This window comes from Corvus cornix, chromosome 1A (genome assembly GCF_000738735.6).
Source record: "Corvus cornix cornix isolate S_Up_H32 chromosome 1A, ASM73873v5, whole genome shotgun sequence".
Lineage (NCBI taxonomy): Eukaryota > Metazoa > Chordata > Aves > Passeriformes > Corvidae > Corvus > Corvus cornix.
Genome location: NC_047057.1, coordinates 67,342,938 through 67,406,178, shown reverse-complemented (window position 1 = coordinate 67,406,178; position 63,241 = coordinate 67,342,938). Strand labels below are relative to the sequence as shown.

Below are 63,241 nucleotides of genomic sequence, written 5' to 3'. Positions count from 1 at the left end.
CAGTTTATGTTTGGCAGAGTTTGTGAAGTGTCTCAGGATGGGAAGATCAGGTTCCTCATAGGAACAGTTTAAAAAGTTCAAAGTGAACAACGCTTTGGAAAGTCTTATGATGGGGGCAGTGATCTTATTGCCACCTTTTTGTTGTTCTAGCAGTCTTTTTAGTGTTTGATGCTTTCTTTCTATGATGGCTTGGCCTGTGGGCGAGTCAGGGATGCCGGTAATGTGTTTCACACCCCACTCACTCATTAATGTTTTTAACTCTGCAGAGGTGTATGCTGGGCCATTGTCAGTTTTTATTTTATTTGGTGTCCCCAACACAGCGAAGGCCTGGACTAGGTGGTTGATGACATCTTTGGCCCTCTCCCCACGGTGGGCTGAGGCAAAGGTTGTGCCAGAAAAGGTATCCACAGAAACATGAATATATTTCTGGCAGCCAAATTGGGGGAAGTGGGTGACATCTGTTTGCCATACCTCACAACTGCCTAGACCTCAGGGATTAACCCCTTGACCTAATGATGGAAGCTGATGTTTTTGGCAGTTGGGGCATGTTGCCACAATGGCTTTCACTTGGTCTCTAGTGAGGTGGAACATTCAAGTGAGAGCCGGAGCATTCTGACGTCACGTCTGGGGGTGGGGATAGGAAAGGGTTGGGGGCATGTTGGGGTTTTAGTTTAGTCTTAGGTTTTCCTGTTAAAGGAATTTTCTCCCATATGCATGTTGCTAGGGGACAAATAGCTGTACTTAAGAAAGACTAAAAGGGGAGTGGGGCGGGCCTGGCTACTCCTTTGTCTACACCTGGGTGTGGGGGCAGTTCGCTCTGAGCGTCGGAGAGAGAAGCTGCAGAGAAAGGAGCTGCTGCTTTCTTTCTTTTTGGCCGTTCTTTCTTCCTGCTGGAAGCAACGCCGGGACCCCAAAAGCCGCTTTCCCTGCCCTGCTGGAGATCAGGCTGTGGCTGCCCTGCTCCGCTGCTGCTTCAAGCTTTCGCTACGCCGTAGCCCTGCTCGCCCTGCCTGCCTGGGCCTCCGTGGGTTTTTCCCATCTGGATACATCTCGTCTGCCACCCGGGATTTGCGTTCGTCCCTGCCGTTCCAGCCTGCTGTTCCTGAGAGCCCGGGATCAACTGCCCAGCGGTTTGTGAAGCCTTTGTTCCATCCCTTCCCGGGATCCCAGGGCACTGGTGCCGCGTGTTTCCCGAGCTCGCTCCGGAGCGCCCCCTGCAGCCGCGGGGGAACCATCGCACCTGCCCTGCTCACCGGGAGCCGCCAGCGCCCCTGCCGGCTGCGAGCGGAACTGCACCCAAGGGGAAAGGGCCTGACAGCCGAGAAGGCTGGGACTGGGTTTGTGATTGCTGTTACTGCCATAGTTGTTGTTGTTTTGTTTGACTGGTTATACACATATAGATATATAATAGTAAAGAACTGTTATTCCTATTTCCCACATCTTTGCCTAAAGGCCCTTGATTTCAAAATATAATAACTTGGAGGGAAAAGGGGTTATATCTGCCACTTCAAGGGGGGCCTCTGCCTTCCTTAGCAGACACCTGTCTTTCAAAACCGAGACAGATCTTGGCGCCCAATGTGGGGCCTGAGGGCATTAAGAGATAGAGGTGAAAAAGGAATAACAGTTCCTGGAGAACTTTATTTTGTGTGCTGGATATTGGAACCTTGTTAGGCAGCACTATGTGGTCTAGTTTACCCTGGTTTGGGTGGCATGTAGCCGTGGCTATATTCTTCCCCTTTGCAGCTCCTTACTTGAATATGGGTCCTCTGACTAAGGCTACCATTGCTGTTATCCAGCTTGCGTTATGGGTCGAGAAGGTGAGGAATTCATGGGTTTTTAACTTCCTCCGGAATGTGGGCACATGGATAAACAGCTATCACACACTGAGCACATGTTTTTGGGGTTATGTTAACAATGGTACCTTCTGTGAGGAAATGACACCAGGGGAAGTTTTCTCCCAACCCCTCAACCAGTTCTTTGGGCCCACCCCATCAATTTTCGAAGGGTTTAAATTCCCTCTGAATTCTAACCATCTGCTGCTGATAGGCCTACTCTATTTAGCATTCAAGGATAAGTTGAGATTGGCTTGGATATCTACCCGGACACCAGCCCCAGAGACTAGAGATCCTGCCCCAGAACCTGACATGGCCCCAGAGAGTAGAGTTCCTACCCCAGAGCCTGATCCTGCCCCAGAGCCTGACACGGCCCCAGACACTAGAGATCCTACCCCAGACCCTGACATGGCCCCAGACACTAGAGATCCTACCCCAGAGCCAGAGCCTGCCACAGCCCCAGACACTAGAGATCCCGCCCCACAGACTGATACCGCCCAACAGTCCACCTCAGAAATGGACTACCCAAACTGGGTGGGGGTACTGGCAAAAGGGATGCAGGAGATATGCCAGGAGATGTGTCAGGAGATGGGCCAGGTGCGCAAGGAGATGTGCCAGGAGATGGGCCAAGTGCGCAAGGAGATGTGCCAGGAGATGGGCCAGGTGCGCCAGGAGATATGCCAATTGCTAAGGGAATACATCTCCTCAGCTAGTGAAAAACCCTCTCCCTGCCCCAAAGAGGGTGAGTCCGATGGTGCAGCAGTGGAACCCACGGATGTTACAACCGTCCAGGCTTCAGCTGAACCACAAGGACAACCACAGCCAGCAGCAGTCGCCCCTGTGCAAAGGAGGAAGTATAAGACCAAATCAGTACGACCAGTTAATGATGATGGGCAACCAGGGCCCTCACAACCAGCAGGAGAGACAGAGCCAGAAATCATCACTGAGTCCCTGTCGCACGACAGTCTCCGTGCTATGCGAAACGACATTGTGTGAAGGGGGCGTGAGCCTTATACCACCTGGCTGCTTCGGGTTTGGGACCTTATGGGCACAAGTGTGCAACTGGATAGTGGTGAGGCAAGGTATCTGGGATCGTTGACCCAGGACCCAGGTGTGGACCAGATATTTGTGAGGGAGCCAGGGCCTCTCTCTCTCTCTGGGAGCAGCTCTTAATGAGTGTGAGAGAAAGGTTCATTCACAAAGAAAGAATGCAGGAGTATCATCATAGAATGCAATGGAAGACACTCGAGCAAGGGATCCAACAGCTAAGAGAGGTGGCAATATTAGAGGTACTCTTTGGGAAGGATGGACAGCATGATAATGACCCCGATAAGGTCAGGTGCACAGGACAGATGATGTGGAACCTGGCAAGGCTAGGGCCATCGCAATACACCACCTTCATTGCAACGACTGATGCTGACAATACCCGAGAAACAGTGGGCTCTGTTGCCAACAAGCTCAGGCATTATGACAGCATGATCAATGGCCCGCTGAAAGCTCATGTCTCTGCTGTGGTCCAGGACCTCAAAGAGGAGATGAAGGAGATGAGGAAGGAAATGAGGGAGGAGATGAGGGAGGAGATGAGGAGGGTCAGTGTGGCACCAGTGCGAGTCACAGGCCCCCAAGTCAGAGCCCGTCGTCCCCCTGCTAGAGAGAGAGGGTACACCCCACGAGCTGAGCTGTGGTTTTTCCTGTGTGAGCATGGGGAAGACATGAGAAGGTGGGATGGGAAACCCACCTCTGCCCTGGCAGCGCGGGTGCGTGAACTCAAGGAGGGAGGCACTAACCGAGGGGGTTCCGCTAAGGTGAAGGTAGCCTCAGCCTCCCGTGACCGAGCTGCCAGGTATTACAGAAGGGAGGATGATATGCCGGATCCCCTTGAGGGTACCTCGAGCATGTATGCCCAGGGAAAGAATGATAACCAGGGCTAGAGGGGCCCTGCCTCTAGCCAGGAAGAGGCACGGGAGAACCGAGTTTTCTGGACGGTGTGGATCCGATGGCCTGGCACATCAGAGCCACAAAAATATGATGCATTGGTTGATACTGGGGCACAATGTACTTTAATGCCATCGGGACATGTGGGGGCAGAACCTGTATCCATCGCTGGGGTGACCGGGGGATCACAGCAGTTGACCCTTTTGGAAGCTGAGGTGAGCCTGACTGGAAAGGAGTGGCAAAAGCATCCGATTGTGACCGGCCCAGAGGCCCCGTGTATTCTGGGCATAGACTTCCTCCGGAATGGCTACTACAAAGACCCAAAAGGACTCAGGTGGGCATTTGGGATTGCTGCTGTGGAGGCAGAGGGCATTAGGCAATTGAACACTTTGCCTGGACTATCTGAGAATCCTTCTGCAGTTGGGCTCCTGAAAGTGGAAGAGCAACGAGTGCCAATTGCCACCTCGACAGTGCACCGCCGGCAGTATCGGACAAATCGAGATGCTGTGATCCCCATCCACAAGATGATCCGCGAGCTGGAGAGTCAAGGGGTGGTCAGCAAGACCCACTCACCCTTCAACAGCCCCATCTGGCCTGTGCGCAAGTCTGACGGGGAATGGAGATTGACTGTGGACTATCGTGCCCTGAATGAAGTGACTCCACCATTGAGCGCTGCCGTGCCAGACATGTTGGAGCTCCAGTACGAGCTGGAGTCCAAAGCAGCAAAGTGGTACGCCACTATTGACATTGCCAATGCATTCTTCTCCATTCCTCTGGCAGCAGAGTGCAGGCCTCAGTTTGCCTTCACCTGGAGGGGCGTGCAGTACACCTGGAACCGACTGCCCCAGGGGTGGAAGCACAGTCCCACCATCTGTCATGGACTGATCCAGACTGCACTAGAAAAGGGTGAGGCTCCAGAACATCTGCAGTACATTGATGACATCATTGTGTGGGGGAACACCACAACCGAAGTGTTTGAGAAAGGAGAGAGAATAATTCAAATTCTCCTGCAAGCTGGTTTTGCCATCAAGAAGAGCAAAGTCAAGGGACCTGCTCAAGAGATCCAGTTCCTGGGAGTAAAGTGGCAAGATGGACGGCGTCAGATTCCCACTGAGGTCATCAATAAGATCACAGCAATGTCTCCGCCGACCAACAAGAAGGAAACACAAGCTTTCCTAGGTGCTATAGGTTTCTGGAGGATGCACATTCCCGAGTACAGCCAGATCGTGAGTCCTCTCTACCTGGTTACCCGCAAGAAGAATGATTTCCACTGGGGCCCTGAACAGCAGCAAGCCTTCGCCCAGATCAAACAGGAAATTGCTCACGCCGTAGCCCTTGGCCCAGTCAGGACAGGACCAGAGGTGAAGAACGTGCTCTACTCTGCAGCCGGGAACAATGGTCTGTCCTGGAGCCTCTGGCAGAAGGTGCCTGGTGAGACTCGGGGCCGACCACTGGGATTCTGGAGCCGAAGCTACAGAGGATCTGAAGCCAACTACACTCCCACAGAGAAGGAAATCCTGGCAGCTTATGAAGGAGTCCAGGCTGCCTCAGAAGTAATTGGCACGGAGGCACAACTCCTCCTGGCACCCCGACTACCGGTGCTGGGGTGGATGTTCAAAGGAAAGGTTCCCTCCACGCATCACGCCACCGACGCTACTTGGAGCAAATGGATTGCCCTCATCACGCAGCGCGCCCGAATTGGAAACCCAAGTCGCCCTGGGATCTTGGAAATAATTACAAACTGGCCGGAAGGTGAGACTTTTGGGTTATCTTCTGAAGAAGAAGAGGAGCAGGTGACACGTGCCGAAGAAGCCCCACCATACAACGAGCTACCAGAGAGTGAAAGACAATACGCCCTCTTCACTGATGGTTCCTGCCGAATTGTAGGCGCTAGCCGGAAATGGAAAGCCGCTGTATGGAGCCCCACACGACAAGTTGCACAGGCTACTGAAGGAGAAGGTGGATCGAGCCAATTTGCTGAGCTCAAAGCTGTCCAATTAGCTCTGGACATAGCTGAAAGAGAGAAGTGGCCAAAGCTCTACCTCTACACTGATTCATGGATGGTAGCCAATGCTCTGTGGGGTTGGCTGGAAAGGTGGAATAAGGCAAACTGGCAGCGCAGAGGAAAACCAATCTGGGCTGCTGAAGAGTGGAAAGACATTGCCACTCGGGTAGAGAAGCTATCCGTGAAGGTCCGTCATGTAGATGCTCACATCCCCAAGAGCCGGGCTAATGAAGAACATCGTAACAACAAACAGGTAGATCAGGCTGCGAAAATAGAGGTGTCCCAGATAGACTTGGATTGGCAACATAAAGGAGAACTGTTCCTAGCTCGATGGGCCCATGATGCCTCAGGTCATCAGGGCAGAGATGCCACCTATAAGTGGGCACGAGACCGAGGGGTGGATCTAACCATGGACAGTATCTCCCAGGTTATCCATGATTGTGAGACATGCGCTGTGATCAAGCAGGCCAAGCGGGTGAAGCCTCTGTGGTATGGCGGGCGATGGTCCAAATACAAGTATGGGGAGGCCTGGCAGATTGATTACATCACACTGCCTCAAACCCGCCAAGGCAAGCGCTATGTGCTCACAATGGTAGAAGCCACCACTGGGTGGCTGGAGACCTACCCTGTGCCTCACGCTACTGCCCGGAACACCATCCTGGGCCTGGAAAAGCAAGTCCTTTGGAGGCATGGCACCCCTGAGAAAATTGAATCTGACAATGGGACTCATTTCAAGAACAGCCTTATAAACACCTGGGCTAGAGAACATGGCATCGAGTGGGTGTACCACATCCCTTACCATGCACCAGCAGCTGGGAAGGTTGAGCGGTGTAATGGACTGCTTAAAACCACCTTGAAGGCACTGGGTGGGGGGACTTTCAAAAACTGGGAGATGCATTTAGCAAGAGCCACCTGGTTAGTTAACACCCGAGGCTCCACCAGCCGAGCAGGCCCTGCCCAATCCGAACCCCTACAAACAACAGATGGAGATAAGGTTCCAGTGGTGCACATGAGAGGTATGCTTGGAAAAACTGTTTGGGTAAAGTCTGCCTTGAGCAAAGACAAACCCATCCGTGGGGTTGTTTTTGCTCAGGGACCAGGTTGCACCTGGTGGGTGATGCAAAAGGATAGAGAGACCCGATGCTTACCTCAAGGGGACCTTGTTTTAGGGTGAACTACCCATGGCTCTGTACTTGTATCAGTATCAGCATGTATATTTGTATACAATTTGGGTAATGCATAGATTTATATGGTTAAAAAAGGTTAAGTTTCATGTAACATGTTAGTATGGGAAAAAATTCGGGGTGGATAATGTTGGGGTTTTAGTTTAGTCTTAGGTTTTCCTGTTAAAGGAATTTTCTCCCATATGCATGTTGCTAGGGGACAAATAGCTGTACTTAAGAAAGACAAAAAGGGGAGTGGGGCGGGCCTGGCTACTCCTTTGTCTACACCTGGGTGTGGGGGCAGTTCGCTCTGAGTGTCGGGAGAGAGAAGCTGCAGAGAAAGGAGCTGCTGCTTTCTTTCTTTTTGGCCGTTCTTTCTTCCTGCTGGAAGCAACGCCGGGACCCCAAAAGCCGCTTTCGCTGCCCTGCTCCGCTGCTGCTTCGAGCTTTCGCTACGCCGTAGCCCTGCTCGCCCTGCCTGCCTGGGCCTCCATGGGTTTTTTCCCATCTGGATACATCTCGTCTGCCACCCGGGATTTGCGTTCGTCCCTGCCGTTCCAGCCTGCTGTTCCTGAGAGCCCGGGATCAACTGCCCAGCGGTTTGTGAAGCCTTTGTTCCATCCCTTCCCGGGATCCCAGGGCACTGGTGCCGCGTGTTTCCCGAGCTCGCTCCGGAGCGCCCCCTGCAGCCGCGGGGGAACCATCGCACCTGCCCTGCTCACCGGGAGCCGCCAGCGCCCCTGCCGGCTGCGAGCGGAACTGCACCCAAGGGGAAAGGGCCTGACAGCCGAGAAGGCTGGGACTGGGTTTGTGATTGCTGTTACTGCCATAGTTGTTGTTGTTTTGTTTGACTGGTTATATACATATATATATATAGAGTAAAGAACTGTTATTCCTATTTCCCACATCTTTGCCTAAAGGCCCTTGATTTCAAAATATAATAACTTGGAGGGAAAAGGGGTTATATCTGCCACTTCAAGGGGGGCCTCTGCCTTCCTTAGCAGACACCTGTCTTTCAAAACCGAGACAGGGCAGGAGGGCGAAAGGGACTGTGGGAAGAAGAAGAGGGGGGAGGGCTGAACTGTGCCATGTGGTCAGCGCCATTATTCAGACACGTGGAGTGGGGGGAGTACAATGGCAAACAGCATTTAGAACAGTTTTCTGGGCTTACAACTGGGGAAGAGGGCGAGGGATACGGGGTTTGGGAAGGGGTCAAGGCAGCCTGGCCAGGGCTAACTTGACAGGGTGGCTGAAAAGACCAAGAGGGGTCAGAGAGAAGGTAGCAACTCTGTGCCTCTGGGCATAACACCCCCATTCGGTTTTTCCAATGAAGGGGAAGTGAAATGAGGAGCAGGAGGGGAGGAAGGAGGGATATGGAAAGAACTGCAAGGGGATTTGTGCTTTTCTTTTACTTTCTGATCCATTTTATGTAAGTCCCGAAGGACTAGAACTAGAGGAAAGAATTTTTCTCCAGAGGAGTCCTCTTTTTGCTTTAAATCAGCAATCTTATCCCCCACAGCCTGCCAGAAGGCAGGAGATTTTAAATTTGCAGGAGACACTTGAGGAAGGTAAAAGAAAAGCCAGCAAATAAACTGTTTTAACAGACCCTTTGAAAATTTAAATTAACTGAAAGGAATTTTGCAACTTGGAGAAAAACCTCTCATTGGGGCTGAGAGTTTTGATCCCATCTCTCTCTCAGCACTTCTTCCGCCTGCAAAATGAAAAAAGAAACAAAATATCAGGGACTGGGGATACTCGCACAAGTTTCAGAAATCAGTTAAAAGGTGTCCGGTCCCAAACTAAAAAGCACAGGTGGGGTTCTCTGAGGCACGGCTGCTCGCCAAAGTCAGTTCAGTGCACAATCAGTGGGACTTAGCAGTCTTCTCTCAGGACACTGCTCCTAAAACAGAGCAGACTGCACTGAGAGGCGTCAGCAAGTCCAAAGTCGCTTCTTCACGCCGTCCACCGACAGCCACGACGTCGCAGGGATCCACTCATGTGAGCCCCATGCTTGGTGCGCCAACCTAACGCAGTACTTGTGTTCGAGGCAAGAGCTCTGGCGTGCCCCAGGTCAGAGAGAGGCCAACTGCATTATTTCTGTGCGTCGCTGAAGCAACTTCGGCATCAGGAAAAGGTGCTGCTGGCTGAGCTAGCTAGCTGGCTTCTTTGCAGAGGGAACAAGGCAAGAGCCAATGGGATTGGCCCACGTTAGCTCGGAGACAAAGGAAGAGAGAGGCTGTTCTGGTCTGACTCCTAACAGGTTTATTGTTAGAAGTTTCGCAACCCAAACAAGCTCGGAAGGGATGGAATGCAATGGGATGCTCCCCCAAGGCTTGTCCCCAGTTTTTTAGGCAATTTGAAAACTGTGGGGAAAGGGGAAAACAACCAATGAGTTACAAGCCAGGGAGAGGATACAATTTAACAAGAACCACTGGGGGAAACTGAGAGGCGGGAGCTATAACAGAGAACCAATGAACAACCGAGTAACCGAGATCTTTCCCGAGCCGGGGGAGGCAGCTTGTACCCAGGCACTGCCCGGGGGGGTGCGGCTTAGGCTTCTGAGCCGCCCTTCGACCCACCCTCTGAGCCTGTCTCTTCCAGAAGCTCGATCCAGGGAATGGGCTGGGATTGATTGGCATCACACTGCCCCAGGCCCGCAGTGGGCTGGGTCGCTGCAACCGGCCTACCCCACACCCTGTTGGCGCAGGGCTGCATAGCACCTTCTTCCTCTCCAGCTTTCTGATCCTGAACAGTTTAACAAAAATTCTTACCTAGACAGTAGGAATAGTGCCTCTTTCCTTCCTCCACCATCTGGTTGACGTTTCTGCCCACTAGATTGCAAAATTCTATTTTTAACCTCTTCTGCGTAATGATTCTACAATGCCAGCCACTGATTGAGGCACATCTGCCTCCCACTGCTGTTCCTTCCCTTCACCTGCACCAGGCTGGGCCAGTCTCACACATGGCCACTCCTGGGAGCAGGGCAGCATGTACCAACAACCACCCCAAGCAGCCATGCACTAGAGGGAGTGTCCAGGTAGAAACCCTGAGGGCTAATTTGGGGGCTAGTGTCTGGGAGACCAGGTTATAATTTAATTAAAACCTCTCCTTTCTCACTGCTCCCTGCTGAAGCCTCTACCTGCCCTCATCTGCTTCAACTTACACCTCCAGCCCCTCTTACATGAGTATCTAAAGCCCCCTCAGGAGATGCAGTGCCCTGGTCCTGCTGCTTATATGTCCCTGAGCCTCAAAAATACATGTCAGTGCTGTGGGGGCATTTAACTTCTCATCTATGTGTTACTTCTTTTTTTGTTTTGTTCTCTCTTCTGGAAAGTGTTGTGGGTTTTTTAAGAGTCAAGGCCTCCTCAAGTAGGAGCCAAGATGGTGGCACTACCATTCAACAGCTTTGACCCATTTTTGTTTTACTTGCTGAATCAACTTGCTGGTTACAGATTCCTGCAATGACGAACTCACTAGGAAACCAGGAAAGGAGAAACATCCAGCATTCCTAAGAGCTTAATTTCCCATCCCTGCAGTGCCCCTTCATGGCTGTAGGCAGGATGTTGTATGGTCACCCTCTGCCTTACGACTGCCTTCTTTCAGTGCTTGAACAAGAAAGTATACAGTGTAAAAAGTTATTTAAAAATGCAAAACCTGTAAAAGACATTTCCAATACTACACGCCTTGTTTCTCAGGCAGGCATGCTGATCTCACAAATCATAGAATCACTTAGGTTGGAAAGACCTCTAAAATCATCAACCAAGTTTTAATCCAGCACCACTGTTGTTCTACACTACACCACAATCCTAAGTGCCACATCCAAATGTCTTTTGAAAACTTCTCTGGGCAGCTGGTATCAATGATTTACCAAAATTTCAGTGTAGAAATTTCTCCTAATGGCCAATCTAAAATTCCCCTGGTGCAATTTGAGGCCATTATGTCTCAATCTATGACATGTTACTTGGAAGGAGAGACTGATTTCCCCGTGCACCACCTTCTTTTTACAGCCTCCTTTCAGGGAGCTGTGGAGAGCCATAAGGGCCCCCTCTAAGGCTCCTTTTCTCCACAGTAAACACCCCCAGCACCCTCAAATTCTCCTCATGTTGGAGTTTTAGGAGTTCTCCTTTTGGTTTTTTTTTTTTTTTCCTCTTAAGGACTTTCCCCCCATACATATTGCTAGGAGACAGTAACGACTGGATACTTCAGAGAGACAAAAGAAGTCGTCACAGGTCAGGGGAGGGGTCCAGCTGGCTACTCTCTTTTACCTGAGGGTCCTCGTGCAGGGCAGAGATGCTGCAAGATTTAGACTGGAAAAACGGGGTTGGGTGGAGCCCCTACCTCTCTGGTGCTCTAGGCATTTGGAGGGGAGAGAGGCTGCTGTTGCTGTGGGGAGAATTCGTCACCTCTGCGGGGTTCTGCCTTCTGCTACTTTTCTTCTACTGTGAGTGGAGCTTGCTCACTGGAGCAGCTATTGCACTGGGACCTTATTTACCTCCCTACTGCACTAAACAAGGGACTTTTCACCATCTGCTCGGGTGCCTCAGGGAAAAAACCCCAGGATCCCGAGCCCGCCTTTCTCTGCCTACTAGCAGCTGGGCTGCCACTGCCCTGCCCCCGCCATTCCTTTGCCACTGCTCTGAGTCTTCACTACACTGCAGCTCCTCACTCCCTGCCTGCCGAGAAGTCCCGGAGTTCCCACCTACAGCTGTGGAGTTTGATACATCTCATCTATCACCCAGGATTTTGTGCTCATTCCTGCCATTAGACGCTCACGAGGGTCCTGCTGGGGCATGGGGATCAGCTGCCATGGGGGTTTGTGAAGCTTTTCTTCCATCCCTTCCCGGCTCACCCAAGCCACCATTACCGCGTGTTCCCCGAACTCACGCCACAGCGCCCCCTGCAGCCGCGGGGGAACCATTGCACCTGCCCTGCTCACAGGGAGCCGCCAGCGCCCCTGCCGGCTGCGAGTGGAACTGCACCCGAGGGGAAAGGGCCTGCGGCTGAGAGAGGGCTGGGACTGGGTTTGTGATTGTTTGCTGTTACTGCCATAGTTATTGTTGTTTGTTTGCCTTTTTATACACACTAGTAAAGAACTGTTATTCCTATTTTCACATCTTTGCCTGAAAGCCCCTTAATTTTAAAATTATAATAATTTGGAGGGAAAGGGGTTACATTTTCCCTTCCAAGGGAGGCTCCTGCTTTCCTTAGCAGACAACTGTCTTTCAAACCAAGACACCTCATAAAACTTGTGCTCCAGATCTGTCCCCATCTCTATTGCCATTTTCTGGACACACTCCAGCACCTCAATGTCTTCCTTGCAGTGACGGACCCAAAACTAAAGACAGGATTTGAGGTGTGGATGCTCTGCTTTCCTCAGAACCCAGGGAGAGGTGTAAAAGGACAGACTTTAGGTACTGTGCTCTGACCTGTGCTGACTGCACTAAGCAAGGCTAAGTATTTCTTTACTAATGCAGTTGGTTCATGTGTTCTTGGGTTATCAATTAACTGTGTAGCCCCTAAAAGTGAACCATGTCACTTCTGAGCTGCTACATGCTACTGAAGCAACTCTAGTGATTTATTTGTGAAAATTTATTGACCTGCCCAAGCTGTAGGTGCTCATTCACTCTTATTGACACATCCCCTTAGTTCCTGTTTTGAGAACATTGGTTAACTGACTCAAATTAAAACAGGTGACCCTATAGAAACAAGCGATTTCTAAATTCCCTTTACCTGGTCACAGCTGTGCCACAAAGGTGTTTCCCTTTCTCTCCATACATTATTTCTGTGCATTCCTGCTGGATATATTCCAGGGTTCTCCAGAAGGTCCTACTGCACAGAGCATGGACAGCAGCTCTACTGCTGCTTGAGCATAATCATTTCCATCTCCCAGCCTGCTGCTACCACAGTGCAGGCATTCCATCAGTGGTTTTGCTTGGATTCCAGATGCATCACTCTGGGCTGGTTCTTTTCCTGAGAAACTCTAGTATATAGGGACTGTTGGATATTTTTTGGCTCTTCCTTTCCCTATATGCCATCCAAACATTTTCACAGTGAGGTGTGATGTCCCTTCGAAAGTCTGCCAGGAAACAAACTTGGACAAAGGAGATGTTGAGGATGAACTCTCATTTTATATGATATCTAATTGGTTGCGCTTTTTTTTTAAGTGACTTTTATTAGTAGAACTACAAACATCTTTGCTGCCAAAGACTGATCTCTACCCTAGCAGTGTAAGCAAAATTATTCTTAGCTCCCCTTTTTTTTGCTGATAATAGGACCCATGGGTAGCTTAAGAAATATTGAGATAATTAAAATTTTGGATGGCTAAATGAAAAACTCAAGTGAAAAAACCCAAGTGAAGTAAGAAGAATTAATAAGCCCATGAGGTCACTGCTCATGTTCAGCTCATGTCAGGAGGCAGGGAACTTGCAGTCATGCACATGGCAGCTATCACCCACCATGGAGAAAGGAGGGTGGAGTCCACATCCCATCAGTGAGCTCATCTCCATTCTAATCCTACACTCTCCATATTTTTGGAGCACAACTCCTGTGGTTTTAGCAGGAACTGAGCTCAGCCCTGCCAGCCAAGAGGCGCAGAGTATCAGGAATTTCCAGAGTGCTCCTCAGTCCAGCCCACCCACCTCCAGCTGATGTTGTTTGTAAGTCCCTGGACCCTCTCTACTTAAAGAGAAATCTAGATCTGCCTACTCTCTGGACTTTCTGAGCTGTTGATCTATCACAGAGCTGAGCTTGGCCAGCCTGGGAATCTATCCTACAAACACTGGTGCATGCGCTGGTAAAAACTGATTGTCATGGGTTAGGTGTCTGTGAGTGCCTAAACTGCAGGGCAAATAAAAAAATCAGTCACATTTCTCAGATCCCAAGTGTATTAACCTGAAATGGAGAAATACTTAGGCAGTATTCAGGGAGGCTCCCAGTTCTCTTCCCTACTGCCAGCCAGAGCATCAAAGTTTAATATGCATTGTACATTGCACTCAGTCTGGTTTGGACAGCAGAGATCAGAGGGAGCTGTTTTTCCTGCCTGCATAAGGAGCTGGAAGAGCTTGTCCCCATGCATAGATGAGGAAGACCAGCTTTTTAATATAGGCAGCAGAGCTGGGTGTACAAAAGTGGGTTGGGGGTACAAAAGTGGGCACAAGGAACAACGCCCTCTTCCCATGTCATTTTTTGGGCTGGTTTTTGTGGGTTTGTTTGGTTTTGGGGGTTTTTTTGCTCCCTCCAGCAGTTTTCCAGCATACTTCAGAGCTTGTCAGGTTTGTAAAAATAACTGCCTGGATCTGAACAAAATTATTCTTGTGCTTTTTTAGAGCCCCTTGCTTATTGTGCTGCTGCAGCAATGGGTGAGAGAACATGGGCACACAAGTGGGCTTGTCTGCTGCAGGTTTCCTTCAGCTAATTGTTTTTAATAAATCTAATTCAGGTTTTGCAGGTCTCAATGTGAGTTTTTCTCCCTGAAAGAGTAAAATAGAAAGAGTCACTGATGATTTGTTCTTTGGCTCTCTTTTGGTGCCAATGCATCATTTAGCGCTACAGCAGCCATCAATACCCATTCAGCCACTATCAGACAGCTTTTCCTGACATTCACTGTGTCATTTAGAAAGTGATAAAAATCCCAGCTTGGAGCGGTATATTCTTTTGTGGTTTCCTACTTCCAGCAACCTTTTAAGGCACTGGACAAAATTAGCAACAAATTACTTTATGAATACAAAGTCCTTTTGTTGCGGCGTTCTGAGAGTTTGTAATACTGTCAGATTTGAATTAAATTTAACAAAAATTAAGCTGCTCTGTGTGGCTGCTTGCTTAGACAATGAGGTAATTATATATAGTAAGGAGATCTGTTTAACAATCACTCCTAGTCATGGCAACCTCACAGCATTATTGTGCTTAACATGAAGACAGACTGTTATATTGTTTTGGAATGTGGGAAACCAGCAATAGCAGCAGCACACCATAAACTTAATACATAGAGTAGGATTTTTAACATTGCCGGCTGCAGTGAATTGTTACCAATCTTTTTTTCAGCGAGTACAGTTTTGCACATGGGTTAAAAAACTATAAGATGCTCAGTAACTTGTACACTGTGCAAAAATACCATTATATCTAAGTTTTTGTTGACCAAAATAAAAACAACTCTAGGGGTGCTGGTTTTTCTTGTTTTGAAAGGAGGCCACAGCGCAAAATAGTCGTTGTCATTGTCCTATCTGCACGTCCCAATGAGATGTGATGGCAGTAGTAACAACAAACATCCTGGAAGAGACATCTTCACCACTTGGGTCCTGCCCCAGCAGTTCCCCTCTGCCTTCCTTTGGGCCGTTGTGCCATGGGCTAAAATAACTGGAGTATATGCTACTGTGAATTTACAGTGCTGGTGATTTTTTTATTTGGGCAGACTAATAGAAATGGAGAGTTCAGACACAGTACTTCACAAATGGCACAAGGACTTTTGCTCCCTCTGCCCGATCAGCCCTGAGAGCTGTTTACCTTGAAGGATGGAAAGGAGGATTTTATAAATAATGCATTTTTTTCCTGTGTTGGTAAAGTGTCTTGTCCAGGGCTAGAATAAGCAGCTCTATTTTGGGACTCTCCTTCACAAGCGTGTGGCATTTTAAACTCGGGGAAGCAGCTGGAAAAGAAAATGTCACATTCAGTTCTGTTCAAGACTGAGTTTTGAATCTTGGCTAAGCTTAACCAGCTGATCAAGGAATGTAAGTCAGCTTGCTGATTTGTGCCATTGAAAAGGAAACAGCTCCAGCCTAACCACATACGAAATAAACAGCCATGCTTTTCAAAGGGGACAATACACAAAGCTGTGAAAGTCTTCTCAGCAGAGCAGGAGGAGAGCTGGGAGGGAGGCAGCATCAGGGAGAACTTGTTTGGTACTGAGGGGCTTTATGAAACATTTGAGACACATTTCAAAATTGAGAGTGAAAACAGAGCCAAAATCTCTCATAGGGCAGCAGTAGCCAAGTCGAGATCCCAAACATCTCAAGTGCAGCTCCCACACTGGGACTGTGACACAAGCCAGCAGCACAACTGTTTGGCACAGGCAGCATCTCGGAAATCCAAAGGTCCATCTGTGGGAGAAAGTTATTGGGTGAGGAGGCGATAAGGTAGTCAGGAATAGCACATAAACACCAAGAAAAGCAAAGAACTGCACTCGGTTATGGAGTCACTAGTTATCATTCAGTAAAGAGTTCGGCGTCACTGTGCATAATGCCATAGGAACATTGAGCCCATGCTTCAGGAAGGTTGAAAAGGGAAATAAGACACAGAGAACCATGGGGGAAGGAAGAATAGAGAGAATAGAAAGGCGAATCCCTGTGCTTGTGTCTGCTTCAAGGGCCTGTTGTTACTCTCAAAAATAACACAGCATATATAGAAATAATAGAGCAACAGCTGTGTCACAGGTCAGAGCAACATTTGTGTGGGGAACAGAGGTACCCTGGGACTCTCCAGCCTGGGTAAGAGGGAACTTGATCTTCCATGTGCTGGTGGCTGCAGCGAAGGACGGGATGAGGAGATTTTGGCTCCTTCTCAATATCTACGACCTAAGGACATGAAATTAATTATCTTGCAACAGAACTGGAATGAGCAGAGGAAGCACTTTTCCATGTGGCACATAATTAAGCTCAAACACAAATAACTCTGGAAGCCGAAAGTATAATATGGTTGAAAATGTAATTTGACAAATTCACAGAGGAAAATCTATCATGGGCTGTGGAACACAAAGCCACAAGTCTCCAGCTCAGAAAGTCCCTGAGTAAAAAGGGCAGGGAGTTTCATGATACATTAGACCCCTTCCTGCACTCCTTTTTTAATTTCCATAGGAGGCAGAAAATGCACACCGCTGCTATCCCAGTGTTCCCAAATTAGCTGCCCAGCCTGCTGTCACTGGAGTGTCCTAAGACTCAGCTGTATGGCTGCCTGTACCCTGCAGGATCTATTGGGAAAACGTCTATCTCCTATTTGCAACTACTCTTCCCATATTTAGGGTATGTCCTGTGCCTTTTATATCTCAGTTATACAAAGATTTTTCTATTCCATGAGGAGGGTTGCTCACACTGTTACAGGGAAGAGCAAACAAGAAATTTTGGTGGGAGAAAGAGGTGCCTTGCAATAAAACAAAATTAAAATCCCTGTTAAAAAGCCTTACTCATGTTCTGAAGCAACACAAGGGAAAACACAGGAAAAATCAAGTGTATCAAGCCCATGGAAGTAAAGTGACTGTTAGAGCAAAGGAATTTGAGAGATTGATAGAATAACACTGAGTTGCACTTGGTCACAGGAAAGTATCCATTGTGTTGTCAGAGATGTGGTCCTTTAGGAGCCTTGCTCATAGGACAGGAGAGAAATGTCTCAATAAAGCAATGTTCTAAAAGAGAAATGTATTTTAGTATTCTATTGCAAGGTGAAAAATTAAATGTTCTTTGTAATGTTATGCATTATTTCCACATGAATCAAATCAGCTAAAACCATACTTTGATTTTTTCAATCTCTTTTGCAATATGAATATATTTTGAATATTTTAAGGTAGTATTTTGCATCAACAAATGGCTTTTTCAGAAAATTTGCAATGCATTTTAATAACCAGAATTAGGTAGTTAATTTTGAATTTGACATCTTGAATAAATAGATTTTTGCCATATATGTCTAGAGGACTTTAGAGGTGCTACACATTTGATGCCTGTGTTGTGAGCAAATCTACCATCAGTGTTGTGACACTGAAACTCACAGAGGAAATGGACTTACCAAAAAGAGCCTATGTGACAACAGCATTTAGTCAACACTTTGCACAAGCTTCTACGGAGAGACAGCAGAGCCCTATATTTCTGGTTGTGCTGCAATGCAAAGGAATAATTCGGAAGGGACCTTGCTATGCACCTTGCTGTACATACATAAACTCTGCCTGCCCTGGAGACTTCCAGATAGTGGATGATAGGTAAGAAATGTGAATAACTCCTATGAGCAAGTGAATACAGTGGGCTATTAGCCCAGTACAGCCCTCCTTCCTGCTGTTCAAGCCCCTGCAGGATGTAAACAATTATTAGATTATGTAGATTATATTATAGAGTGGAATAAAATATTAGTTTGAAAAGCTTGATCAGAGTCACATCCTAAATTAAGTAGAAAAGGAAGATTCCAGTCTAAATTTTGCAGACGTTTGGGGGTGGAAGCCAGTCTGCCTCAGGTTTTAGTCCTATTTTCTCCTACAGCACACTGAACTCGTCATCTCATTGAACAAGCTTTAGCAGTGAGCAACTGTGAATAAGCTAAATCCAGAGAAGTCTGCATGGAAAGGAGGAAAAATGCAGTGTTCTTCTCCAGAGAGCAGAGTTATCCATGAAAAAAATGTAACAGTACTCTAGTCTTTCTCAAAAACAAACAAGCAGGCATAAAACCCTCCTCTTGTCTTTGATCATACCGATCTTTATATAATCACCTTTGGATGCAGAGCTGGCATGGAAAATTCCAGTCCAAATGGTGAAAGTTTGAGAAAGTTATAGACATGAAACAAGGAAGCTATAGATGAAAACAGGTTTTCAACTCTACCTCAGGCAGATGCAATCAGTCTTCTCATTGAAGGGTGTGAAATCCATTTACTGAGAAGACAGCACAGTGTGCCCAAGCTGAAAAACCCCTGCTCTTGTGCACAGCGCCCAGGGTATGCAAGTGCACCCTGTCTCACACAAAATGCTGTGCCCACCCAGTTCTCCATACATACTCACATTTCACAATTACAGTGTCTTATATACAGGTGTAATCAACACTTCAGATGGATTGAACTGAAAATGTCCTCTGAGCAACTTTTCACAAGGGCTGATAGTGACAGGACATGGGGAATACTTTAAAACAAAAAGAGGAGAGATTTAGATTAGATGTTAGGAAGAAATTCTTTACTCAGAGTGTAGGGAGGTACTGAAAGGTGTTGCCCAGAGACATTGTGGATGCCCCATCCCTGGAGGTATTCAAGGACAGGCTGGATGGTGCTCTGAGCAACCTAGTCTAGTGGAAGATGTCCCTGCCCATGGCAGGGAGTTGGAATGAGATGACCTTAAAGGTCTCTTCCAATCCAAACCATTCTGTGATGCTGTGGTTCTATGATTTGTAACTCCTCTCTTCTGTGTCAATCTGAAAATATCTGTTCTGGTCTTACACTGCCCAGAGACCTTAGGGAGAATCTGGCAGACTTTCTATTTTGAATTAATTCTATATTACTGTTTCGCACATTTTTTGCTCTCTTTGAACAGATTCAACAGGCTTAAAGGCAGCAGAAGCATTTTTTCTAAAAATACAACTGATAGATAACTATGGTCTCCATGGGCTGCCTGTTGGGTCTTCTCTGATTTAGTAATGAACTGAATGATGTTGTGGTCACCTGTAAAAGCCTTGCCATGGAATAGCATTCTCCTGATAAGCTTCTCCTGAATAAAAGAAGAAAATTGCAAATACCTGGTCATGTTACAGTGAGGATAAAGCACAAACTGAGTAATACAAGAGTTTCATACATTTAATGCTTCCAGATGTTGACATGGTCTTCCTGCTTGCACTTCTCTTTTTATATTTCTTCAGTATCTCTTGTTACATGAATGGCTTGTTTTGTTTAGGTTGAACGTTTTCCTAATTCTCTTTCACTCTTTGCTTTCTTTAAATTTGTTAGGTATTGCTCCGGGACACAAAGTAAGCAGGAAATCGTGTGAGGCATCTTTTTATCTGTTTTTGTAAAATGTAATTTTAAAAGCAGAGCTTGTGTCCTCTTTAGATAGAAGAGCCAGAGAAATGGTACTATGCATTTATAAACTGCACAGTTTGTCACTAAGCTCATGTATTCTGCTACCAGCACTGAATATGCTATCTTAAACACAGAGGATCAAGAATTTAGGCCCCTATCTCAAAATCTGTAGGCACCTGAATCAAAATCTAATCAATTTTCTTGTTCTATCAGTGTTCTTTACTGTTTGAGTGCTGTAATCAAAGCATCTTCTTCGTGCACCACTGGCATTAAAGGTTCTTCAAGAAAAAATTAGGTTCTCCATTAAAAACATGAATTATTGAATTTGCATGGGGGATATAAATAAAGTTTAGTAAAATTCTCTTCCTGAAACAAAAGAGCATCTAGGTCAGTCATTGCTACTGTTGCTCTGCAGTGTTAATGAGAGAAAACTCAATAAATTTTTGTCACTTGGAATATGACTCAGAATAAGAGACAGATGATCTACTGATTAGGAAAGGGGGGAGTTGCTAATTTAATTAAGAAGTCAATTAATGAATTAAAATAGTACTTTAGATCTAAGTATCTAAGTCTTCAAAAAGTTTAGGAACACTGTAAGCATTTTTATTTCAAAAGCAGCCTAGATTAAGATTATTTCTCCTTAAGAGGTGACATCTCAGCTTTGCAGATGGAGAGAGGACTTTGAGTTCTAGAGAGATTAGTCACTGCTGGTAACATCACCACTATACAGTAAAGAAAGTATATTTTTGGGTATAATGTTACTGCCACACAGGGAAAGCAGTTCCACAGCTGAGGTAAAAGTTTGTTACTTTTTATGAAAAATGTTGACTGGGAAGGCAATCTTGTTCCAAATTTTTTTTGATAAATATTGTTTTGTCCAAAATTTCAAACCATAAAGGTTTGGACATGTACAAGCTGAAACACTGAAGCTGAAATAGCATGTGCAATTTTTTAGCCAAGTATTTCACCAGGCTGGATACTTAGTGGCTATTATTAAAAAGTTGTAAAGTTTAACTGTCCTTTGGAAATAAAATGTTTCTTTTTATAGAAAAAACAAACCAAACACTTGCTTAAGAAAATATTTTTTGTTGAGAAAACCAAAACAGTAACAGATTTAAGTATTGGTGCATGATACAGAACTGAAAATAGACATTTCCCCTAGGAATGTCCATTTCATCAAATTTTCCACTTTGACCAAGCTGTTGTTTTTCTACACACAAAAGTGGGGGAGGAGTTCCATGAGCATTTTTCTATTACTTCTATTATAATTTCTTACTCTTCGTATTATGCCCACCTTTGAGTTGGGTTACAGAACTGCTAGTTGCCCCCACCCCATCAGGTTTAGGCACCTGCCTGTTGCTGGGAATCACACAGTATTTTGTGTTGGAAAGGATCTTAAAGGTCGTCTTGTTCCAACCACTCTGCCATGGGCAGGGACACCTTCCACTAGACCAGGTTGCTCAGAGCTCATCCAACCTGACCTTGAACATTTTCAGGGATGGGCAGCCACAACTTCTCTGGGCAACCTGTGCCAGGGCCTCACTTCCTCTTCACAGGGAAGAATTTCTTCCTAATATCCAAAGTAAACTACTCTCTGTCAGTTTGAAGCCATTTCCCCTTGTCCTGTCACTCCAGGCCCTTGTAAATAGTCTCTCTTCATCTTTCTTGTGGACTCTCTTCAGGCACTGGAAGGCCACCATGAGGTCACCCCAAAGCCTTCCCTTCTCCAGACTGAACAATCCCAGTTCTCTCAGCTTTTCCTCACAGCAGAGGTGCTCCATCCCTCTGATCACCTTGGTGTCCCTCCTCTGGACTCACTCCAACAGCTCTAGTCCTTCCTGTGCTGGGCCCCCCGGGCCGGAGGCAGCTCTGCAGGTGGGCTCCCAGCAGACTGGGGCAGAGGGGCAGACCCCCCCTCCCCTGCTGCCCACACTGGGGGTTCAGCCCAGCACATGGGGGATTCTGGGTCCCAGCGCACATGGCCAGGGCATGGCCACCTCCTGACCTTCAGCACCCTCCGGTCCTTCTCTCAGGGCTGCTCCATCTGCTCATTCCCCAGTCTGGAATAACGAAAAGGCTTCATTTGGAGCTTATTTATGACTTACTAGTTTTCAAGTAGGCTCTCTTCCACCACAGCAATTTTTTCCTTCACACATTTATTAGCAAGCAGATGCCTCCAGCTAACGCAGTTCTGTGCTCGAGGCACGAGCTCTGGCATGCCCTCGATCAGAGGGAGTCCAGCTGCGTTACTTCTGTGCATCGCAGAAGCGACTTTAGCATCAGGATAAGCGCTAGCTGTACGCACTCGCTGGCTTCTTTGCAGAGGAAACACGTCAGGAGCCAATGATATAAGATCACGTTAGCTCGGAGATAAAGGAAGAGAGAGGCCGTTCTGGTCTGGCTTCCAACAGGTTTGTTGTCAGAAGTTTCACAACCAGAACATGGCAATGATCTTAATCTAGGATCCCGCCGAGGGGCTTTTCCCTCAGTTTTATAGGGGGTTTGAAAACCGCGGTGAAAGGGGAAAACAACCAATGAGTTACAAGCCAGGGGGAGGATACAATTCAACAAGAACCAATGGGGGAAACCGGGAGGCGGGAGCTATAACAGAGAACCAATGAACAACCGAGTAACCGAGAATTTTCCCGAACCGGGGGAAGCGGCTTGTACCCGGGAGTAGCCCCGGGGGGGTGTGGCTTAGGCTTCTGAGCCGCCCCTCGACCCACCCTCCGAGTCTGCCTCTTCGGGAAACTTGATCCACGGGACGGTCCGGGGTTGACTGGCATCTCGCTGCCCCAGCGCCGCAGTGGGCTGGGTCATAACATCATCCAGCTCCGCTGCAAGACTAAAATCTTCAGTCAACTCTTAACTCCATTTGGTCATTTAAAATGCCACTTACTCCCAAGAGGCAGGTTTTAGATTGCCTCTCCTCCCCTCATTGTGCTTTTCCACAGCAACAGGGTCTTATGTGGAAAGAAAGCTATTCCATGAGGGGCTTAAACTGATTTTTTCCTGCCATCCCTTGCAGTGTTGTGGAGCAGTAGAAGAAGTGACTTGGGATCCTTAGGCACCAATTATGCCTGGTTCAGACCGGGATGTCTCAGTCCTATGAGAACTCAACAATGGGATTATTCCTTTGTCATGGGCGGAAGCTCAGTCAGGCTGCAGTGGACACAGGAGGAGGGGAGTGAAAGAGAAAAGTCAGGGGAACACAGAAGTTGAAATTAAGAACCTATGTGATAGTCAGAAACTGCAGAAAAAGGCCGGATTGTGCCTGGCAACCTGTTTTTAAATTGGCTGACAAGAATCCAATGTGTTGTTTGGGTAAGGATACTGTGCCGGCTTATAAGCAGAGCCAGTCATGGGAGGGGAGAACAGTGCAAATCGCCAGTTTTTCTTCCACTCATCTCTTCGGCTCAGACTCCCAAGCAGCAACAATGCTCTCCAGCTGCTGCACTGGGACTGAAGTGTCAGGTACTGGAGCTTCAGCTGGTCTGAACCTGCCAGTGTCCAGGGAATTTGGAGGCTGAACACAAGCTGAAGACATGGCCCTTCATTATAAAAATTATTGTGCTCTGTTAGCAATAAAGGGAGGGAAGACATCCAAAGAAGAGGGAGGGCTGAGAGGGGATGTGAAGGTGAGCCAGGCTGCCTAACATCATCTGGAGCTTTAACACAGGCTCCCCATTGTGCTGGAATGTCTTTTAATTTGTAATCCTCCGTGGAATGGGCTTTGGCAAATCACCATCCTTTTGTGCCTCTCTTTACCCACATATGAACTGCAAAGTGATAAACACTATTTAACTTCCAGGTCAAGGGAAGTCTTCAGCTTTTAGCATCCCTCTTGATTTGAAAATCTTCCACTTGTTTCTTTGTCATGCACACAGAGATTAAGAGAGCTGAGGTACTTTGAGGTGTCAATGGCACTTCAGCATTTCTGTGTGCTGCATGTGATAGGTGTGCAGTGGAGCAGCCACAGCTACACCTGGGAATATGGACTCAGAGACAGAATCAGCCTGGTTCTGGCTTTTGCTGTTTACCGAGGCCAGCAGAGGCTGTTCTAGGAATATTTCGATATTTTACAAAATAAGCCTCAGTAATTCCCAAGAATATTGTCATCTTCAATAAATGAGTATCTCCACTCCTTCCCATGAGACTTTCACTGAAAATGAGATCACTCTTCCTGACCTGAGCAACTGAGGTGAATCTCAGCAGGAATTTCTGCCAGGGATGCCTTTGGCTCATAATGTCACTACCCATGTCCTACTCAGAAATCACCATCTATTGTTGAAGCCTGTAAAAATGAAAGATGTTCAACCTCTTTGGAATATTTCTACCAGTTTTATTCAGATCAGGTCCGTTTTGTTACACCCAAAGTGGAGATACACCATGGAAGAGCTGACAGATGGACAGAAGGGGAACATGACACAGAACTTTGTCATGGTCCTTGTCACACAGGAACCTTCCCAGAAGCGCAAGGCTGTACCGATGCTCACATAAACATACCCGATAATCAGGTACACTGCAGATTTCTCCTTTGGGGATAAGTCTCAAATTAATTATTTACTTGCAAAGGAAAATTCTGGAACTTTATCTTTTGCTTCATGTATAACTTTTTTTCCATCTAATTTTCTTGGTTCTTCCATCTTTCATTTCTTTACTGTTATATCTTCCATTTACAAGCCTATTTTAAACTCCGTTCCTCAACCATTCAATTTATTATCTCTTTTTTCTTTTCCACTCCAGCCATGGACAACTTGGAAAAATCATTCTTGGACAAGTCATTCTCTTATTGTCAATGTACCCATCAGAGGATACCTGACTTTGCCACACTGCAGTGTTTCATATTTTGGTGGCCAGGAAGCGGCACAGCAGCCACCACCAACACTTACAGCCCAACCCAGCCAGAAGAGACTGCTGCCCAAAAGCCTTGATCTCATTTTGGATCCCAGCCTCCTGCCATGGCCTTCCAGCTTGTTGGGTCCCATGGTCACATCATAAGCTGGGTCAAGAAATGCCCTAGTTGAAAATGAAGTGCTCTCAAAAGTTGACTTTTGGGGGTCAGGCTGCTCCTGCCTAGGACTGCATCAAGACTGGGAGTCTCCAAACAACCTTTGGCTGGTAGGCTCCCATTGATGGGAAGTGGTGAGTGGCAGAGCTCAAGCCTTTGCTACACATTGTTCATGTGTTTGCCAGGAAATTTGGCAGAGAACTCCACAGTTTTACTGCTGTGTTTCATTGGAATGGCCCTAATTTTGCAACACCTGGTGTGTAGTAGCCTGTGGAGTGTCTGTACTGTGTGAGACTACAGCTTCAACCTCTTAAACCATGACCCTTCAAGATAAAGAACTGTGAGAACACAACTTGAATTGCTAAAACTTAAAAAAAACCCCCCAAACTTTAAAATATATATTATTCCAATTATAAAGTGACAAAATGAGCTCACTTTAGTAGGTGGAGCAATGTTATTACTGTAACTAAACCACTGTTACTGCTTATCATTTAAAGAGTGGGTGTTACATAGATAAAGATTGCAAACTTACCTTGTGGAAAATTCAGGGCTGTGGAGAGGAGCTGAAAAGGTTTCCAAATCAGAGAAAAATTTTGTGACTTCAAAAATCAGTAATGGATTAAAATTTGCTTTCAATTTAATTTAGAACAATGAATGTATTTCCAATAATTCATTTGGATAATGTTTTTTCCATCTCATTTGAGCTTCTCTTATGTTAAATATGATGTGTTAGCTGGTATATTTAATATGGAACATGTTAGATACTTTAATATAGAAAGAAAATGAAATGAAAACATGATAAAGTCAAAACAATTTTATCCTATATCAAAACAAAATGTTTTGATATTATTGAAATAAATCAAGAAAGTAAAAATGAGATGTTTTGACTTTTTCTTGTTAAAAATATTTGTTGAAATTGACACATTCTTGCAAAACATTTGGATTTTGACAAACAGAAATCTTTTTTACAGAAGAATTGTTTTGCTGAGCTCTAATTAAAAACTGGCTAACTTACAGTTAGTTGTCAGTGGCGAATTATTACTGTGAGTCAACTATATGATGAAAGGGATTAGTTCATGGGTCAGTGCTATTTAATATTCTGATCTGTGATCCTTAAATAAACATTAAACCAGTTCTGAAAAATTTCTAGGCACTAAGGAGTTTGGCAGAGTGACCAGGGCCATCACACTGTAATGGGGATCAGTTTGGGAGACCTGTGACTCAAATATCAGCTGTTTCAAGTCAGAAAAATCCAGACATTTCCCCCACAAACAACTCTGCCTTGTCAGGACAGGATCAAGGGGTTTTAATGGATAAATAACTGAGCAGTAAATGAAAGCAGGGGAGAAACAAGCAGGATACTGAGAGGAGACCAATGGAGGAAGGTGGTGTCCTCCTCTGATATCAACAAGATAAAACTGTGAGAGTGGAAAAATACACTGAGGAAAGAATAAGTCAAGTTAGTACCCTTTGTTATTTTGCCCATCAAAGACTGAAAAGTGATGAGGGAAAGTGAGGAAAAAAGGTTACTGGGGTTTTTGTAAGGACAGAGTTTTAAAAAGGAGTTTAAAGCAGACAACTTTAAAGGGAAAATGAAGCAACTTCTTTTACTGGTGAGTCTGAGTGATCATAGAAACATGGTACTTATCAACATGGTGAACTCATCATTTCAGGATGTCTTTAAATCAAAATTTTACTGAAGGCACAAGTTATTTTGGTTCAGCCCAGGAGAAGAAGGGGAAAAAATATCTGACGAGTTACAGAAAAGAACAGAATAAGTGTTTTTTTAAATATCCACTACATTTATAATCTGTGGGAGTCTACGCATCAATTATTTGCACATGGTGAGTAATCTGAAGATAGCCAAGATTTTTTTAACTGAATCAAATTATGCCAAAAATCAGGAATTTATCATCAACACTTCAACAGTTGTTGAAGGTAGATGTTTAGATTAAAAACACTGTCCTGGACATGGTTTCACAAAATTATTTCTAACTCAAAATTTTGGTACTACATTTAATGAGACTGAGCTTTTAATGAGCCTTCATTTTAGGAGCAGAATGAGAGAAATGATCTAGAATCACTGCCCTGGTGGCAAGGAGGCTTACACAGATGCAAGAGGGATACCTGCTTTCCTTCCTGATTCAAAGCTTCCTTGGTGCCTCATACATTGCCCAAGACTTTGGGATATTTTCAGCAAACAGAATATTTCTGTAGAAACATTTTACTCTCAGCAAGCACCATTTCATCAGGAAAGAATTTAAAAGCTTGATCAATATAATATCAGTGTTTAATTACTGCTCATGCTACAAAACTCATTGTGCAGAACTAGGTTTGCAATTTATATTTCTATTGTGTTCTTCTCCACGTGTAAAATGGGAATCTGATCTTCTTCTACCTTTATATCCATTGTAAGGTCCTTGGGTGGAAGACTTTCTCTCTCCCTGTGTGTGTGTACTTACACAGAGTAAGAAGCCTATCAGCTTGTTTGTAATACAGATAACGCTTGTCCTTCTATTGCTCTATTTTAAAAAAAATACAGCCAACAGTTAGGAAGTGCAAGTCAGAGCTTTTATCTGCCACCCATGACTTGAATATTATGTATTTAAATAAAATACTGAATTATTTGAAGGAATGAATTTCTTGTATGTCATGTGTTTCTTTGCAGAACAATGTGACAGTGAGATAACATTTTGCAATTTCAGATCATTTCCCATGGCAAGGAAATTGTATTTGACAGCCAGCTGGTTTCTTTTACTTAATGTACACATGATGGATACTGGTTAGGACTGATGTTTTCACTAGAACATTATCAACAACTAAGTCTAATAACTGATACAATGACCAAAAATTTTGTATCATCTTCAGGTATTTTCAGCCTATATTTATAGATAAGTTAACATTGTATTTATTTTTTGTGTTATAGTTGTTATGCAGAATTGTATCTCCCATTTTTTTCTCAAAGGCAAATGGATTATTTGCAGCAAACCTCTGATTTAATCTTGCCACTCTATTCAATATCTCCTCCCCCTAATCTTGGGTGCTCCCTTTTATTTCATATCCATGTTTTTAAGCCCTGCACTGTCTCCCATGGCAGTGCACCTTTTCATTAATCCCTTTTCTCCATTACCTGTCCCATAATTCATTCCTTGTCTTTCTCCTCCGTGGTGCTAGCTCCTCTTCCCATTAGGGAGACATATTCTTTTTTCTGATCCCTTCAAATAAAGATCCCATATTTCAATAAATGAATACCCCTTGATACTGTTATTATTATCTGTGATATATTAAAAAATGACTGGATGTGGCACCAAGCACTCTGGTTTAGTTGACAAGGTGGTGTTTGGTTAAAGTTTGGGCTCAATGATCTTTGATTTCCTTTCTAAACTTAATGATTCTGTGATTCCATGATTTTACTCTTCCCCCTATAAAACACTACCTCAGACAACTCCTCTGTTTTAACCACAAACATTAGTATTCACATAGGTCAAGATCAGAGTAAAACATTTTCTTTGTCTAGTGCATAAGATGCAGAAAATAGTTTTTTCCTTGTGCAGAGTTATTAGACACAATTTGATTTGTTTTCTTTGGTTTAATCTGTTTCTGAAATCCTGCTTCTAGTCAGCAACTGCAGTGAGAGACTGCACCTTTTGGGTCAGACTTAGAATCACAGAACCATTAAGGTGGGAAAAGACCTCCAAGATCATGGAGTCCCACTTTTGACTCAGCATCACCTTCTCAGCTAAACCACAAGTGGCACGCAGAGTCATTTCTTGAGCATTTCCAGGGATGATGACTCCACCACTTCCCTTGGCAGCGCATGCCAGTGCTTGACAACCATTTTGGTGAAGAAATTCTTCCTGATGTCCAACCTGAACCTGTCCTGGTGCACCTTGAGGCCATTTGTTCTTGTCCTGTCACTGGCTGCCTGGGAGGAGTTGCGAGTCATTGTGCATCCCCAGGACATACAGCAAGGAAAAGCTTTTGTTTCCTGTACAGCTCTACCAGGCCGGCACCTGCATGACATCTTAACTTGCAGAGGTGGGTGAATTAAGTTAGCTCTGCTTTATGTAGAAGAAGCATGAAGGAGCTGCAAGACAGTTTGATGCACATAAAACACTGCCACTTGCTTGTTATCGGAATTGCTAAATCTAGATAAGTGTGCTGGGACAGTCAGGAACCCACTGTTCCTTCTGTAGCTTTTAAACACAACCTGTTGCACAATCCAAATGAGTAAAGACCAGCCAGTAGACCTCTAGACATCATTTTTCCAAACTTGAGAATAAGTTTTACCTTCAAAGCTCCACTGAATTTTGTAACAAGAGCCAAGGGAGTCCAGTGAATCCATGTGCAGAGGCTAGATCAACATTGCAGTTTAGAGCAACTTGGGAGTTCTCACATTGTCACCACAGCCCAGAGAAAAGTAGAGCACCAGCTGCTCATAAGCTGAAGCTTCAGTCCAACTTTCAGAGAGCATCTTAAGTATTTAAAAGGTCAAATAAAATTTTTTTGTGTCTTCCTCTCTCCACAGTCTTTTCTTGTTATTTCACTGATAAAATCTGGGGAGGACATGCTGCTGTTTTTATAGTGCAACAGGATTGGCAAAGCCCCACTTTAGAGAAATGTAGGTTGTAGCATGCATGACTAATGATTAATGATGCTCATTAAAAAATGAAGTTCTGATGAAATTCATTAATGCTTGGCTTGAGTCTTGCTAACAGTTATGCAACATTAAGAGCAAGGCAATTACAGATCTTGGCTGCAACTCATTGAGAGATAAAAGAATACCCTTCTTCCTTTTTAACTCAACAAATGACATGCTGCACTACAGAAAGGAGCTGTCTTGAAAAAGCTTCTCCAACAATGAGACAGAGCCTGCAGCTCCATTGCCACCTGCGGGTGTGTGCTGGAGCCTGTCATGCTGTTTTATTTCCCAGAGCACAGGGAAAGAAAAAGTATCCACAGAAAAGAAGGATGAAAAGTAAAAGCCATACTTCTGACTTGCCCTGGTGATGTGCTGAGGCCTGAGCAGCAGGCCTCACCCAGAGTTGATTCACAAGATGAATCCTGGGTGCTGTGTGACTAACGCCATCAGTATTACTTAGCTAAAAATAGATGACAAAGATGCTTATGCTAGCTCTATATAACCTGGTGTAGTTATCTGCAAGAAATTTATCATTTTAAGAAACTTTCCCAACTGACATGAATAGAGGCTTATTTGTAGGGTATTTTAGGGGAAAACCTTACCAGCTGAGGCCTGGGCTCTGGCCAAGCCCTGGCCCTGGCTGGTTAGGAAGTATGCCCTCAGATCCAGGAGTTTCTGTGCTAAAAATATAATCAAGTCACTTTGACTTACTGATTTGGGCCTATAAAAGCTGGGCCCACTTTCGGGGTGAATTTGGAGACTTCACCTATGGGTGGACACACTGTGTAGGATTTTCCCAATTGCTGAGAAGGGTTCTGCAGGTCCTTGCTGTGAAACTGCCTCCAGCAGCGACTGCTGACTCTGGATGATGGTAAAGTATTTAGGCAAGTGGTGATATATCTTTCTCAATCACTATCCTTTCTCTTGTATAGTAATGATTAGATGCATTACCTTGCTTAGTTTTGCTTGTTGCTAAAGCCAAGTGCATAGATTTACTGGATGTATCATTTTACTTTTGTGTTGTCTTTATATTCATAGAAAAATAAGACCATTCTTTCTATTGGTGTCTGTGTCCTTTAAATTGCTCAACTGGCAGAACAGATGGTCAGCCAGAAAGTAGTTTCAGGTAGACACCACCTTTGGCTTCTCAGGCACATACTATTGCTCCAACAATTTTAATTATTGATCCTTTCACACTCCTAAAAATCTAAAAACTAGATGAGCAACTTTATTCTAAACAGCACAGCAAGAGACCAGGATGAGGGTAAACTGCAGATTGCTTGTAGGGAATATTAACAAGGAATGGGAAGGAAACATATATAGATATAATTATTGTATCTATTAACAATGTATACATGTTAAATATATTAACCTATAATCCTATATACATCCTAAATAACACAAATCAGCTTTCTATTGTTACTAAGGTTAAATGTGCTATTTTGAATTCACTCAGGAAGACTCCTGGGAGTGCACACTTTACATAGCTGATATTTAAAAATGATAGGTAGTGTAGTCCACTACACATGCCATTGTTTTCCCTCCTATTTTATGTCTGTACTTTGCTCTTTATCTAAAGAAGAATTAATAACTTATTCAGGATCATCTTTTCTGTGGTGGCCTCAAAAAACCTCTTCATTACTTCCCATGGTCAGCTTCTATCTCAGAGCTTACTCTGAATTTTCTGGCCAAGCTGTGAAGGAAGGATTTTTACTTAGGGAAGAAAAGAAAGATTCCAGGTTACCTTGGATTAATTCATCAACACAGATCTCCTTTCCACTGTAACTACAACAGTGAACAATAACTAGCCACAGCATAGCCATCCCTGTGGAACTTTGAGGATGTGAGCAGTGGATGCCAGACAAACACCATCTCTTGGCTCTAGGCAGCAATTCAGTAGGGATAGTAACCCCAGAAATCCAGTCATAGTCTGAGTATTTTCTGTTAAATTGAAATCATAGAATGGTTTGGGTTGGAAGGAACCTTAAAAGATCATCCAGTTCCAACTCCCTGCCATGGGCACGGTCACCTTCTACTATCCCAGGTTGCTCAGAGCCCAATCCAATCTGGCCTTGAACACATTCCAGTTGATCCACAAGCAAGTGTCCAACCCTGTGCCACTGGCACTGGATTCAGAGCCTATTTTCAGCATCATGGATCAGCCTACAAAATGGTCCCCAGAGTTAAAACAGCCCTTATGGGGCATAAATTAAACTTCAGAGCAGCCCTGACTTGCCATGCTTTCCTCCTTTTCCTCAATGGCAGTGAGCCATGTTCAATCTAATTCCTGTCTCCCATGTTAAATTTCAGCAGACAATGACTTAAGCCCATTTAATACGCAAAGCTGTTAACAGTTAACTTTGTGCAAGCCATATTCTGGCTCAAAATATTTATTTTTAGCTGCATTGTCAATCACATAGAGAGGCATGTATTTGGACACAAGTCAAAACCCTTTAAGAGCTCCTAACTATTCTGTATCAAGAGTTTTCAAACCTGGGGAAAACTAAATCATCACAATATAGCTAACAGCGCCGTTAGAAACCAACTTTATTGTTGCAGTTTGAAATTATTTACACAATATAAATCTCTTTGAAAGGTACATTACTTCATTTAATCAGAAGTAGAAGGCCTTAGAATAGTTTCAATCACATTTAGCTCAAAAGAAATACAATTCACTCCAATGAATAAATGATGCACCTAAACACCACAACATACAAGGGGCACGGGGACTGTTTTGGGGGATTACAGTGCTAGAATATGACAAAGGCTCTTCTATAAATTGAGCTTAGTTTACTCACAGGACGCAAGTGAACTCATGTTTAAAAGAACACTGAAAAATCTGCTGTAACAAAGAAAATGACACAAATTGGAATATATTCCTAATATGCTGTGGCCCTGTCTCTGCAAGTGTTCAAAGGGTTTTGGATGAAGAGGCTTAGAACCAATAGCTCTAACTGGAAGTCACACCTTAGAAAGATTGGATACATTCTCTGTGCTGAGACTATTCAAAGCACTTGTGTACAAAGCAGCAGCATTAACTACCACACTGTGATACAAAATGGTAAATGGAAACTTGCTACAAAAGAAAAGAAATCTTTCACACACTGAAGACTGGACACTTATTTTCTGATAACACTTAAGGATTACTACTACCAAAAACTTAGAAACATACACTTTTTCTCCAGTTCACACTTTATTTTATGGCATTTTATACTATATTTTTCATGTTTCTCTTCCAAGGTATCTTTCATCTTGCATTTTGAACGGGTGTCTACATGGGAAAAAAACCCAAAACCAGTTAACAGAGGAAAAACACAGTTGCAATGCCAAAAAAATAGGCTGGTGCAGGACCTGAAGTTATTTCAGCATTTAGTCTCAAAGTTTGCTTGCTAGATTTCAAGTAACTTGTTTTTCTTTCCTTTTCATTTCCACTAAGTTTCCCTCTGTGTTATCTCTCTATAAACATCAAATCAAAGATATTTGGGAAGTCCATGAATTAAATTCCACACCACAGGGAAACTGTGATAACAGCTTGACAAATTTAGAAGGCTGCAGAAACAGTGTGAAACCTTGAACCAAAAATTTGGTCATCTGGTGAAGTCTGGCCATCTAAGATCCCAGTGGTCTTCAGGGCCATCCCAGTCAGTTTTCTGACACTTCCCAATAGTAATAAAACCCTTTAATAAAAAGAATTTGGTGCAGAGCACCATCCACACTATTAATACACAGAAAAGCTCAAAACACAATGTATTGCAAACTAATCAGCTACAAAGGTGCTTTCTTTTTTATAAATTATTTTTTGAAGAGTCTCTTCCCTCTCTCTCCAGGTTGAGTGGTTTCCTAATTATCTCTATATAATAATCTCTACAGATCAGACCAACTGTAAAAGTCACTTAAAAAAAAAAATAAAAAAAAAAAATCAAACAATGCCTTTTCAGCACTTCACTTGGATGGAGCACCTCCTTATAACCAGCCTGTGCAAACATTTCACATATTTTCCTTCCCACTGAAGGTCTCTAAGTCACAAAGTCTGGTTTAATCCAACACATTCCATCCAGAATGGTGTGGTGTCTCACTGTTGAGAGCCCCATTCCTAAAAATCCTGTGTTTGGCTAAGAGAACATCTATCTTGCACAAGATCAAAGGTCTTGGCTTTTCCTATCTTTCACAACTATTGAAAACAATCAGTTTGCCACTCACAGTCAAAGAGGGAGGAAAAATTGTCTGCAAGACAGTTCCACACCAGCCTTGAATTTCCCTTAAGGTTTGAAAGTTGCTTTCTGATCCACTACCATAATTACAGCCTGCTTGGTATGGAAGATGACAGCAGACAGTTGCCAAATCCAGCAGTTTAGCAATCTTAAAACACAACAAATAACACAAAACATGAGAAAAAGGAACACACGGCCACCTAAAACACATACTGGTAAGACATGGTCAACCTCCTCTGCTAACTACAGGAAGAACTGCCCCAAACAAGAGATTATAGTGCCACTGGGGTTTAGAACAAAGTTTTATTTAATCAAAAAGTTACCCAATTTTAAGATTTCTTTTGGTATGAGTAACAAGAGTATTTGTAAGCTTTTGTTACGTACCAAAGGCTTTTAAAAAATCTGAACTTTATTCTGAAACAAACTTTACTCTCTATAATTTTCTCTTGTCCTTAAACCATGAGAGGAAACAAGCAAATACAGTTCTCATTGCTACAGCAAAAACTTGAGTTTCCAAGTGAATTATTTCCTTTTACTTACGTTTACCAAGCCCATCCCTCCTCTTGACTAGTACTTCTTGGATAAACTCATTTCCCAAGGCCTTTGTAACTTAAAAGTGTCACCACAGGTAAGACATACTACGTCAAGATCATTTTGTCAGATGGAGAACAAGATTTGCAAACCAGAATTTTCCAGCAATTATTAAACACACCAGTGAGAAGAATAAACTAGAATAAACTAACAGCTTGAAGGACACTATGGAGTTCATAACAGACAATGATAGGCAACAGTGATGAAATCTAGTCAGGGAAAAAACGATCCTTCATTATGTCTGTGTTTCCAAGGTTAAAGGCCTCTTCAGAAAGGGACTTTTTACACAAAAAAAAATTCTGATGAGAAATCATGTATGACAAAGCAGAACATAATTTTAGTCCAAAAGGACCTAGTGATAGCCAAGTATGAAAAGGAAGATTTTATATTCATGTTTACGCTAAAATAAGTAGGGTTTTGGGCACAAGGAGGAGGGGGAGGGAATCGCACACAGGGAAAATACCCCCACTATAAGTTTTAAATACTCTAAAGGGGTACCAATAATTCTCATGTTGAGGTAAATTAATTGACAGAACTATTTGAGTGATTTGGACATTCAGTATAAGCATTTACAAATTAGCAACTAATCCTATTAGAAGGCTATATCCACCAAAAGCATTTAAGTTGAGGGACTCCTATCATAGCTACCTCAACCAGTGTCCCCATGGGAGCACACACTTCAGGAGTGCTTCAATCCAACACCCTTAGTTTAAAAGTGAACAGCATTCAAGAATGCATAGGAAATTTAAATAAACAATTTTAACAGCTTTCCCTATCCCACCAGTACTGCATATACCTCTGACACATGGTTTGCCCTATTATTAGAACTGATTTTCTGTTAATCTAAGTACCATATAAATCTCTTTATTCCCAGAATCATTCCCAAGAGCAAGATTTCAAAAAGCTAATGAGGGAAAAAAGACACTGGGTGTCCAAGGCTATAAATGGATATCTTAACATGGAAGTATTATGCTCCATTATAAGTCAATTTAACAAAAGAAGTCCACACACAGAGTTAGATTTCTTCTTTACATCAAAATTTCTACAAAATAGGAGAGAATACAATGCAATACACAAGCCCATAAATGCAAGATACAGTACAATTCACACTAATTTACAAATGGTTATTTACACTGTTGTATATACATATACAGTCAGACCTGGTTAATGCAAATTTGGTACGTCCTTTTAAAAAGCAAAACAACAAGTGTCAATGAAAGTATTTAAAATTATGCGACAGGAGACTACTGACCATTCAGAAATCTTTAGTGCTTGGGTAACCTAAGAAATTAGGCCTGGATTAGCCAGATCTGACTGCAGAAATGAGAAGGAAAAAAATCACGCTATTCTGCTTTACAAAAGCAACCAGGCCGCTACGGTCTATTGACTTGATGCTATTCCTGCAAGAATACCCAGATTAATAATCCTCTTTATATTTACAATATAGCTTTAACTACAGCAAGAATTATTAATTTTGGCATTCATGCCCTTAGTTTAACAAAGGCAACAGAGTATCTTCTTGGCAAGTCACAGTCAAAACTACTACAGGATGTTTCTAGAGCTCAGTCATTTTGTCCTCCTTCAAATATCTTCATGTTGCTTTTAAAGAGACTGAGATAAATTAAGTGAAACAAGTATATGTTCTCTAGTACCTAACTTACATTCAGAATGTCCTGTATTCACAGTTTCAAGCTACCTTATCATCTGCAATGCAAACTACTACTTCCAACTTAATGTATATGTAGATATTCCTCAGGAAATGAGGATACCCTAGTGCTACTGGCTCAAACAGATGTGGAACAAGGCTCAAGGTAACTGGGATTTCATTTTGGGAGATGTTTTACAGTATTTCCTCAGAGTTGATCACGAATGGATTTAACCTGCACTTCTCTTGAGAGAAGGCTGATGCGGAGCAGTGTTGAAGTGTCTGAAGTGAATTCCAACGTGCAAACTTAAAGCCTTGACCAGTACTGCAAAGTCAACCACTGTAACCTGTGACAGTCCTTGTGCTCCTTCAAAGTGGCTCAGGAAAAGCTTGGAGTATTTGCTACCTGCTTCAAAGTGCTTTTATGTGATTCACTCCACAAGGATGAGATTGAGCTGCACTCAGGAAAAGCTTTGGTTCTGCGGAAGCAAACTTCCACTCCTACAGTTATTGCTACTTGAGCTATACAAACAAAAATACTACTGACAAAAATTACAGTAACTCCAAACCTAAGTAGTACTAGTACCTGAAAAGGGAATGTGTTTTGCCAGCCATTGGGAAACTTAGGATCTGTCAAGTGTTGGATTTCCCAAGACCAAATGAACTTCACAGCCTTCTTTCAAAATGTTTCACAAATACAAAGCAACACTGTCAGAAATAAAGCCACTGCTTGGAAGAAAATAGTAACAAAGAGTTCAAAAATCTTTAGCAGTCTTAGTTCCAAGCACATTTTCCTGAACTTAAAGAAACTACAAGACAGCAGGGTATTACTCATCAAATGTCAATAAAGTCCATAGAGAGAAAGTACAGAAGATTAAGGTCTTCAGTGCCTTCATGAGCTCTAGCAACATCCTTGATAACTGCTACAAAGTAAATTATAAATGTCTATTTTAACTATTTGTTTCAAATCAAAGAGAGTTTCTCCAGTATAGTAGCCTCCAGCTAATGAAAATAGTTACTTCATTTCAAGTTACAAAAAAATCCCAGTTCTACCCTTTGTATAAAGATTTTTAACATTTTGACTGAATCAAAATAAAATGGAAACATTCAGAGATTATTACAAACAAGAGGAAAAACAAATCCTAAACCGTGCTTTTACAAAATAACAGAATGCCATTAGAAATGGTCTTTAATAGTGAAGATTTTTCATTCACATGAATTTTCTTTGTCCTGAATCACTCCAAGCTTTTGTAAAGCACATATGTATGTATGCGTGTACATACTATACACACATACACACACTGCCATGTGCCATAAAGCAATTTTGAATAAATATCTTTGCTGGAGTCTGCACAAAAGACTCCCCACAATATTTAGTCCTCAGGTAAGTTTGTGTTTGCATGTGTTCATGCACACGCACAGACTTTGTACATGTGGGCACTTATGTGACCAAAGTGCAAAGTTTTTCAGAGTATCATCAGAGTTGAGTTCATGCCTGCCTAGCCTCAAACTGTATTGTTGGGCTTTAGTTTTCTGCTGTGGGTTCCTTCTCATCTCCTGCCTCCCAAACCCACCCTCCCCTTTCAGAGTTAAAGCCTCTTTTCCACACAAACTTATGCATTTTTCCATTAAGTAAACATTTTCTTTTCAGTTCACATTTTGTAATCCAGACCATTCTTGGTATAATAGCTTTAAGAAATAAAGTGTGTGTGATGATCAAAGCCCCGCTGCTTAAGTCATACACTCTTCCATTCTGTCCTTCAAACTGGAGGCTTTGAAAAGCAATTTGCTGACAGAAAAAAAAAAAAAAAAGAACCACCAGACATACCAGAATCTGCACAACTACAGGACCAGGCATTTAAGACTTAAGAATCTAAAGTTAGAAGATGACAAAGCAGAAAGTTGTCATCAATACAGGAACTGTAAACCTGTGTCTTGCTCCCCCATGCAACAGGATCTCTGCTCTCCTATCTCCAGTCCAACAGTCCATTCTGCCACTGAAGCACAACAGATACAGACACCAAAATAGTGTTCAAATATAGAATCAAGTTTCAAAAAGAAAGAAATTTGGAATAGTGGTCTTTTGACTTTAAGAGGACACTTAATAAACAAGCAGCTTTCCCACAGAAGTCAGGGATGTCCAGCTAACAACAGTGATTGGTACAATATCCTCAAAGAATCTTGTGGTCACAGAACTTGAACATTTCTACAGCTCAATCAAGAAGAAAAAAAAAAAATCAAAATGTTATTTTATCATTTCAGCAAGCTGCTTGATTCTTGTGCAAAAGAAAAGTACCATCATATGGAAAGCTACCTTTAAAAACAGAAAAAGGGAAAAATAAAGACCATCCTAACCATTCTCCCTAGTTATACCACACTAGAGATCACACAGATCTATTGTCACTCCTTTTACTCGTAGGCCTCTAAAATAATAATTGTCTCTGACATGTCTTCTTTAGCATAAGTTAATGCAACTTCAATAAAACAAGTTGTTAAACGAATCCTTTGGAACAACTTCACTATCTGCACCCAACTTTAACAAAAACTGATGAAAGCAGCAATGGAATCATGTTAAACTTATAATAAATAATTCACATACAACATATGTTAAATTACAAAGAAGGATTAAATTGCCATTTCTACAACTTTTTATAGATTTAGCAAGTTTCTAATCCGTTTTATATCAACAGCAGTACGTATGTTCTTCATAATAAATTTAACATTGAAGGACTGTCTAGAGGCATTATTTATAAAGCAGGAACCACCAAGTGAGCATTACAGCACTTCAACAAATGTTTAGCTTTTTTTCCAGTATCTGTTCTCAGAAAAGATTCAGGGGTTGTCTATCCACTTGGTAAGAGTCCTCCTCTTCATTACTCAGGAAGAGTTAGCGTCATGACCTCCAGTTTCATTTTGAAATACTGGTTAAACCGAACAATTGCATACCTGGTCAAAAGGAGAGAGACATTCCAAGTTAGGAACAGCTAACTCTCCACATGACAACAGTCATGTAGGACTAGTCAAAATTCCACTGACCCCAGCACTCTGTTTCCAAAATTGACTCTTAGCAGAAATTAGGAACAGAACAATGATGATATAGTACTACTTCTCCACCACCCCCCACTCTCAGCTTGCAAAACAGATGCTGCTCCAGGATTATCAAAGTAGTGATTTTGTGTTTAATTGTTCTTGATGGACTGTTGGACAACTACAATGCCACAGAAATTTGATCATGATGATTAAAACAAACGTGTCAAAGCAGGTAAGTTTTTGGGGTTTATCACTGGTGTTTTTACGTCATCTAGTGGTGACTGCGAGGTATTGCAGCCTGAAAGAATTAGGAATCCACATCGGTCTTATTTACAGCAATGACATAATTAAGCCCAGTAAACTGGCTTAGTCAGTGCAAAAAATTCTAAAGTGGGACCTTTTACCAGGTAAAATGATGAATTTTATCACCTCACTCAGCCCCTAATGGAGAAATTAATTCCTCTGCTTGTTGCCATGAAAGACCATTTTAAGAAGGCCAAAGACACAGGTATCTACCTGAAACAGAACTTAACATTCATTGGTTGTACAAAGACTCTTTAAAACAAAAATAGCAACTTCCAGGATCAACACTCTATGCAATAGGTCATCAAGCTCTTTTGTACTTTATCTTTGATTCTCACTGTTGGAAATGTAGGTCTTGCATCTGAAAGACAGCACACCTCACTGACCAACTTGGCTTTTATGTCTTTGTCTCCCCAACAAAAAAACACTTAATGCCCAAAAAACCATTTTGTTCTTTGCCTTTTAAACCATGTGTTTTAGCCCAGGGACACATAATTTAGAGAACTTTCAGCAACAAAAAACCACTGACAGACAGCTTTTACTGCCTTGTTTTCCCTTAAAAATGAAGAGTTTTATTCTGTGATCACATAGGTCAGGTGTGTTGCTCAGATTTCAGTTTCTGATAGCTGGGGTGCTGGACTAAATCGCCCCACAAGTCCCTTCCACCCTCTAGTATTCCATGATTGTACATAGCAAGCACACTTACCCTAGAAAATCGAAGTCAATGGTGGAATATTTGGCTTGGATTAGAGCCCACAATCCCCAAAAGAAGTGGGAAGCCTGAAAGAAAAAAAAAAATTAGCACAAAAAAATTTACCTTATCTTAAATCTAACATGTAAACATATCCTCACATAAAGACAAAACATTATCTATAAGAGAACACTCAAAATCCTATCTTTTTGTAAAGTTATTTGATCTCTCTTTACCAAAGAGATTTATAAGCAGTATTTTAGAATAAATTACCGGCAAGCAGAGGAGGAAACCCATTGGACTCTAACTCCCCATGTGTCATTTTCAAGAGAAACAATGTTGCATTTATAAACTATGTCACCTATTAAGTAGATTGTTGTACGACCATATACACTATGCTAAAAAAATCCACAGAAATGTAACTACCACCTCTACTGCTGCTAACTAAATTTGTATTATTCCACGTGTATTGAACTCCACTGCAAACAGGAAATTCTTTTTGAATCTTCAATTACACCCTTAGACCTCTATAATTACACTCGCTTTTACTGCTTACTTGGACAAAGAAATATGTAATGCTTTAAGAAAACCTCTAATTCATCAGCATTTACACAAATTTGTCATCTGTTCCAAACTTACTTCTATTAGGAGTCCAGAGAAGTAGTCTGGAGGCCTCTGTTTACTTTTAGATTGAAAGTATGGGTTATATTAATGATATGACTGTTAATATACTTCAAAATGAACATGCAATGGCCATAAGCTTGACAGTATCCTTGTGGAAGACGTTTCTGGACACCCAGGTTACAAGTGACAGACTTCGAACTTCAGTAAATGACTGCTCATATTAATTATCTAAATGGCTTCCTGAAGCTTGCATGTAACACTTGATCAGGAATTCAGAAGATATCCATGGACAGACCTGAAAATGCCTCAAAATAGCAACTAATCTATGTCCATGTGAATCTTGTACACCTAGTTCAGCTAACTGTGCCAGAGAGTTGCAGTTCATCATTTTACATCAACAACCATTAACTTTATGTCAAGTTTTCCCTTAACAAAGCTTCCCACATGAACTGACACAAGTATCACACAGTGTTCGTGCATCATGGGTGGTTTATAGGCAAGTCCTGACCTGTTCTCTAAACACAGCTCTATGCTCTTAAACATTACTATGACCATTGTTTAAAACTGACAAAACAGTGCTATATATTTTCAAACAGACCACCAGAGTGCTTAATTATGGCTCTAACTTTCCTAAATGAATAGGACAGCAGAATTTAACAGTAACAATATTTGAAAAGAATAGCAGCACACAAGCTGCTGTTTTTAAAGCTTGCTTAATAACCATCTTCCTTGTTAACTATACTTCCTCACCGCAACCAGTAGCTTTTGCCAGAAAATGGAGGGTATTACAGTAACAGAAGTGTGCTCAAATTAGTAGGAAAGAGGACTAAAATAAGGCCAAAGTGGCTACTTTAGCCTTATTCCTCCTACAAATAGCTGGGAATGTTATTCTTCAGGAGAAAAAAAATACAAGCACTTTTGCTGTAACATTTCCTGTCACATCACCTAGACAAAACAAGATCAGCAAGAGACTCTAGAGTGACCTATTTATCTGTAAATGAAAAAATAAATAAAATCAAAATAGTCTAGTTTAACAGAATTGCTACCACCTTATTTTAAAAACAGCTTTTAAAGTTTGTAAGTCTTCATGAAGCACTACTTTGCTCTTCTGTCTTCTCACCATTACAAGCAAAAGTTCAACAAAGACCCACCATAAGCTGTGGCCAACTTAAACTTGCCAGACCAATAAACAGCCAACAGAAATCCTCACTCAAAGCTCATCTTCTTGTTTTCTGAATGCCCAGTGCCTCCTTCACTAGGAATATTCTACACAGAATTTTTAATATACATCAGAGAAGCAAGTTTCCATAGAACAGCGAAGTTTTATTTCTTATGGAAGTTTTCTCTACATGCCACAACACTCAAATTCAAGAAAATAGCAACTACATTTGTTCAAAGAGTATCAGGTTTCTCTTCATCATTCAACATATTCTAATCCAGTGTTTGTTACTTACCAGTGCAAACTGATTGACTTGGACATACAGAACTTCAACTTCTTTTTCACTGACTTCTGTGCCAAATCCTTTATATTCTTTGTAGGCCTCAAGGTAAGATCTCAGCCATTGCTCCTGTAATTTTCTGTTAGGATAAAGGCTGTAGTCTACCTCATTTACTCCTAGGAAAAGGACAGAATACTATTAGAACCTTATGTTGCATTAAAAGGCCATTAGAAACCCTTTAGTACTACTATTAGTAGTCCATTACTGTACCCCTTCCCACACAGGAACAGATTGATATTGTCAAATATCCACATTTTTACTTTGACCTGGCCTTATAAATTACATCTTGACAAGAATTTCCCACATACAAATCAGTGTTCTGCATTAAAAATTTATGTTCTCAGCCAGATAGTCTGCTTGTGTGTTGGGATTCAACACCTTGGCCTTTGAGAAAAAGTATTTGCATTATGAAACAAAAACCCTCATAAATAGATCAAATATTACCTATTTTGTGGGAAAAGAGACTGGTATGCCACAATATACCAAGCTGAATCCAGATGCATATCCAATTATCACTAAGCTCACGTTTGAAGAAAACTTATTATAAGTCTGTCTCTCTCCTCCACCGGTGATTGATAGAATGAGGAGCCCATGACGCATTTTTATCCTATTTTTCTTCCTATACTGGCGGTGCTTAGTCACAGGCTATAGAGAGTCTTGCCAGGAGTCCCAAACCTGGGTCACAGTTCACTCCCATTACCACTCTCAGGGAATTTGGGAATTCTCATTAATTCTTATATTATGAACATTGCAATCCCCTGGCACCTAAACTCTTTCATGTGTTAGATCCACCTAAATTTAGCTAAAAAAAAAAATTCAGATTTTTACTGGATAGAGAATAAAAGTGAAGCACAACTGTTCTTCATAGGAAAAAAATGTATTTGTTCATTTATTCTTCTTACTGATGTCAGATTTCAGAAGTATAAGGTGAAAAATCAAAAGCTTTCAAATATAATTTTGTAAAAGAATTTAACTTGCTTTCCAAATGTTTAAATTACCAATTTTGCAACTTAAATTACCAAGTACACACTCCGTGTTTTTTTTAGTTATCTAAACTTAACACTGTTTGTGAAGCAACTGGTAAATTAAGGCTCCTCATTTCACCACAGTGTACTTTCTGTCTGCACTAATCATTATATAGGTTTTCCCTGCTGGCCCATGCTCTGAAATAATACAGCATACACTTGAGGTCATTTCTCCCTTATGGAGTAAGAGGAATGGGCATGCACCGTAAAAAATTTCAACTAGTTAATAAATTAATCTAAAAACATCTTTTTCCTAAAATCCCACCTTTTTCCTATGACATAGTCTTAGTCTTTACTTCTCATTTTAGGACAGGCCAAGTACTTAGCGCACACCTTCAAAACCACCAAAAAATATATAATACCTGCCTTTTGCCACTGTGGAATCACACAGAATATTGTCACTATATACACCTCTAGTGTGACATCCACAGTATTTCACTACAGTGGGCTGCCTCTGCTGTGTCACTTCACAGAAGGATAGGGTGAAAGCTGTGTGTTCTCTACTTATCTAATTCTACCAGAACTTAGGACATGATGTTTCTTTTTCTGGGTTAGAAGACCTGCAGAGGAAGGCCATAACTGGCCTGCAAAATGAGACATCAACACATTCTGATACCATGAGCTGACAGCTGTAAAAATGTAACTAGATATACAAAGAATGAGTTTGTTGGGGTTTTTAATAAAACCAGTCAACTTTTACCTCTGAAACCCAATTCCTACCTGCAAATTCATTGAAGTGATTTCCAATGTCATAAGCCAGATAGTTGTACCCAGAGTACTCATAGTCTATGAACTGCACATCACCTATGTAAGAGACAACAGCAGCAACATCAGAGTCCAGATCAAGTCACAGCCCTAATCCTTTGGTGTCCTTTGAAGTTTTTTGGGGAAAACAAACCACATTCATCGTATACCCAGTTGCGTGCACTCAGATGTTTCAGGGTAAGACTGATTTCTACGATATGAGATATTTAAGGGTAAATATTTTGTTGCAGCGGGGATTACTGCAACAAGCATATTTCAAACCAGGAGTCCCGTGGAAACGAAGTATATATGGACAGATTCGTGGTAGATGTTTCAGAGATGTTTATTTCTCCACCCGCATGGCCGGGGCTCAGCTCAGGAACTCCGCAGTCACAGGACCCCAGGGTCCTTGGCCACACCGGGGAACCCAAATCAACCAATGGGAAACAAAGGTGACCAGGGGCAGGGAAACCCCATGTGTCCCCTCAGGGCCCCTCTCCCAGGGCTCCATGGCAGGGGAGGGACCCCAACATCTCACCCATTTTATTTTAATAAAAGGAGAATGAAAACAACTGGATAAACATAACAAGAACTGTTTCAAGACAAAACAAGCCACCCTCCTGAGTCTTTAAGTGTCCAAACAGATTCTGTGGAACATCTTAGGGCTGACACAAGGGAGACAGAACTCTCCGGGCATGCTCTGTGGGGAAACTGAGGCAGGAGAGGGTTTAATTTCTTCCCTCCCGCTTTTCATCCCCCCCTCGGTAGTGGAGAGGAATTGTAGGGAAATGGAATTGTATAGGGAAGCCATGGGGTGAAAAACGGATTAGGAATAAACTGGGGATGGGGTAAACTTAGGAAGGGGTTCATATTGGGTATAGGATAAAAGGGGAAAATAGGCTGTGGGTAGGGAAATTGCAGGGATGGATATTGTTTATAATTTTGTGCATAACGGCTGCCTTTGACTGGAATACCTCCAGGCCCAGTAACATTCGCTGCTTATAAACCCTTCTTTCCTTGCACTATATCAAACTGTACAACTTCTCCATCTCCTACACTTTGCAGGTAATTTTTAGGGTTATTCCTTTTAATGGCAGTTCTATGGATGAATAGATCTCCCCCTGTATCATCTCGTGTTATAAATCCATAGTTGTTTTTTACATTGTACCATTTCATAGTTCCTGTGACTTTCGTGGCTACAACTCCTCCTATCACGTGCTTGCATGTTCGTCGTGGCTGCTGGTCCCGCGTGGCCGCTGCCTCGCCGACTCCGACGTCTCGGCCGGGCCCCCGCGTTGCGGCTGCTCCTCGCTCTCCGAGCGGCGCAGCTCCGGCGCGTGTCCGGGCTCTGCGCAGCCCCGCGTTGCCATCGCCACTGGCTCCGTGCCCTGTGAGTGGTTCCGCTCCGCCAACTCCACGCTGCTTTGGTTGCGGCCCCGTTTCGGCTCGGCACTGCGCTGCGCGGCTTCTCGTGTTGCTGTGGAAACCGCCGCTTCTCCCTCCGCAGGGATCTCCGAGACATGTGCTCAGAGCGGCCTGCCACGCCAATGCCCGGTTCCTGGCTGCTCATGGCCCACGGCACCCGCGGCATCGCTCCCTCACTCGCAGTCGCGTGGCCGGGGACCCCGAGACAGGGATGGGGTCTGCAATAGGGCGCGCGCTCCCGAGGGGGCCGGGCGCATCCAGCGCAGGCACGTCCGCCGGCACGGCTGCAGTCATGTGCTCCCGGGATGGCGGCCACGCGGCCTCGGCCACGGGATAAGTAGGATCCTCTGCTTTAGGGGTAATGGGACCGTACAAATGCTCCTCAAGAGCTTCCCTGATTATAAGGTATGCACGGAAAGCTTCTCTTTGATCCCATACTTTATCCCAGATCTCGTCCCAGAAACACCACAAGACACAGGAGGTTCGATATTAAAAAGTAAGTCTCGAGAAATACAGGAGAACCTTTTGAAAAGCCAGATGAAAAAGTGTTCTAGATCTCCCGGTTGCATTACTTTTTTGTTTTGTTGTTCAAGGATTCCTTTTACTTCTAGATACATTTTTCTCTGTGGCTCAGAGAGCCCCATTTCCCACGATTCCTCCATAGTCCAGAGAGAATATCCAAACCAAGATGAGAAGAGAGAGGTCTAGAGTGATTATGTTACTCACGAATCTTCCTCAGGGATCGGTATCTTGCTCGCAAATATTCATTCGGGAAAGCTCTTAAATTTAGAGCTTACAATTCTCCCTGCTTGAAGTCGGAGTAGGAAAATTTCAATTTTAACTTCTACCACATGAGGGCCTCCCTTACCCTCAAAATGAGAAGTACAGTAGCATATTCTTTATTTTAAATTTATGTAGAAATAGTAGATCAATTTTTCCCCTGACTTAAAAAATAACAGTCCTGTTTATTCTCACACAAATGTGCAGCCACAGTGGACTAACACATTGCAACATGCTGATACTTCCTGCTTCCTCAACCACTCTTACAAAGCAAGACTATTCTTAATTGTTGCTTTTTTAAGCTGGATTCAATTAGTTTCAAGAATCCATCAGATAGTCGTAAGGTACCCAAAGCTATCAAACTATGTGCCATTGTAAAAACAAGGGCTGATAAAGCAGCAAAACACAGCCCCAAAAGTTTCCAAATTACGTTTACCTGCAGTAAAGCTAGGGAAAATGCATTGAAGCTGCTCAAGAATGTCTAAAGCACATAAAACAGTCAAAATGAAAGCAAGATGGATTAGGTAAAACTAGAGCTCTTGTATTTTAAGGGAAACCAGCAAAATTACTAAAAAGTCAGAAAAGGAAGCAATGGGTTAACAAAAGATCTGTTTGCACTAGAACATTAAAAAATAAAACCTTACATTTCTCACTGCTATACTGAAATGAGTAATTTTCACCATTGCACCCTTCTCCCTCTCTATACTCTTTTATTATCACTAGCTGCATATTTAATTAACAAAAACATTCGTTCTATTATAATGAACAATCTTTTAACATGACTTAAAACTCTAGGCTAAAAAGAAAATCAAGAACAATGTTAAAATTAAGTACATTATATATGTATTTCCTAGACTAAGGATTTTAAGTGCCTACTACACTGCCTCCTTAAGATTTAGGAATATTGTGCATCTCAAATAAAATAGTTTCACCAATATCCTGACCAAGTTAGCTCAGAAGAAGTTTGTTAAAGTGCTCTTTTCTATGCAGTTCATCTTCCCCATACTTGAACTACTAACACATTTTTCCAGATGGACAAATCTTTCTGTCTAAGCACTTAAAATGGAAATAAAACTCTAAGACAAATATAATCACATAGTCACAAATCCTCCAAGTCTGAGTTCACCCTTACTTCCACTGAAAGAGAGGCTTTCTTACCAAGGTTAAGATGTTAAATCTTTTAGGTTCTAACGAACCAACAGCCCTGCAAAGCGGCAAGCTCCTTCCAGGAAATTCTGTTGGCAGTGGAAAAATTGAAGTTCTCTAGAGCTTTGAAGTGGCAAATATTACAGCAGTTGCAGGCAAGATCTTATTGGCACAGATGAACTTCTGCCACTGCCTGACTGGCAGATTCACAGGCTGGCCCTTCCCACTGGTTCTCCAGTGCTGCTTTTCAAAACAGGCACCTCTAAAATTACAAGCCAGTTAAAACCCCAACCCTGGCTAACATTCTGCTACACAACTGATTGCCTAAACCCCTTCTGCCCCCCAAACAGTTAATATTGCTTGTATTAAGAGAAGTTTTTTTTCTTCCTTCCTCACATAAAATCCAAACACAGCAGGTAAAAGTCTGCTAGTAAAACATGGACATATATACTTTAAATTTTTCATGTGCAGATTTCACCTAGAACATCCCTATGTGCCATCATGAATTTTTAATTACAGCTAACATTTAAAAAACTTACTTCCAGATATAAAGAATGTTACAAACAAGCAGAAATTGAAGCTAACAAGATATGGGTGGGGCTGTTACTAAGCACTGTCCTCCCAATGCAGGAACAAGGGCATATCCAGCCTGTAGCAGATTGCCAAGTTATCTCTATCTCCCATTTGATAAGATAAAAGTTTAAAGTGAAAAAGCCTTGCATTTATACTGATCCATTTCAGGCTCATACTATTGTGAAACTCAACCGTTAAGTTCATTTTTGCATGAAGGCTCAAAATAAAGATGCACAGTTCTTTCTGTGGAACTGAAAAAGCAAAAACAAAAAGTTTGCTGATTCAAAAACACGGAACATATACGTACTTATACGTACACATACATACCTCTACGTAGCTTTAGAAAAAGCAGAAGAAAGTTTGCAGTAATTGTTTAAATAATCATTGTATTAGAAGCTACTTTTAAGATTTACTGCAGTTCATATGAGAAAGCCACTTCTAAAAGCTTACATTACTGGTTTAGCAGGTAGCTGTTGTTTTAAGGTTTCTAAAAGGTATCCACAATTTGTACATCCCATCAATATCCCTGGGAGCAGGCAGACCAACAAGAGACCCTGGTCTAAGTATATTTGTGCTTTATTGAAATGAGAAACAATTTAAAAACAAGCTATGCCATCTCTCTGGAGAAGCTACTGCTATTGACAGGAATAGACATGTCAAGAGTGTGGAATATTTTAAGTTGAAACACATTTCTTTTTTCCAGGAATTTCCAAGTGCAGACAACATGCAACACACTCCACAAAAACCACAGAAGGATACAGAATGGAATTCATGTTGTGCTCCATATACCAGAAATCCAGTTTTAAACAGATCAAGTAGTAACCAACAAAGGATCTGCTAGATCTCCTCAGGGCTCTGACAGGTAGGAAGGTGAGGATACCTCTCTTTCTACCTGCTTTTCCTTTTTAATGGTTTAACAGGGAAAGCAACTTCCCCTGTCCAAGTCCTGGCTGTAGTTACCACAGCTGAATGATGCATCCTGAGTTCTGTCCCATCCTGCTCATCAGGTGATGAGCCCCACTGAGCCCCTAGAAAACAGCTTCAAAGACAAGGATCTGTGCTAGGAACATACTTGAAAATTCACAAAAGGGTCACCCACCCAACGGATAATTTTAGCTCTAAATACCCAAAAGAGGTCTGCAAAACAAAACAGGTTTTTAGGTCAAAACCAGAAGCCTTAAACATACCTCAGTCTTCAGAAGCACTGAGCACCCACAGACTCCTACCAAAGATCATAGAAAACATTGGGTAGGCAGAGGGAATAAACAGAACAAAACTATCCATCTACCTACACACAACTTCCTGCCAACTGATTTTCATATCTTCAAAAAGAGCACACATAGAAAAAACAATTCTGATACTTGATCTCTTGATCTTGTTGAATATCAAGTAGCTGAATACTCTTAAAACATCAGGTATTTTTGGAAATTCCCAGGTCATACTGGGAAAGAAAAAAAAAAAAAAAACAACCAAAAAAAACCAACTAAACAAATTAGGAGCATCAGAACACAAGGTCTATAAATAAGCAGCACCAAGCTTCAAGCATGTTTTGAGTATTCTTGATGTTGAAACTGCAATAAAAAGCAATGTGAAGTGCCGGGCTATACCCTTCAAAGAGTAGATGACAGTGATAATTATAAGTTACGTAAAGTAACACTTGCAGATATTCATATCCTGAGTGACTGAGAATGGACATTAACAAAACAGCAAGAGGCAGAGTTCTCTCAGCCACAGCAGGAACAAATTCAAATCAGATGAGTGAAACTCCATTAAATAAAGTTAACACTCAACATGCTCTTCCAGTCTCACAAATAAAAGTTAAGAACAGGAGACTGATTTTTCTTAAAAGCAGTATGTGGCATGACTATGATTTTTCTTTCAAGTCTGAAAATTTAATGTGAATTTAATGCAGAGGACAAGTCTAAGGCAAAGCTCAGGAACAAGCCACAATTATTCGTACTGCACTGGACACAAGTCCTAATATGTCCTGGTAGTCTGTAGCTTACACACACACCCACACATGCCCCCCCGACTAGTAAATGTGCAAATTAAGCATTCAAAAGCAAAATTATAAATACAGTATTACTAAAACAAACAAATTAAGTTTTCTTTGTGCCAGCTTCTGAAAAGCCAGATAATACTACTAGCTTTGCACAAATTTTACTGAGGAGTAAATCAAAAATAAGGTAGTTAAACTAGAAAATCAATTCTCTCTTGTTTTCAGTTTAGGCTTACCAAGGTCTTCTGATACACAGAAGCCTTTCTAGATGGAAAAGTGAATTTAGTCAAAGTATTGCATTCACCAAAGCTGTTAACTACCTTCAGACAATCTGATGCCATTCCTAGTGAAGCTCCTCTTTAAAAAAGATTCCATTTTGTGCTCTTGTGAAATTATTTGTATACCAATAAAAGCTTTTGCTCTGCTAAACACTATTCCAGTTATACATGTTTCTTTACAGTTAAAGCTGAGCTTCCTGTTTATGCTCTGTAAAAGTGTGCTATAAAAAACGGCTTTCAAATGACAATCATCCTTTCTACAGATGGCATTGAGGTTTGGTTACCATGAAAATGGTCCCTGCTGTACCCAGATTGCACAAGTTTTATAACACAGTACATGTACAACATTCAAACATATGTTTAATAATATAAATCATAATTTCAAGTGTTTCCCCCAGCTGTGTACAGCTTGCTTGAAGCCTAAGTACTTTACACACCTCCTTCCTCCCCACCCTGTCTCCAAACTCAAATCATTCACACACTTGTTTTGTAGGATTGCTCACAAGTGATGCACTACTGGCATTGTTTTTTCTTCCATTCTGTTTACAAAAAGAAAAGCATACAGCATTTGTTTTTCAATTAGGAGCTTCAAGTCTATTGACCACGATAGAGAACCTCTTAAAGGAATTCCTCAGATTTTTGTCTTTGTGTTGCATGGTTCTACTATGAAAAGTGTGTATAAAAATTACTTTTACCTCAGTGGGTCTGCTCTGGAATGCTAAAACTCAAGGTAATTTCAGCACTAAAAAAACCCACATGGTAAAAAGAGATGGTACTAGAGTATCACAACTCCAAGAATGTAAGACGACAAGTCTGGTCTTATGCACACCTTCCATGCTTTCCCCCCTTTCTCTATTTGAGCAGAACTATAGTCCATCACTGAAACTCAGTAAAACCACTCAAGCTTGGTACTAAAGTCATAGAATTTAAAATTCATGTTAATAGCATTGTTAGGGTGCACATACACATATGGGTATACATAACTAAAAGTAGCAATTCCCTTCAAAGGTGCTATTACTCAGAGGGAAACTTATATACAAGTCAACAAAAGAGTTTATTTCCTCAATACACATGGTGATGCAGAATTCACATATGATGCAGAAATGTGTTATCACATACAGCCAATTTTCATACTAGAACAAGCTCCAGCTTGGTTTTGTTACTTTTTTTCTTTAATAGTTAAGATACATAATTCTAATAGGTCAAAGACCAATAATAACTGACAGCTTCAGTTCCATTCAGTTATTTACTTCACTCATTTTGGGCTTACATACCAACAATCTCACCCAACTGGCACAAAAATAAGCAGCTACTAGAAGGAATGCATCATCCTTATTTCAAAAGAAACCCTTGTAAACTGGTTTTCACATTTAGCTGAGCTCGCGTATCTGAAATGGGAGGAAAACGGTGTATTTTTACTGCACAGCAGCCATTTTAGTGTCAAAAGTTTGCCTCGTTTGTTTTAATACCTGATTGATTCCCTTAATAACCAAACCCCAAACCACTAAAATCAATAAGCTGTGGGTTTATATGGAAGCTTTAACAGATCTTAATAACATGAACTATGAGTTAAATGTATTGGAATAGAAACAAAAAAGTAATTCATCTTTGCCAAGATGTCTGCTGCCTACAACAGTTTAAACAAAGCATGTATTTACAAAAGAAATCTTTTAAGATGTCTGTGTACCTCATGCAAAAACAAATTGAGCTACTGAATGTAGTAGTTAATATCACTAAGACGGTTCATTATGAAAGGGCATTCCCCCTGATCACAAACCAGAACAAAACACATTGCAGGAGACAATTTTCATATTATTTTCTATACTTGCATGATTTTTTTTTTTCTTCCTAAAAGCTTTATATAACCAGAATAGAATTAACATCCAGTCACATACTTTCAAGCCCAGGCATACAGGCAAACTGGAGATTAACAAATTCATGAGTTCATTAAAGAAAAGCAAGGAACACTGATTTTTTTTCCTCTATACAGTAACATACAGATGAAAATTAGCTAATTAAGCAACTTAGTATTTGCACAGGAATCACTACCATTACACTGGATCTTAAAAGTTCAAACTGAGTTCACCTCAACAAGTGAGTAAAACAACACCACTGATACAGCACAGATAAAGCCACTCACTACTCATTGTTTAGTTCAACACCTACCTCGTTTCTTGTTGTAAATAATATTCTTACACAACAGGTCATTGTGACAGAGCACCACTGGTGATCCTAAATTTGACAGTCTTTCCTTCATCCAGGCCATCTCTTCCTGAAGAACTTGAGGACTCGGAATATCACTTAAAAACCTTTTCAGGTATAAGGAAACAGAGTTAACATTTAATACTCTGTGTTCCATATCAAGCATTTGTAATGAAGTATTTTTCTCTACATTCTTCTGGCAAATAGTTCAACAGACCCTTTCCCAAATCAGGGCATTCTTTCCCAAGACACAATAGCAGTCAAATTATGAAAATCATTTTTCTCTGTCCTTCCCAAAAAACAATTTTCTGAAGATTATCTGTGCTGTAAACACAACAGTAGTCCAAAAATCCAGAGCAGAATATGAATACACTCCTGCGCATTTTAAAGGTGCAAAGATTAAAAGAATTATTGCATGAATTTAATTCACTTTTTTTTCACATTACATTACTTCCTCCAAGAAGAATACACAACAGTATTAGGTACTATATGTATCTATACTAAGGAAATTAACATTAATTTTTAGTCTAGTCACAGTATACACTTAAATAGCCATTTTATCCTCTTCATTTTCAGTTATCTATTAATGTTTTCTCACTTTTCTTAATAATTTTGTTGTAAAAGAAAAACCACTTTGCCAGAGCATTCTCTAATTACAATGCAGCAAGAAGGGCATCCATGATTTTAAACTCACATGAAGAATATTTTTAAGCTGGAGTCTGCTTCCTGAGCAATATGAAGTCTGATGATATTGTACAAACACAAATTCCAGCAGAAGGAATTTGAAGACTGGAAAGAACATGATGACATACCCACCTTTTATTTACTCCCTCATCTGCAAATTCTGTGGGTATGAGAGAGAAGTATTTTCCCATTTTCAGCCACAAATTGGATTTAGGGATCCATCCATTGTGTGCATGAATAGTATGGATTTTAGCAAGCTGTCTAGCAATGAGTCTAAAAAAAATTAAAATTAAATTAATGTTATATTTAACTGAAAAATTCTAAAAAATGCAACACAGGAATTCAAAGAGGGTTTAAAGAAGAGTAGCACAGCCATTGGGTAGCATCTTTCAAGACTCAAAAGGTCATTAGGATAATTACCTGTGGGAAGGGAAGGGAGGATTGGAGTTCAGTTACAGCACACAAACTTCACCTGCATTTACAGTCTACTCTTGCTTATGTTTTGAAGTATTGATTTAAATTAGCTGCTATTTTTAGGCAAATACATTTCAGCACACACATGAAAAACTAAAATCTTTAGACATCAGCACTTTATGTTCACTGCTAATAGTTTAAAAAATAATTTCTCAATGGAATTTTCTGGGATCTATTCACAAAAGGAAAGTATTGGAAACAGTTAAAAGTACTTTAACCAAGTCCAACTCCCTACAACTCCACCATATTCAATGGCCTCTGTAATGATGATGTGCAAGTGTTAATTACTCATGATAAACAGACCTTTAATGAGTACAGTCTTCTGTGGAGGCAGCAAGGATCATTTTTTCAGCACTGAAATACCATAACTAAGACGGTGTGAATATCAGCTTAGCGCATGCTTATAGAAATACTGATTTTCTGCCTGCGCAAACTCTGCTCGAAGTCCTTCAGGCCGGGCAGAACTTCATTAATGCACAATGAAAATAAGAAATTTTTAAAAAAAGCTTACCTGAAAATATCTGGATTGCACACATGCTCTGGATCCAAGGCTTCTCCCTGCATGAACTCGTAGCACAGGCCATTGTTAAAGGTACAGTAGAGCTGAGGTGCACAGCCATGGGCCTGCAACACACGGAAACTCTTCACCTCCTCATCCCGATCTACCAGGAGCTCAGTCTTGTTCCCATAGATCCGAACTAGAACAACATCATCTGTTATGTCACCCACGTAGCAGCCAATTAATTTATTGGTGATTCCATCGGTGAATAGCTGAAAAGCAAAAATAATGCATAAGCAACTCAACTCTGCATCTTCAACAAGAAGGAAAAGAATGCTGGGTTATCCTTTAGTTCCCAAAACACAAAAGTGTACTAGATTGAGCATTAAGAAATCTTTAAGACAGAGGAATATCATGAAGAAAATACTTGAATATAAATTTTTTTTAGTATTTACAGTCATGTCTCTTCTTCCACTCTGTTGCCCTCAAAACCTTAATTCTTAATTCAAAAAGAATAAACCCTCCCACAGAACACCCTCACAGTAAAACAAGCAAGCAGCAAAAAATAGCTTCAAGTTGGATAACACAAAAATTTTTTAATTCATAATAGCAATGAGGCCAGAAAGTCAGCTCAAAAAGAAAAGAAACCTATTTATCAAGATCAGAATATTAAGTGTTCGATGACAACAGTTTGAATTCCTTATTTACTCATGTCCAGTCATGCACCCTCTGATATGACTTCTCCCTCAAGCCCTAAGTCAGGCCCAGAACAAAAATACTGACAAATTCAATGATCTGTTGTGTGTCAGACCTAATTCTGAGCCATAATATTTAATGAAAAAGTACTTTTGCTGAAAACACATGCCAACAACAGGCAACGTATCTACAGTCATCATAATTCTTTAGAACCTTGGACAGTGTGGGTAGGGTTTTATTATGGATGGCAGGGGGGAGGGGGGTGTTTAGGGGGTTTTTTGTTTGTTTTTTTTAAAGCAGTAAAACACAATTCAGAAAGTTTGACTTCTATTCCCCCACCCCCTTCAAGATACAGCCTTTATTTTCAAAAGTAGTATCTCTCAAACACAAGTGACAGATTATTTCCAAATCTCAGGGGTTTAGACAAGTTGAGAATCATGAGCAAATTTTTTAATTACTAAAGAAAAAAAAAAATCTGAAGTTGGGTCAAGTCTCCCCCTTTAGGAAAAGACAAGACTTTTACAGTAGATGTGTTTTAGCTCATATGCCTTGCTTTTCCCAACACCCCTCATTTGATGAGGTCAACAGATTCATCAATAAATGCAGAAAACAAGTGGGGAAGTTTTAGTTGTCATCACAAATTGGAAGAAATAGCTCAAGCTCCTGAGAAAAGATGCAGAAGATACAAAGGTACTCTATTTTCTTGAACAGTTACAAACAGTCTTGCAGAAGTAGATATAGCAAATTATATAACTTTCATCTAGACAGGGTAACTTTAAATTCAAATAAAGCTGCTTACAAAGCCTCTTTGACTGACTCAAAACTCAGACTTTACAATTTATGGGGACATCTTATTAATAGCTATTATTTTAATAGCTCAGGATGAATAATGAAGACTCTTAAACAGTCTTCATAGTAACTATTACAATGTTAAGCACTGCAACTAAGAAAACTGTTCCATTTAGCACCATAGATACTGGGCTTGAGCAGTGTTTCACTGAGTACTTAAATGCATTTCAAAATGCTTGTAAATCACAAATTACACCTTTATACTATAAATATCCATTCATACTCTTCCCAGTCATAAGCGTATGGTCACAGAACTATTCGGATGAGGAAGGGACCTCCTATGGTCATCTAGTTAAACCTCCCTGCTCAAGTAGGGCCAACTAGAGCCAGGACTGTGCCCAGGGAAATCTCCAGGAATTCTGGAGACTTTGTAACCTGTCTGGCAGCATGTTCCAGTGTTTGACCACTCTCATGATAAAAAAGTGGTTTTGTTGTTGAGATGAAACTTCACACATTTTATTTTGTGCCCATTGCCTTGTCTGTCACTGGGCACTGAGAGGAGTCTGGATGCCTCCTCAATTCCCCCCCACCAGGTATTTATATATCTAAGACCACAGCAAGCCTCCTTTTTTACAGGCCAAATAAGACCAGCCTCTCTTCATATGAAAGATTCTCCAGGTCCCTCTGTCATCTTCATGAACCTTTGCTTGACTTTCTCCAATGAGCATGTGTCTTCCTTCTACTGGGGAGCCAAGAACAGAACACAAGCACTTAAAGATGGCAAATCAACATAAAAGTACTAACTCTTATAACTTTTAACATAAACCCAGAATTAATTCGTTTAAAAAGTATGAAGAGCACTTTGCAGAAGTGATTCATGTTGAGCTGTTCGAGTTAAAAAGCATCTTATCTGCCATACTTAGATAAAAACTTCCAAAATGTAGTTTAAAAGGACAAAATGTACTATTAAAAAGATATAGCTCTAAGGTCATCAGAAATAGTGATACTACAAAAAAAACAAAAAAAAAACAAAAAAAAAAAAAAACACCCACCCAGGTGTTAATAGTGCTGATGCAAAGCACTGAATCTCAGTTGTTATGCTGTTGAACAGAAACTGCTGGGCACAGTTCTATCACCTTCTGTCACAGGTCTATTATTCCCTTCAAACAAGTCTCATTAGCACTAATAAAGAGAAATCTGCAACAAGGAAATTGGACTCCCTCAACTGTTAATTTAGGAACTCTACTTATTAGCATCTATTTGTAACATGCTGCTACAAATAATTATTTACACCCAGGAGCATTTTAGCTATTGCTTCTTAAAAAGGCAAAAGGGTTCACTTACTTTTCTAATAACATTATTCAAAGTAGACAATTTCCATATTCCATCATAAGAAAACATCTACTGTTTACTACCACCAGTAAAAGAAAATAATAGTCATTTTATTTTTTTATTCAGAATGCCTTTACATTAGCACTTAAAGAATCAGCTTAGAAAGCCTTGCCCAAAACATAACCTGAAATGAAGCAGAACAAAACAGTTCTCTAGCAAAAGCATCACTTGAGCATCATATGCAGAGAACAGACTCTGATGTGGATAAGATAATCAGTAAACTATCATAGCCACATGGAAGAAGATGGAAGAATCTACAGAATGCAATGAAAGTAGAAAATTCTGGGAATAAATTAAAAAAAAATACAGAGACAACAGAGGTTAAGAACACAGTGCAACACAGAAAAAAAACTCCAGCAGCAAGATTCTGACACTCCTGTAAGCCACAAAAAATTAATTAATCTGATATGCGCTTACCACAGTTTAACACATACTTTCAGATGAGGTGATACAAAGGTAAAACTAAATTCTGAAACATTTCTGGAAATTCTATTCATACTGCCCACAATCAGATCTAGCTTGAATCCAAAGCTTTCTAGAAAAAAAAAAACTGTTTACTGAAATGCAGACTAAAGCTGAGAAAGCTACAAATAAGCTTAAGTTACTCAAGTCTCAGAGAGCAATACATGGTACAAACAAGACAGGCCAAGAGAGCCCAAGAAGTGCAAATTCAACCAAGACATGAAGCATCTTTGAGACAGTTTACCCTAAAAGCACTGTTACTAGGTTATTAGATTCCTGGAAAGGGCATGTGATGCCTATGTCCCCATCTAATAAGCAAGTGTTTCATGAAAAGCTTCTATCTAATCCCATCGTTCCAGGTGTTCAAAAGAACGAGAAGAATGAGAACAAAATTGCAATCACATGTAACAAGAATGAATAGACAGAAATAAAAGTGTCATGGGGCAAAGTAGAAAGTACTTATGACTCAGAAGAACTGTAAAACCAAGCAGATTTTTCCCTTCAGACTGAGTTATTACATCCATAAGCAGAGAACACAGGAAACAGTACTGTAGTGCGATAAAAAGCAGAACAGTGATGTAAAGCTGCAGCATAAATAAGTAGGGATTCCCCAGATTCTGCTGCTGAACCCCAGACTGACTTTGAGATCTCCAGAAAGGAAGAGACATTAGTAACATGCTTCTTTAATGCTCACAAAACTTCAAGTTTGTATTGTTGATCTTTTTTCTGGAAAAGTATAGTCTACACAGACACATCCACAGGTATACAGATCAAGAACTTAATTTCTTGAAACAAGGCTAGTTATTTTACTCTCTCTAGCTATTGTAACTCTTTCTGTAGCTGTTCATAAAAGAAAGACAAAGTACAACTATTGGAAAATGCCTTGGGTAAATTCTCATATGTTCAGCAGGGCTTACAAGAAACCTCACTCAAAGGTCTCCAGGCTCTGGCACCATATCCTCTAGTTCATTACACTCAGCAGGAGAAAGCCACTGTCTGCATGATTTAGGTGGTCAGATGATCAGGAGCAAGATCATTTGGTGTTAAAAACACCAAGAGAAGCAGGAAGCAAGGAAGTTTACAGCACTATTGTCTGCTAAGTTTGGCCAGAGACTGAACTAGCAGTTTCTGCTCAACTCTTGGGGTACTCTGCATGACAGCAGCACGGAGAAAGCAATGCTTGGAGTGCTGGTATCACTTTCACATGGTTTTTTTTTGGGCTACTAAACCATCAACAGTTCAGCTTCAAGGTGTGTGTGGGTTTCGTTTTGGGTGTTTTTTGGTTGAGGACTGGTTCTGATTGAAATGTGTATCAAGATGTGAAAGCTTTTTATAATTTTTTTTAAATGCCAGGAAGAAAAAAAAAAAGAACAAGTAAGTTACTTATTTTTCACCTTGTTTCTGAAGAATATTATTCTACTTGAAAACAGTCAACATCAGGTAACTGGTTAACACTTTTTAAATTATGAATTTGCTTTATAAATTTTGTGATACTGATTAAAACAGATAGAGATTAAAAAAAAAAAAAAAAAAAAAAAAAAAAAAAAAAGCTAATAGGAAAGGACCCTAAGCCCCCTGGAATATTTTGACGTAAAATATTGGGGGGAAGGGAGAGGGACAGGAACTAAACCTAAACTGTCTTGGATTCTTCCTTTCCAAAGTTACAAACCTGTAGCATAAGGTATATGCCTTTACATAGACTCATCCAAGCTGTCCCTAAACAAATATTGATTCTCTGTAATTAGAGCCCCAGTCATCAATAAACACACCTCTACCATGCACAGCTGAATTACATCAGGTACATATGGCGTATCACTTACATAAAATGCCACTACAGTTTCTGCCTCACATAGACACCACAAAAACCTTTAAAAACAGGGGATTGAGATAATCAAGCTTCATCAGAAGCTTAAAAGACTGGAGAAACCAACCCAGCCTCTAAGGACATCCAATTCTGCTGGCATTTCCCACTTACTGTGACACTGCATTCAAGGCACACTTCAAATTACAGTTTTTCCACAACACGAGTAATGCAGCCCATTCTGCAGCTCTAACTTTTCTTACTCTTTCCCTCACTCATCACTTCTCCATTTGGAGGTATCAGCACTTCTCTGTGAATTCAGTCCTTCCTCTTCACGTGGCAACTGCTTTCCCAACTGCTGAAGTGGGTGATATCCCCAAATCAGCTGAGCAATAAACATCTCACTTGAAAAATGTAACAGCACTGAGATACAAAATAAAGTTAGTTTACTTTGTTTCCCAGAGACTAGCATTTTCAATTTCAACACTTTTAAGCCCATGCTCAATATTAAATATTACTTCAGAATGGTAAGAAATACTGATGGTTTTTCCTGCAGTATAATATTACACTGCAGAGAAGAAATTGTGTATTATCCCACTGAATCCTTCTTTGCCACCAGACTTACAAGAGGTAGACAGTAATGGGATAAAAGAACCCCAAATGCGCACTACTGAAGTGGTAACTAATTTTCCCATACTGTAAGCAAACACTGGCCTTCCTTGAATCTCCTTAAAAGAGAAAAAATAAGGAATTCATAAAGTGGGCAACAAACTACAATCTGTGAGTGTATTTTTACAGTAGGAAGGGTAATACAACCTCTTTAAAAGAGTAAAGAATTTTAAAAATTACGTTTTTATATTTCATTAAGAATCGTGCAGAATATAAAAATTGGAATGCCCACTGTCAAAATTCAAGCTGCTTACAAAACTCAAGAGGCCCTGGTTTGAGTTAGAAGAGCATTTTTTAATGAAATTTTAAAAACCTATTTCTCATGTTCACTACAGCTAACTTCTGAATTTAGCAATCAGTGAGTTTTTCAGCAAGGTTGGGAGAGAGGCTTCCACAGATTCCTTCCAACCTGAACTACTCAACATTTCTACTACTAAAAAACAGCCATTCCAGAATCAAAAGTGACTACCACAAAAAGCAGAGAAAGCAAACCTCAAAAATTCAGGAGTTAGAAAATCAAGCACCGAATTCCATACAGTTCCTAGGACATTTTCAGTTGACAACTGCACAATGTACCTACATGAAGATGAGTGTTTAGACAGAAAAATTCTGTTTCTCCCTAGCAATGTAGAATAACTTGAATATTTGTACTGCCCTGTAGGGATAAAATTCACATATAACTTGATATAAAGGAGATACATTACAGTATAGCTGCTTCCATTTCAAAGAAAAATGGGTAATGCTTCTGATGTTACAGACTTTCTGATAAATAATGCAATAAAAGAATAATTTAAGCACTGAAGATTTTAATTATTTTCATCTTCCGTCCCTAAATTTGTGGTTTATGCTATGGTGTAAAAAAAAAAAAATTAAATGTTAAAATATATTCCTGATTTTAGGTACTTATAAATCTTAGGAAAAGTGAGGATTAAGCTTTAACATATACTAACTATAATTTCAAAATTGTTCAGCTGACTAAACAAGTTAACACACAACAGTAAATTTTTGCAAGAGAAGTTAACTAACTTCTTCAAATCAAACTCTGGACTCTTCAATGTCTTACTAATTGTTCTGACCCAAGAATTACTAAGAGCAAAGGTAGCTAATGGCAGAGTTCACCAGAGGAAGCAGTAGTTCATTAAACCTATCACTGTTCTTTGTCCACTTTGCTGTTTCAGATTAGTCAGGCAAATTTTCCATGCAATACAGGAGTCCCATCCTCATCTCCCACCTAAACACTTGCCCCTCTAAAGGGCGGACTCCAGGGCATCCTCCTGTTCACTCCATCACCTTCACAAAAAAGAGTCACTTTTCATTTCAACACCTTTTTGTATTTGATGCATGTGCAACACGCATCTGTAACTGGTTGTATTGCCATCACGGCTGCTGGAACCTGTTTGAAACCACAGGCATTCCTGCTTGTTACACACTCACAGCAGCTTAAACACAGGCTAAAGAGTTAAAAATAAGAGGCCATTAAAGGGCTTTGTGAATAGATTGTTCTCCCACTGTTCAAAAGGAAAACACCAAGCTGAAAAGTGTTCTTAAAGTAACTTGGTTGAAATTAAACTCAAGACATTTTTTAGACAGAAACCTCTAACCACAGACAGTAATCTCCTACTTCACATCTGCATGATCAGTAAAAGAATCCCGGTTCTGCACCAATGGTACCGGTGTTTTTTATCCTGTTAATTGCTTCTGTCAAAGGGAGTGGTGGAAGGAAGCAACTTTTTTTTTTTTTCCTTAAACCTACTAGAACTTTATCCAAAGGATAGTTATCCCTCCTTAACAGGAAAATGTTTTGGTTTCCTTTTTCAACATCCCTGAATGAAAGAAAGAAAAATATTCTGCTAAGAACTGCACTCATCGGAGAACCAAAAAAATAAAACCATGTATAACTTCATGTAGCCCTACAAGGAGCAAGGAGTTGGATTATGCTCATGCATCCCTTCCAACTCAAGATATTCTATGAACTCTAACAACCTCGTTTTTACATGTTGTAAAACTATTTTCATTGCACCTCGAGATCTTGGGACAGTGCATAACTTATGGCCACTGCCTCAAACAGATTATTTAGAAAAAGCTCATTAGCTTTATTTTCATGCTAACTGGACTGACGTGTCAAGTTTCATTTTCCTTTCAAGACACTTCAGAAAATTTCTGTCAAATTATGTGCCATTACCTCAATGTGTTCAGCCTTCTGATACAAATTAGTTCAGGCAGCTCTCTGAAGAGGAACTTCATTGAAATAAGACACCTCCACGTAATAGCAACTGCTGAATAACACAGTTGAGCATATCATAAAATGCTCAACTAACCACAGACTGAACTGTTATTTTAGCCAGCCAAATTGGCTAAAGACTTTTTAAGTCCAAGGGACCATGTTAAGTATATTCTAGAAGCACAAAAGCAGCCAATCCTCCAGCAGATGACTCGTCATAAATACGAATGAACTGTTCACCTAGAGAACACCAGAGAGAACAGCGGTACTTCTGCCAAGAGCAGAGAGCAAGGGCGTTAGCGGGTCGGGTGTGTGCCGATACCGCCAGCCTAAACCCCAGGCCGGCTGCGAATACATGACAGATATTTATTACATTTTTGATTACAGGAAGCACCCAACAAAGGCTCCACGGCCCGTGGGAGCGCCCCAGACCGGCAGCAGCGACCTCGGCGGCGGTATCCTCCTCCGGCGGCCTGTCCCCGGTTTACAAACACCCCACCCAGGAGAGACACGGCGAGGGCGACTCTCAGGAACACCTCCTCTTCCTTCCCTCGCCCCCGGCACTAGAGCTCTCCCTGCCGCTAACGCGGGCAGCGGAGTTCCAGCGGGGAGGGCATGGGAGGAGGAAGAGGGAAGCGGGCGATGGGAGGGAGGAGCGCCGGGAAGGAAAGGGAAGGCGGGAGCCGGGGATGCTGCCGCGCCGCGCCGCCCCGCCCCGCCGCCGAGCCGCCTAGCAAATGGGGCTCCGCGCAGGGGCTGCGGCGGAGAGCGGGGGAAGGAGGGAGGGGGAGGAAGCGAGGCACCAGTTCCCCCGCACAATGGCCGCTCGCCCTCCCCCTTCCTTGCCTGCTTTTCCCCTCCCTCCCCGAGCCCGAGCTGCCGCACCCCCCGCGGGAACCGGGGCGCGGACTCCGCCGTACCTGCAGCGTCACCTCCTCGGGTCTCCAGTGCGGGCGCAGCCGGCGCAGGAGCTGCAGGGCGCCTTGGCGATACCCGGGCCCCTCCCGTTCGCTGACGGTGATGTCCAGTTTGGGAACCTCCGGCGAGCCGGGCGGGACGTGGATGTAGTTGGACATGACAGCAGGCAGAACGCGGCGCGACACGGGCGACGAGAACGAGCAGCCCACGCTGGCGCTTCCTCCGCAGCGGAACCGGCAACTGAGGGAAATTTCCACTTCAGCTCCCGATAAAGCGACTCCACCTCCCCCGGCTGCAACGCGGAGCAGCCTGGGAGAGCGGGCGGAGCCGGGCAGAGCCCTGCCCTCTGCCCGTTCCCCTCACCTGCCTGACCCCTCCAGCATCCGCCTTTCCCCCTCCAATGCCCCCTGTCCCACTCAGCATCACCCTGCCCGCCGCTGGACCCCGCGGCCGTGGCGCAGCCAGGGAGGGGATTAACCAAATGTGTTCGGGGCTGCTGCGGGAGAGCAGGCGTAAAGGAATGTGGGACTGGCA

General features: G+C 42.0%; 1 protein-coding gene across 1 annotated transcript; it reads right to left on the bottom strand.

The window, feature by feature from the left end:
- Positions 1 to 31,866: 31,866 nt before the first annotated feature.
- Positions 31,867 to 63,011, bottom strand: ETNK1 (ethanolamine kinase 1). The gene is made up of 8 exons (XM_039570600.1): positions 62,710 to 63,011; positions 53,772 to 54,031; positions 52,919 to 53,059; positions 52,067 to 52,209; positions 43,676 to 43,759; positions 41,886 to 42,046; positions 39,823 to 39,896; positions 31,867 to 38,729 (listed from the first exon to the last, which is right to left on the bottom strand). Exons 1-8 carry the CDS (start codon positions 62,863 to 62,865, stop codon positions 38,657 to 38,659), a joined length of 1,092 nt encoding a protein of 363 aa, XP_039426534.1. The 5' UTR covers positions 62,866 to 63,011; the 3' UTR covers positions 31,867 to 38,656.
- Between the last annotated feature and the right edge of the window lie 230 nt (positions 63,012 to 63,241).

Coding starts and splice junctions, on each gene's coding strand:
- ETNK1 (XM_039570600.1), bottom strand. CDS start 62,865: ATGTCCAACTACATCCACGTCCCGCCCGGCTCGCCGGAGGTTCCCAAA. Junction 54,032..62,709: donor CCGAGGAGGTGACGCTGCAG/GTACGGCGGAGT, acceptor TTTGCTTTTCAG/CTATTCACCGATGGAATCAC. Junction 52,210..52,918: donor GATGAGGGAGTAAATAAAAG/GTGGGTATGTCA, acceptor ATACCTGAAAAG/GTTTTTAAGTGATATTCCGA.